The 72,089-nt window shown below is 45.1% G+C and overlaps 1 protein-coding gene across 1 annotated transcript; it reads right to left on the bottom strand.

Annotated features, from left to right (window-relative positions):
- Positions 1–33,705: 33,705 nt before the first annotated feature.
- DLK1 (delta like non-canonical Notch ligand 1) lies at positions 33,706–49,593 on the bottom strand. The gene is given in 5 exon segments (NM_001242720.1): positions 33,706–34,741; positions 41,237–41,378; positions 47,443–47,573; positions 48,355–48,418; positions 49,521–49,593. Coding segments are annotated over 5 exon segments (1,128 nt in total). The 3' UTR covers positions 33,706–34,023.
- Between the last annotated feature and the right edge of the window lie 22,496 nt (positions 49,594–72,089).

Here is a 72,089-nt window from a genome sequence, read left to right as displayed (position 1 = left end):
ATAAAGTGCTGGAGAGAGTACAGTACAATAAACAGATATATTCCCTGCAAACAATAAGCTTACAGTCTAGAGGGAGAGACAGAAGAGTAGTCCTTCTCCTCTCAGTGGGTGTCCAGAGGCTCCAATCCATTCCCCAGGGGAGAATGTGACTCCTTGAACTCTGCCCCACTGCTCCTGGGGCCAAACATGCCTCTTGGGACTGAAGGTGGCCAATTTATCCATGGTTTCTCCCTGCCTCCTCCCCATCCCCCACAGATGTAGACGTCACTTGGCTTGGACCCAGAGGGGCTGGTCTCTCTGAATGGGCCGGACCAGCTCCTTCAGTGGCTGTCTCATCAAAGGACCCGGGGTCTCTTTGCCAGATGTCTCTGTTTATCCTTTCCCTACTCTTTTTTGGGAAATTTATTGAGTGTCCACTTGAAGCAATGCATCATACTATGTGCTTGAGAAAGTACAAGAAAAGCACAAGACATAGGCTCCCAGCCTAGTCTCTACCATGACCTAGAGGAAAGACCTCAGGACTGAGACCCAGGGGACCTGAATTCTAATCCTGATTCGATCACTTGCCTGATGTGTGACCTTGGGCAAATAGTTAAGCTTTCTACGCCTCAGTTTCCTCATCTTCAAAATGGGCAGTACATACCTATTCTACCTTCTCCTTAGACTCCATTTGAGACAGGGACTCATATGGTCCAATTTGATTGTCTTCTGTCTACCTACCCCTAGCACTTAGAACAGTGCTTGGCACATAAGTGCTTAATAAATACCACAGTTATTATTGCTATTGTTTTTCTCACTTTCTCCCTCGTCTCCCCTTTTGGAGTGGAGATGTCTGGAGGATTCCAATCCCCACATGTAGCAGTGCTGGTGAAGAAGGGAACTCTAATTCTAATCCCCAATGAAAATCATTGTCAGTGCCATAGTTCTCTGCCTGTCAAAACCACCTGGACCAAACCTCTCGCTCCACGGCTCACCCATTTTGGTTTGTCGCCTTGTTTTCTGCCTCTTTTTTTCCCCTCTCTTCTTTACATTGGACTTTTAACAAATATTAATGGTTCATATTCTTAAACATAATAAATATATAAGAATTGTCATTATTGTAGTAGGAAGGTTGTTTTTTTTTGTTTTGTTTTGCTTTTTGTGGTATTTTTTAAGTGCTTACTATGATCCAGACACTGTACTAAGTGCTGGGGTAGATACAAGCTAATCAGGTTGGACACAGTCCCTGCCCCACATAGGACTTAATCTCCACTTTTCAGATGAAGTAACTGAGACCCAGAGATGTGAAGTGATGAGTGGCAGAGTCTGGATTAGACGCCAGGTCCTTTTGACTCCCAGGCCCGTGCTCCTTCCACTAAGCCAAGCTGCTTCTCTAATGATAATGATGTATTGGTTAAGCCCTTACTATTTACCAAGCACTGTTCTAAGCACTGGGTTAGATACAAGGTAATCAGGTTGTCTCACATGGAGCGTACAGTCTTAATCCCCATTTTATGGATGAGGTAAGTGAGGCACAGAGGAGTGACTTGCTCAAGGTCACACAGCTGATTAATGGTGGAGTTGGGATTAGAACCCATGTCCTCTGACTCCCAAGCCCGGGCTCTTTCCACTAAGCCATGCTGCTTCTGTTGGTGTTAGTGCTAGTTCCTTGAGGAGTAATTTGAAAAGGCCTGGATGCCCCCGCCCTATGCCAGGGGCATCAGTGGACTGATCCGTAACCACTCCAGGCCTCTGGGGGTCTCCTTACTGCTCTTTCCTAATTGCCCCTCCACCCGAGAACTTTGAGTTCTGCGGCTATGAGGCCCTCCCTTTCCAAAGCTTTACAAATCCCTGCTGAGCCCTGGCACTGCTCCGTCCCTCCCCTACTTCAGGAACATTTGGCCGGCAGCACCCTGGGAGGTGGGGGGAACCCTTTGAAGTTCTTAACTAATAAAAGCTTCTTGCCCCCCACAATTTCTCTTTAATGCTACTTGGCAGGGGGTGAGGTTAGCACTTCGTTGTGCAGATTAGAGGGATTTAAACTGGCTTGACCTGCACTAGGGTCAGAATGTAAGCAAACCTATCCTCCCGAAAGTGAGTTGGCAGGTTGGGGATGGGGGGTGGGGGAAGTCATCTCTGGGCAGACCTAACACCTAGAGCCCAGGAGCATAATTTGCAGTCCACCTTGCACTCATCGAGGGAATGGTAGAGGAAGAGGAAGTAGCAACTGGACATCTCCTGTGGCTTTAGATGATGGCAAAAACAGGTGCCTAACTCAGACAGCAGCTGCCTTCTTTCCCAGGACCTGAGCAGAAGTGGGGCCCCGAGCCCTCCAGAGGGGGCTGGGACCCGTTCGAATTGAGTAGAGGAGAGTGAGAAGTCTGCCCCACCCATGATATCAAGACAGGAACCGCATGGTCCCCCCACCCTGTGCCCTCCTAAACTTTTGACCTCCCTCTACAGCCTTTCTCTCCAACCCCCTCGCCCTCCCTCCTTCTCTCCCTCTCTCTCCCACTCTTGAGACTGCTTTTCAACGAAGAGGCAAGAACACAGTCATCCTACTCCTAAAATTAGACCCGCGAAGGAAGGAGCCCATTTCTCCCCCACGCGCCGCCCAAGCCAGTTCCCCTCATTATTGTAATCAGGGTGTTTTTCTTCTTCAGAGAGAAAAGGCTTCTTTGGAGACCAATATTGGAAACCAACAGCTCACTCATTAATGCCCTTGCCCTCACCCTTTCAGACTGCCCAAGATTAGCAGTGCGTTCATTAAGGGAGCAAAGACTGAAAGTGAAGCAAAAGTGAAAAACATGGGCTAAAGAAAATCCTTTCTGTCAGCTGTCCATTAAAATGGGCTAGAAACCTTTGAGATTTAGCATCTCACTACATTCTAGAAAGGGGGAGGAAGGGCAAATCAGTTATGTCTAACTTTCTATTCAGGTATGTATCCCATGGAATTGTAAAGAATTAAAACATTCACCCTGTCACCTCTTTTTAGTCCTTTTAAGGGGTGCAATGTATTTCTTCTTTCACTGGAACCCACATACACTAGGAAAGCAGTTTTCTGAAGTTTGAGTCTCCTCCTCTGCAAGTCTTTTTTCCTTTCTAGTCCCTTTTTCTCCATTCCCCTCTCTCATCTCTCTCCTTTTCCCTCAGGCTCTCACTAGCATTTCAAAGGCAAGGATGCTGTTTTCCCCTTCCTTCTGGCTCCTATCCCAGCCTTCAACAAGACCAAGTCTCTCCCATTCTGAAAAAATTATCTTGACCCTGCCACACCTTCCACACCTATCTCCCTGCTCCATTTCCTATCTAGAGTCCTTAAATAAGCTACTTCCCCTCCACCAAGTTGTTACTCTGTGATCTGGCTTTCTCCCCCTTGCCTCTCTTGAGACCATGCTCTTCAAGGTCTCTACTTACTTTTTGGTTTCTGGGCTCTGCTCTGCCTGAGTAAACCTTGACCTCTTTTTTTTTTAATTTTCTTTATTATAGTACTTGTTCAGTACTATGTGCCGGGCACTGTCCTAAGCACTGGGGTGGATGCAAGACTAGGCAGTCTTAAGGTCTCAATCCTTATTTTGTAGTTAAGGTAACTGAGGCACAGACCTCTTGGCTGCCTTTGACACAGGTTACCAGTTCTGCCTTCTAGATAGCTCTCCCAGCAGTTTGGTCTCCTGGTTCTCTTCCTACCTCTCTGACTATTTCTTCTCAGTGTCATTTGTTGCTTCTTTGCCCACTTCTCACCCATGCAGCCTGAAAGTCAGCCGGAACTGGCCTGAACTAAGCTCAGATATGACAGTTCTAGAATGGTATGCTGGGGGTGCTACCCCCTACTATTCCTGTTATCCCTGCCCAGCCTCTGTTGTCTACTGTCTTTTTGGTCACCAGTAGCAATCAATCCGTGGTATTTACTGAGTGCTTATTGAGTGCAGAGCACTCTACTAAGTGCCTAGAAGAGTTTGGTACTGGCAGACACAATCCCTACCCTCAAGCAGCTTTTAGTCTAGGAGCTGGCCCCTCTTCTCACCTCCCAAAAGCCTGTTTGCTTGCCACCATAGCAGTCACCATCAACCTTCCTATCCCCCTCCCACCAAAAAAAACCTTGCTCACCTCCAGAGTGGAGGTTGGGTAGAATAACAAGAGGAGGTGAAGGGGAAGCAGCAAGGTGCCCTAATGTTCGTATTCATTTTCTTTAGTTTCCATACTGCCCAAAAGGCTCTGTTCTGGGTTCTCCACCAAGCAATAATTATAATGTGATTATTTCCCACCCACCTCATAGAAAAATATAAGAAAAATCTGCACATTCATGAGTTTTTGAGGCTCTGGTGTTGTAGGATCTGATTTCTAGGTAATCACTCACTTTCCTGATGACGCCTCTACCCCCACACCCCCACCCACCATCCCAGCCACCTCAGGACTCATAGGTTTCCCTATTTCCTGGGTATTTCAATCTTTTATTTCTAGGTATTCTTCTACTCTGAACTATGGTGAGTTCATCAATTTGCATCTACTGCTGACCTTATTAGAATGCCACCTCCCCAAGGGTAGGGATGCAGTCTTCTATTTGTTTTGTATGTCCTCCAAAGCTTCTACTTCAGGGCTGCACAACACACTAGATGCTCAGTCCAATCCAATAGCACTGATTGATTCTGTTTTTTGGAGTCAGGATTAGGGGCTGGTTATTTTTCTTTCTGAAGAGTCACCCAACACACCCAACAACACAGTCAACACAATAGGGCACTTTTTAATCCTTTTGTGGTATTTGTTAAGTACTTACTGTGTGCCAGACACTCTAGCCTTGGGTATCCATTGAGTGAAAAGGGTTACCCCCGTATACATTTGAGATAGAGAAGTGAGATGTATCCCCCAGAACCTTTTGACCCAGTCACCAGGGGACTCTTCATGTGAATGCTTGTATCATAATTCTGTGAGTGGGCAAAAGTGGCACAGATGGGTTTCTGCTCTTGGCACTTTGCACATTCTGCCTGGAGAGTGAACATCCAATTTATTGTTTTTCCTCTATCCTGCTTCTACAGGCCACAACTCTTTGGAACAAACCCTGCCTCCTGAATCCCCTTTTGACCCCTCCCCCCCCACCCCTAAGTGGTTCTCGAAATATTTGTCATGAGCTTCCTGTTGGAATAAAACTGATGGGAGCAATGTGGACTCTTTTATCTGGAGAAAATGTGCTGGCACAGGGAAGGCTGGTCAGTGGATTTGCTACATTCCCTGAGCTTCCTGTGCCGTGGGATGGACATGGATATGTATCATGTATGACCCAAAGTCTGCAGGAATAGGTCCGCTGGTCCTGTTAGATGGTCCTCCCCTTTCATGTCCACCCAATTTCCTCCTCGCTGCAGGGTTGAGGCACAGTCAGCCCAAACTGGCATATAGGAGGGATGGCCCTCATTCCTTCTCTCATTCTTGGATATTCTCTATGCTGCAGATGTTTTCTGCAACATATACCCCTTCCCCTTTAGCCACATGCTCATACACACCCGACTCCTTTCAGCTTTCAGGTAGCGACACACAGAACCAGCACCGAATGGTACGGAACTGTGTCCATGACTACTGTGACTACAGGTGAAAGCTGAAGTCAGGGTGTGAAACAGAGATGACACAGAGGTACTGAAGGAAACTTGGAAAACAAGAGTTCTAAGCATCATCCCATACACCAGTAAAGGGCTATACATATACCTTACCCAATGTGGTAGGTACCTGGATTTCATATCTAATAGTGATAACATCTTGAACACCTAGTGCCATTTCATACTTTCCAAGTACCTTCCCACCAAACTATCTCATTTTATCCCCGCAGTGGCCTTGTGAGGGAGGGAGAGGAGCAGTTGTTGTTATTATAGCCATTTTACAGAGGTCCAGAGAGATTGAGTGTCTTGCCCAAAGGCACACAAGAGGCCAGTGACAGAAATTGAGACTTGAACTGGCATGCTTTGACTTCCAACCCCTGTTCTTTCAGAAGTAGTGTGACCTAATGGAGAAAGCACAGGCCTGGGACTTAGGGAACCTGGGTTTTAATTCTGGCTCTGCCACTTGCCTGCTCTGTGACCTCAGATGAATCACTTCACTGTGCCTCAATTGCCTAATCTGTAAAATGGGGATTCAATGCCTCTTTTCCCTCTCCTATAGATGGTGTTACTCATGTGAGACAGGGACTGTGTCTGACCTGATTGTATTGTATTGTATCTACCCCAGGACTTAATACAGGGATTGGCACAATTATCAATTTCTCCTCCTTCCCCTACAACATTTATGTATATATCCATAAATTATATGTTTTACATTATTTCTTTATATTAATGTCTGTCTCCCCCTCTAAGACTGTAAGCTTCTTGTGGGCAGGGAATGGTTCCACCAACTTTGTTGTGTCGTACTCTCCCAAGCATTAAAATGGTACAATGGTCTGCACACACTAAGTGCTCATAATGATCATGAAGCCTGCCATATCTGAGCATATACAATGCAACTCTCAAGCACTTAGGACAGTGCTCTCTGCACACAGTAAGAGCTCATTAAACACCATTAATTGATTGGACATGGCATTACACCACTGATCAGGATCAACACTAGTGACGTGGTTTGTGGGGGATTTGCAACCTCTATTGGGAAATGGTGAGACTCAGCAAATTGCTCAATGGCGTGGGCAAACCGTTTGCATTTCAGCTGTGCTGTCCCATTCCCCAACAGCTACACCCTTTGCTCTTAGGGTCCTCTGAGCTGAGGACAGGCCCCTGGGTCGCCCTGACTCAGGTTGGGGCTGAAGACCTTCCTTCCTCTCCCCCGACCGCTTCTATGGCATCGCTTGAAGCTGCTGTCTCCTGCCACAGGTCACCCGAGTTAGTTTCTGCTTCCTACAATTCCAGGAAATTGTGTCCCGGGAAAACATTTACCAAACCCAGCTTTATTGGAGCCCTTCATCCAAATTCCACTGATTTAATAACAACGGGGAGTTTATTCAGTATTTCAGAGTAACTAGCAGATAATGTGTGGTTATGGGAAAGAAAATGAAATTATGAACCACGGTCTTACCCCTGGAAGAGGGAAAATGAAAAGCAGGCCAAATGGGATCTCCTAACCAGGGGAAACTGTCCTCCTTAGGACCAAGGCCAAATGAAAGAATCACATACACAAACACACACACACACAACACACTCATATATACACACACACAGCACTAAACAAACTTTTTTTTCTCCTCAAATTTTGAAAAATGAAAAGTCCTGCTTCCGTGTTTTGCATTAGTAGGGGGAAGGGAATGGAGAAACCTGACAAACGCCAGATGGCATGAGATAACTGCACATTCTCGAGCCCATTATTCTCGTCTAACTATATTTGGGGAAGTGTTCAAAATGTGCAGTGTTCAAAAGTTTGGTGTTTTTTCTTGTAATGGTATGTGTTCAGCACTTACTGTGTGTCAAACACTGTTTTAAGAACTGGGGTAGATACAAGTTAATTAGGTTGGACACTGTCTCTGTCCCGCAGCATTTACTTGAGTTTATTCTTTCCCCCAAGAGTCACCTGCCCTGTTTGGAAATGTTTGGAAAAATAATTCTAATAATAATAATTCTAATTCTAATAATAATAATTCTGGGCAGTGGTGAGGTTTCTCCGAGGATCAGAAGAATCGATGGACCTGGCATTTGGAAAGACGGGATATTTTCCACTGAGGGGTGGAGTTAACATCATGTGGGACAAGCAGCTGCTCCAGTGCCCCAGGAAAAGAAGAGATCAGTCTTCTGGTTGCACTTGCCTCCACATGGAGCACCGACCTGACGGTGGGCCTTGTTGTGACAGTTCCGAAGTAGCCTCTAACAGTACAACTGCAACCTATTAGAGGATGACTAATGCCAGAAAGTTGGGCTAGGGTCCTCCTTATCCCACTTCTCCCCTCCTTACATGGGATCTATAATGACAGAATCCATGAATTGGAGGAAAAAAGACTGCTGGCAGGGACTCACAAGCTAGAAGATCCCCAGATGACCTACCTCTTAGATCAAAGCTCTGTCACTTTTGCCACTTACTATTATCCTGGGCCCACCATGCTTCAATCCACATAGACCATCAGTTGGGGCCAAAAGGACTAAGTAATCAATCAATCTTACTATGTGCGAAGCACTGTCCTAAGCTCTTGGGAGAATAATAATAATAATGATGATGATGGTATTTGTTAAGAGCTTATTACGTGCCAAGCACTGTTCTAAGCGCTGAGTAGATACAAAGTAATCAGGTTGTCCCACATGGGGCTCACAGTCTTAATCCCCATTTTACAGATGAGGTAACTGAGGCAAGTTAAGTGATTCACCCAAAAGTCACACAGCTGATAAGTGGTGGAGCCAGAATTATAACACACGACCTCTGACTCCTAAGCCCATGTTCTTCTTGCCACTAAGCCATGCTGCTTCTCTTATGGTATAGCACAATAGAGTTGTTTGAAACACTCTCTGCCCACAAGGTGCTTGCATTTTGCGGGAAAGATTACATAGCACTCACTCCTTGACAGGCATCATCATTTGGTGGCTAAGACATAGACTCTGGTTAGGGCAGTTTAACAACCACCTTGTGAGAGCCATGAAAATGAGCCAGTGCACTGTTCCAGCTCAGTGGTCAATTGGCCACTGGACCAGTCCACTATGGAGGCAAGCGAATGTGTGAGGAGACACTCTTAAAGGGGTTTTCAGGGGTTTTCAGGTATAGAAATGTGTTTCTGAGGCAGGTATGCCCTAGTAACATTCCCGCAAAGTAGTTTCTTTCCATCCACTGAATTCTGTTGTGTTGAGCAGTGGTTTCCTGATCAAATACCTGGAAACTGATTTCCTGACAAAATACCTGGAGACCGACTGCTGAAATGCTACATGAAAATTGGGAATTGTCAACACTGAAGATAATCAAAGCATACTAATTCTCCAGACTTCTCCCTTCCTGGGATGATAAACGGTTAGACAAAGAGTTAAAGATAAGAAATTCTCTTTGACACTAGACCTACTAGTGGCATTTACTTACCACTTGGATAAGCAACATGGCCTAGGGAAGAGAAAATAGACCCAGGAAAAAGGGGACCTGGGTTCTAATCCTACATCTGCCAATTGTTGCTATGTGACCTTGGCAAGTCACTTAACCTCTCTGTGCTTCAGTTTCCTCAACTGTAAAATGGGAGTACCTGTTCTCCCTCCTACTTAGACTGTGAGCCCTATACAGGACAGAGACTGCATCTGACCTAATTAATTTGTTTCTGCCACAGCACTTAGAGCAGTGTTTCACATACAGTAAGCACTTAACAAATACCATTAAAAAAGTATGTGGAAAAAAAATGTTTATTTTTGATTCAATTTTTTCACACATTAAATACCAATAGATAGGCAAGGGATTCCCTCAAGAGTATCTCCACTTTTGTACCACAAAGCATGTCGGGGTGACAAGGGTCCGTTCTTGGGGTCCTCCGTGAGAGTGTCTGAACTGGATATTAAAGATAAGGGACTTGGCCTGAAATAGGAGACTTACTGCTACACAATGAGAAGGGTCCCCACTGTGCCATATCTTTCTAGTTCAACATAGGAACACAGTACACTCTCAGCTGCCAAGTGGAATAGTGGAATACCCTGAATTCCTTAGGGTAAGAAAGATTATCCCCAAACAGATCCCAGAACTGAACTGAGCATCCTAGCAGCAGCAAGGACAGAAAGAGATACAGAATCAGAACCTCTCTTTGCCCTCTGAGGAGTGATGTGGGGAGCCCTTGACGGGCTGCTTCTCCTCACCTTCTCTCTCCCAGAATATTTGGCAATGGAATGTTCTGAGGGATGAGTTGTCTGAGACAAACCTTCCTTTGCCAAACCATTCCCATGTTCCCCACTGCTAGGCTGAAAGCTCCTTGAGGGCAGGGATCGTGTCTACTAACTCTGGTACTCGCCCAAGTGCTCAGTACAATGCTCTGCACACAGTAAGTGCTCCATAAATACCACTGATTGATTATTGGTTGATTCCCTAATGTTCTTCTGGGGAGAGGGGAAGACTGAAAACTGCATCGCAGGTCGCCAGCTTCTTAGAGAAGCAGCATGACCAAGTGGATAGAGCACGGGCCTGGGAGTCAGTAGGACATGGATTCTAATTCCAGTTCCACCACTTGTCTGCTGTGTGACCTTGGGCAAGACTCTTCACTTTTCTGTGCCTCAGTTATCTCATCTGTAAAATGGGAATTAAGTCTGTGAGCCTGCTGTGGGACAGAGACTGTGTCCAACCCAATTTGCTTGTACTCCCCCGCAGTGTTTAGTACAGTGCCTGGCACATAGTAAGCCCTTAGCAAATATCATAACTATTATTATTATTGTTAATAAAAGATTGTTGAAACCGCCCCCCCCCAAAATGACTAGTTTTGCGGGAGAAGAGGGGAGCGCAGCTCTCCTCTTTCCTTCAAGTCCTCCCTTCCCACCCTACTCTCCACAAAATATTTATTTATATATATTAATGCTTGTCTCCCTCTCTAATAATAACAATAATTATGGTGGTACTTATTAAGCACTTACTATGTGCAAAGCACTGTTCTAAGCGTTGGGGTGGATACAACCTAATCAGGTTGGACACAGTCCCTGTCCCACAAGGGACTCGCACTCTTAATCCCCATTTTATAGATGAGGTAACTGAGGCCTAGAGAAATGAAATGACTTGCCCAAGGTCACATAACAGACATATGGTGGAGCCAGTATTAGAACCCAGGTCCTTCTGAATCCCAGGTCCGTGCCTTATCCACTAAATCATGATTCTCTAGAGTGTAAGCTCATTGTGGGCAGGGAATGTGTCTGCTATTTTGTTGTGTTGCACTCTCCCAAGTGCTTAGTACATTGCCCTGCATATAGTAAGTGCTCAATAAATACGGGATTGATTGATTGATTGATTGATTGATTGATTGACTGATTGATTGATTGGCTGATGTACAAAGGGTAGGCCTAAGTTCTTTTCCTAGATAAGGGTTAGACAGGCTGGAGAGAATCCTTCTTTTATTCTGGCCAAGGGCCCCCACGTTCATCTTGATTGCCCACAACTATGTATAACTGACGGAGGAGGTAGAGGACATTGGCTTTTGAAGTTTCCAGGCTCAGATTAATAAAAGAAGAAAAATGTGTGCTCTGAATGATGGCTGTGTGAAAACAGAACCTGGCCGGCTACCAGAGCCCCTTTTGCCTTCTTCAAGGAGGCTTAACTTCACTTTGAGTTCAGCTGGGATGCAAGTGACCCTACAAATGAAGGGTCTACCTTGGGTCTTTCTGTCGCTCTTTCAAAAAAGGGCTCAAAGATCTTCTGGGATGAGCTGGATCTCGGTCAGATAGTAAGTTCCTTGAGGACAGGGATTGCACCTTTTACCCCCTTTGTACATTCCCAAACAATAGCTGGTCCTTCTAGATTGTAAACTCTGGGCAGGGAACATGTCTACCAACTCTGCTCCGCTGTACTCCCCCAAGGACTTTAGTGAAGTGCTCTGCAAGTATTCAACAAATACAGTTGATTGATTCACTGGCTGATTGATTCTCCCCTTCCAAATGAGCTATGGATATTTCCCAGACTCAGGAGGAAGTGGTACACCTCCCAGATTCCCCCTTCGCTCAGGCTTATATTGGGCTGATGAAGAACACTAATCTAGTCTGGAGCCTCCTTTGAGCCTAAACTCTCTGAAGACAGGAACCTTGTTTTGTTTCTGCTTTGAAGGACCCCCTGATCCCAACTCAACAGTACCCAATACTCTAAACCACTTGTGGAACAGGGACTATTTCTGATTTGATTGTCATGTACCTATCTGAGAGGTTAGCACAGTACTCAACACCTAGTAGGAATTTAACAAATAAACCAATGCCACGTTACTATTATGACATCACTCCATCCACAGTGGGTGACCACTCAAAACAGTTGATGGATCTGCTCCAACAGTGAGCTGGGCAGTCCCCTCCATTGCCATTCACATCCTTTTTTGCCCTAAGATGGTGGAAAAAGTTAAAAAAAAAAGAGTCCAGGGACACTGCACCCTCTGACAACTTGGTTGTGTCAGAAGCACAGTGTGGCCTAGTGGAAATAGCATATAGGCCTGGGAGTCAGCCAATCTGGATTCTAATCCTGACTCTGCCACTTACCTGCTCTGCGACCTTGGGTAAGCCACTTAATATCTTTGTGCCTCAGTTTCCTCATCTGCAAAAGGGGAATTTGATACCTGTCTTCCCTCTTATTTAGACTGTGGGACAGAGACTGTGTCTGAGCAGTTTATCTTGGATGTGCCCCAGTGCCTAACAAATTTCATTACAGAAATAAAAGAGAGAGATAGCATGAACACAGCAGCACTTGTTCCATTGGAAGAAACAGAAAAGCAGAAATGGGGACACCTTCCCCCACCCCTCATCCAGCCTCCCTTTGAGGCAAGGTCCTGATCCAGCTGGCAGGTATTTATGGGAAGGCAGTTCTCCTCCTCATGAGCGAGGAGGAGGAGGTTGATCGGGAAACGATGCTCGGGAAAACATATCAGACGTACTTGGCATCTTGAAGCCAGTCTTCGTAGAATTAGACCAATAAATATTAAAAAGTGATGTTCAGAGCCTCACTGAGGCCAAGCCAAACATTCAGACATATGGATATTCTTTATCGCGGTTAACCCATGCTCAGTGAAGATTGGTTAACTTCTTTGTTTTTTGAAAATCCAGAAGGACAAACACGTTGCCATGGAATTCTGTTTAAAACACCAACAAAAAAGGCAGAATGATTAAGTAACCACTGAGTCTTCAAAATACACCTGACAATAATTATTGTCACAGAACAACTTTATGGGAGATATTTGATTTGGAGCCCATGTACATTTAATCATTGTAATTAATAACATACCCTCACAGATTTGCATCACAATTAAAATGTCAGGCAGCTTACCCCTGAGTACATTTTGCTCTGTATTAAACAGCCCATTTTTTCAATTTCTATCTGAAAGAGGGGGATCAAGGATATTTTTCATTGTCAGAAGTCAGATCCAATTGAGGTAAATCAAACCAGAAAGATTTATTCATTCAGTCAATCATATTTATTAAGCTTACTGGTCACTAAAAGCTGATCCTATAGACGAGAAGAGTCAGACCTCTTTACTGATGAGCTGAGGAGCTTAGAATAGTGCTCAGCACACAGTAAGCACTCAGTAAATATCGCTGATTAAATGATCAGCTGAAACTCTCTTACTTTATCAGTATTGAAGGGTATACAAGCTTAGAAGAGTTATAATAATAATAATAATGATTCGTGTTAAGTGCTCACTATGTGCCAAGCACTGTTCTAAGCTCTAGGGTAGATACAAGTTAATTGGGTTAGATATAGTCCCTGACCCACATGGAGCTCATACTCTTAATCCCCATTTTACAGATGAGGTAGCTGAGTCCCAGATAAGTGAAGTGGATTGCCCAAGGTCACACAGCAGACATGTGGCGGAGCCGGTATTAGAACCCAGGTCCTTCTGACTTCCAGACCCATGCTCTGTCCACTAAGCCATGCTGCTTCGCACTTCTCCAAAGTACTGGAGCCTACAAAATTCAGCTAGACTTCTGAGAGCAGGAGCCAAAGAGATGTTCAACTCAACTGCTTCTGGTCCTGAGAATGGAGGCATCTGGGAGAAATAAAGGGAACCAAGCAAAACCCCAAATTCTTGGCCATGAGAAAAGTCAAATGACAGTTCCAGCGGCTGATTCTGACAGGTCTGGAATGGACTGAAAGGCAGAGTGTGGGTAGTTGGGCTGAAGGATTCCAGGTTTTCAAGCTACAACTCATTTTGTTGCCACAAAATGAGGGATCCAGGGCCTTCCACCTCACTTACCTTCCTGAATGGAAAAAAAAGAAAAGACACTTCCTCCATCCTTGATTCTGCCCTACCACTGTGTTATAACCCAACTGAGAAACAGAGTAGCCTAGTGGAAAGAGGACAGGTCTGAGAGTTAGAAGACCTGTCTCCACCACTTGCTGGCTGTGTGACCTTAGGTAGGTCAAATATTACAGTGCTCTACACACAGTAAGCACTTAATAGTGAAGCAGCGTGGCTTAGTGGAAAGAGCACGGACTTGGGAGTCAGAGGTCATGGGTTCTAATCCCGACTAAGCTACTTGTCTGCTGTGTAACCTTGGGCAAGTCACTTCACTTCTCTGGGCCTCAGTTTCCTCATCTGTAAAAATGGGGATTAAAAAATGTGAGCCCCACATGGGACGATTGATTACCCTGTATCTACCCCAGCGCTTAGAACAGTGCTCTGCACATAGTAAGTGCTTAACAAATACCATCATCATTATTATTATTATTATTATTATTAATATGTACTATTACTTCTACTGCTCAACTTTCCTGTGTCTCAGTTTCTTTGTCTGTAAAATGGAGATTAAACACCTACTCTCCCTTTCCTTTAGACTGTGAACGTCATGAGGCATAGGAACTGAGTTTGATTGTATTGTAATGTGTCTACCCCAGCAGTCAATCAGTCACAGGTATTTATTGAGTGCTTACTGTGTGCAGAATGCTGTATTAAGTGCTTGGGAGTGTACAATATGACTATAAACAGATATGTTACCTTGCCCACAGTGAGCTTACAGCCTAGAGGGACCTATCATAGTGTTTGGCATATAGCAAGCACTTAATATATATAACAGTGACTCTTGTAAATAGCAGGATATGAGATTTCTGATTTGGCAAGCTGAGCCCTTTCCCCCAAGAAAGCAGCATCTTCCCCTGGCCCAGAACTCCACCGCAACCTTGTATTTACAGCAGACTACATTTCTTTATACAAGGTCCTCAAGACAGACACTGGGTGAACACTGAGTGTGACCCAAGCCATCCCTCCACAGCTTATTTAGTGTGCGGTCATGTCTGTGATGACTTAACCTTGGGAGAGAAGAAGAGAGAGAGTGAGAGAGATGGAGAGAGAGCCAAAATTCAGAGCACAGTCAGTGGCCCCAAATAGCTTGCAATCTAAGGGCATGGAGAAGTACTGTGCAGCATGAAACAAAACAGATGGCCCAGCTACAGGCAGATGGAGAGGCGAGGAGGTCACTTTAACTGGAAGGCTTCTTGGAACAGGTTGTTTTGGTTAAGGGGGTGCGGTGTGTTTTTCATTTTTCAGGAGAGGAGGCTGGCAGACGGGCTTATGTGGAATGCCGGCTTAGTACATGGAGGGCAGCCCAGAGAGACTGGTGGTGGTGATGGTGGGAGGGGAAGAGAGGAGGGAGCTGGTAAAGGGGTTGGGGGAAAGGAGGCATGAGATGTAGATAGGGCTTGTTGTGGGCTGGGAATGTGCCTGTTTATTTTGTATTGTACTCTCCCAAGTACTTAGTACAGTGCTCTGTACACAATAAGAGCTCAATAAATACAATTGAATAAGTGAATGAATAGTTGCATTGGTCACGCTTATGTAGGAGACATAGGGAAAGGAGGAGCACACACATGTGTCTAGTTTAAGTGACCATGGACAATGATCTTGAGAATGACCTCAGGAATGAGAAATGGGGGTAGACTGAGCAGGGGGAAATAATTACCATCATGCCCATCACCACCAATACTATCATTAACGGCATTCTCACCACCACCATTATCATTATCAGCATTCTCAGTGCCAGCAATATCACTATCGACATTCTCATCACCAGAATTATCACTATCTGTATTCTCACTACCCATGTTATCACCATCGACATTTTCACTGCCCACATTATCACTGTCGACATTTTCACCACCACCATCACTATCGGAATTGTCACCACCATCACTATCGGTATTCTCACCATCACCATTATCTCTGTCGGCATTATCGCCTGTACCATCATCACAGTCATCATTGCCATCAGCACCTTCCCCTTCAACAGCATGATCATCTCCACTTTCACCCCGTCATCTTCTCTGTTTTCACTATTGTCTTTGGCAGTAATGATTAGTAATCATTATTTCGAGAAAGATAACAGATACAGGAAAAACGTGGTCCTACCCTTAAGGAGCCCAGAATTTTGATTAAACAGATAGCTGTTTTGATCAACCAAATTTGGATCAACCACGAATCAAACACTGGTCAGCTCAAGGCTAAGATGAAATATAATATATTCTGCCTCTCCTTGTTTAGTTGAGGTGTTTGGGTCTTTACATCTGGGTTTGAGACTGGAGCAGGGCTGGCTCTGAAGGTCTTTATTGTAAAGCTGAAGTTCACATCAATGAAGAGGAAGAGGAGAAGGAGGAGCAGGAGGAGGAGGGAGGAAGGACTAGGGAACTATAGAAGAGACAATTTATTTTTCCCAGCCTAAACATTTTTGCAAGATGATTCGACCTGTAGAAGAGATGAAATCTTGCTGCCTAGTCATGGTTTTAAACAGAAAGATGGAAAAGGATTTAGCAGTTTTGTAATTTCTTCATAAGGAGGAACGACTGTGTTGGGGGTGTATTTGTTGGAAAATGTATATCAGGGTCTGATGAGACTCGTTTTTCAAAAATCAGAGAAAGACATTGAAGGTTCCAAAGGGATCAAATCCTCATACTGTACTTTATTTCTTCTGCCTGTAACTTATTTTAATGTATGTATACGTCTCTAGTCTATAAACTCCTTTTGGGCTGGAATCACACCTACCAACAATATCATATTGTACTTTCCAAAGCGTTAGTACAGTGCTCTGCTCACAGTAAATGCTCAATAAATACAATTGATTGATTGACTGAAATGGCAATAATAGTAATTGTGGTATTTGGTAGGTGCTTATTGTGTGCCAAGCTTTGTTCTAGGCACTGGGATAGATACAAGATAATCAGGTTGGACACAGTCCCTGTCCCATATAGAGTTCACAGTCTTAATCCCCATTTTACAGATGAGGTAACTGAGGCAAAGAGAAGTTAAGTGACTTGCCCAAAGTCAAACAACAGATGTTTGATAGAGCCGGAATTAGAACTTACATCCTATGACTCCCAGGCCTGTGCTCTTTCCATAAGGGCACACTGCTTCCCCCTTGATATTGATGGTATTCATGAGAAAGTTGAAAATGATAATGGGGAATATACAGACAGCTTTGGGGGAAAATAGGACACTCAATTAGGAGTGTGTTGAGTTCAGAAATTTTCCTATCCATTTTTAGTAAAAGTTTTGTTTTCCAACGTGCTGGTAGGGGCTTCGGGGAGGTGGTGGGAGGAAAAAGGGGAGGAGGAAAAGGGGTAAATAGGAAATGTCATTTAGGTATGGGCTAGGAGGTCGTTGATAAGGCCTTCCAGTTAGTCAAGATTCCACTTATCAGGGCCCCTCAAGTGAAGATGTTTGTGTAATCACTCAGCACCTGATAAAATCTTGCCCATTCATATTCAGAGGACAGTTTACCAATAAGATTAGGAAATAACTTCATACAGAAACTCCTAGTGATTAGGATCTTTTACAGATCATTTTATCAAAACAGCAAACTCCATTCTCTGACTAAGATCACTGAGAAAGGGGGGGGGGGGAAGAGAGGTAAAGGAAGGGAGATCTTGGAATTAAGCCCAGCCAAAGCTGCTTGCTAATCAGATTAGCAGAAGGCTTTTATGAACGCACCAGGAAGGGGGCATTGTAAATTCCTTTCTGTGAGGGATCAATCATCTATCAAAATATCACTGTACTTGATCAAAAGTGCTGGTTAGTAGAGCTTTCAAATTGGTAGGTTTTAAACTCATAAAGCTTTATCTGTATTTTTAAAACATATTTCCTACTTGCCTAGAGGGATATTGGATGAGTCCCACCATCTCCTAATTTCCCAGATGAGACTTCCTCTGCAACTGGCTGAATTAAGAAGTCTAATCACGGAGGTAAAGGTTCTCTCTTGGCTCCAAACTGAAATCTTACTTTGCATTTTGGTTGATGCCAATACCTGTGAACAGATTTCTTCACAGATTTTTTCAGTGTTAATTACTTTCTGCCTTAAAATGTTCATTTTCTTGTAAGAATGTTATACTAAAAAAGAGATGAGGGAAAGGGTGTATATGTGGGGAAAAAGGGTGGCTCAGAGGACATTCAGGAACCCTTAGAGCAAAAGGGAGGGTGGATGTGGACTGAAACCCACTGTTTTTAATCATGTTCTAATCTTATCACCAGCTTCATCCTCTCTTCTGTGCTTTCCCCTCCCCGAATACTCACAGTTCACTGAAATGCAACATTATAAAAAAAAGTTGTCTCTTCTAGGGAAGCTCTGAAGAGAGGGAAGAGAAACAGGCAGAGAAATCACAGGCAGGAATTGGGATGAGAGGAGAAGCAAGACTCAACCCACATAGTTTTGGAAACAATTTGAAAGATAACGCTATGTACTGTCTAGTTAGAGGAAAGGGAAGCTCTCTCTCTAGGTAAATTTCTTCCAGGAATCCTGGAGTTGAGAAAAGGGGTATCTAGATTCCTGAATGATGGGTGCATGACACATTATTCTTGGGAAGGTTTAGGAAAAGTAGAGAGTTGGATGGTGGCTGTCCAGGAGGGCAATCATTGCACTGTTCCTCCAAACACCCCCTGACCAGCATTTCTACCTCTAGAGAAGAAATCCTAGGCTGAATGGGTGACAAGTCTCACCCAGGGTGTAATGAATCTCACTCATGGTGGTAATGCTAATGTGTCTTTCAATATTATTTATGAGGCTTTCAATGAATCAATCAATTATCCATCTACACCCACTTCCTTGGAGAGCTCATTTGCTCCCATGGCTTCAACTATCATCTCTACATGGATGGTTCCAAATCTACATTTCCAGCCCTGATATCTCTCCTCTGCAGTCTCACTTTTCCTGCATCAGGACATTTTTACTTGGATGTCCCACCGATACTTCAAACCTAACAGGTCCAAAACAGAACTTCTCATCTTCCCACCCAGACCCTGTCCTCCCTCTTTCTTTCCCATCACTATAGGTAACACCACTATCTTCCCTGTTTCACAAACCCATAATCTGGTCATCATCCTTGTCTCATCTCTCTCATTCAACCTCCATATTCAGTCTGTCATATCATATCACTTCTACCTTCACATCACTAAAATCTGTCCTTTCCACTCCTTACAAACTGCTACTATGCTGATCCAAGCACTTACCCTATGCTGCATTGGCTACTGCATCAGACTCACTACCCAATTCCCTGCCTCCTGTCTTTCCCCACTCCAGTCATAATTTATTCTGCTCTCTGGATCATTCCTCTGAAAAACCGTATCTCCCCATAGCCTCCACATATCTCCCCACTCCTTTAAAACCTTTGATGATTGCCCATCCACCTCTGCATCAAACAGAAACTTCTTACCACTGGCGTTAAAGTACTCAATCAGCTCACCCCTCCTTGTCTTACTTCTCTGATTTCCTACTACAACCTAACCCACACACTTCGCTCCTCCAAAGCCAACTTACTCACTGTACCTCAATCCCATCTATCTCACCTCAAACATCTTCCATCTGCCTTCATATAAGACAGACCACCACTCTTGCCACCTTCAAAACCCCATTAAAATCACTACTCCTCCAAGAGGCCTTCCCTAATTAAGCCCTCATTTCCCCTACTCCCTCCCCTTCTGCATCACCCTTGCATGTGGATCTGTACCCTGTAAGCATTCAGTATTCACCCCACCCTTAGATCCACAGCACTCATGAACATATTTGTAATTTATTTTAATGTCTATCTTCCCCCTCTAAGTTGTAAGATCCTGGTAGACCGGGAACGTGTCTACCAACCCTATTGTAGTGTGCTCTCCCAAGAGATTAGTACAGTGTTTTGCACACTGTAAGTACTTAATGAATAGTGTTGATTGACTGATATTGAAATACCCAACAAGTGCAGGGCACTGTATTAAGAGCCTAGTAGATATCATCCCTGCCCTCAAGGATCTTACACTAAAGGAATTTACAGTCAGGAGAATGCCCCTCACCACTCCACAGACAGAAGACCCACCAAGACACTTTAAATCCTTCAGAATGTTGGGACAAAATATTTTACAACACTGCAATCAAATGTCAAACCCAGCAGGGATCCCAAGATGCACAGAGGGTCATGGAGCCCCATTGGGACCTCCTGGCAACACTTGATTCCTGTTGCTCATTTAGGGATAAATAGCTTAAGTTTGAACCTCTACATTGTAGGCAGGGACTGTATCTAAATAATCATACGACCATTTCCCAAACACTTAGCCTGGCACTCTGCCAGATAACTGAGGAGGAAATGGTGTCATGAGCAACAGCTGATGATTACAAAAGTGAAGTGCTTTTTCCCTGTCCAAAATTATTGGTCCTGGAGGCTTGCTTGAATAGTCTTTTGCCGAGGATGATGCATCTGGAAGGCCCTCCATCTCTGTTGTGATCCTTTGCTTGACTAGTCCCTTGCCAAGGATGGTGCATCTAGAATCCCTCCAACTCTGCTAAAGAGCCTTGATCTCCTTTCTCCAGCCCCTCTACATCCGTAAGCTCACCCAAAAATGGGATAAGCAGCATGACAGAGTGGATAGAGCACAGGCCTGAGAATCGTAGGTCAGCCACATGTCTGCTGTGTGACCTTGAGCAAGTCACTTAACTTCTCTGGGCCTCAGTTTCCTCATTTGTAAAATGGGGATTAAGAGTGTGAGCCCCATGGGGGACAGGGACTATGTCCAATCTGATTAACTGCTATCTACCCCAGCTCTTTGAACAGTGCTTGGCATGTAGTAAGCACTTAACAAGTACCACTATTACTATTATTATTATTATTGTCAACTAAAGGATCTGTAGGTCAGATATTTGCAACAGCCCTCCCTATGGCATACTGACTTGTGGACAGGCAAACAGGGCCAGACCAGCCTAGGGAGAGACTTCTACTTCCCTTTCAGAAGTTTTGTTTGGTCAAATGGAACCTTGGTGGGGGGAAAAACTCCAAAAAGGCCATCCTTTGACTCTTTCTCGTGAAGAGTCAAGCTACTCTAGAATCCTGGAAAGAATTACCTTCATTGGCAAGTGGAACTTGGAAAAAAGAGTGACTTTCTGTTTCTGGTTCTGTTCAAGTACTTCTCCAGCAGTAATTTACTAAATGATTCTCTAGTGACCTCGAAGGTTGAATTCTCTGCCCAAAATGTAGAACACGCTGTGAGTGAGTACAACCAGTTGAGTACCAAGTCAGTTACAGAGATTGTTTTTCTCTAATTGCATTTTGTCTACCTAAATTTCCCATTTTCCTTAAACTCTACTTGCAGTCTTTGTCAATTATAGTCGCTTTGTACTATTAAACCAAACAGCTGCTGCATTTCTTCCCTGTCCATCCTGGCTAAAACTCACTTCCCCCGGGGTCAACATTAATTACTCATGTGACATTCTTGGTGAATTTTCATTTCTACAGAGCCTCATTTTTACTGTATTTGCTTCTCCAGCTGTGGGTGGAATCATTGAATTAGTAATAGTTTCAACAAATTACTTATTTTATGAGGAGAATCTCTTAGGACATTAGGATCTGGTCAGCATGGCCCCTGTATCGTGGATGGGGAGGCAGAGACAAAGAATGGTTTAGGGGAAGCAACCTGAGTCAGCAGGCTAGTCTCCTTACCACCGAGCCACTCACCCCATTCCCCACCCTCACAAAAATGGGGTAGAGTAAAGAGTTGATATCACTCTGAAATTGGTAGGTTTGAAAGCAAAGCTCCTTGTGGGCAGGGAACATGTCTACCAACTCAGTTATATTGTACTCTCCCAAATGCTTAGTGCAGTGCTCTGCACACAGTAAGTACTCAGTAAATATTAATTGATTGTTGAACTGAAATCCACAAAAGAGGAGACCACTGAACCCTTAAGGGTTAGAAGTATCCAGAATTTTCCCCTGTATGCCAGCTAGATCTGAAGGTTTGGAGGAATTCTGCCAGCGGAGTTGTAGAGTTTGGGGTCTGTGAAGGGTCCTGGGGGTGCTAAACCCAGTCCTACCTTCCCACCCAGGCCACAGGAAGGGGCTCCCTGATCCCCAGAAGGCAGTTTGGTTTTGGGGAAGCCCCCAACCATATCAGGAGCTGGTCCTCCTGGAGAGTTCAGTGGAAGTTTCCATCAACCAATCAGATGGCTTGGAAATCTGGGAGTTTGCCCCCTTGTTGTTGCATCAGCCAGTGAACAGCCAGTCCGACGACCATGAAGCAGCTTTTCATGACCTTGGGTGAGGGAGGAGACTAATTCACATTATTGCACTTAGTGGGACTTGTGTTTCCTCCCACAGCATAATGGCAACCCAGATAAAACAGATCAACCCCCAAATTCAAGATGAAACATTGCTTAGCTGCATTAGGAATAAATTTCCCCAATTGCCCTTATAAATTAGGTAGGCCCTCCCCCTCTCCACCCTTCACTTCCTCCCTCCCTTTCCCTCCCTCTCTCTTTATGGCTAGCAGCCAGAGTACTTAAGCCTAAACAACCCATTTAAAGATTAATGTAAAATTCCTTCTTGGCCTTGCTAGTGGGCTGCACCTCTGCATGCATCCACTGCCCCAAAAGGAATAGGCTGGACAGGGTCAAGAGAATGTGAAAGGTAGGGAAACAGACACTATCAATCCATCAGGAACTGGTATGTATTAAATGCTTACTGGATGCAGTAAGTGCTTGGGAGAGTACAATACAACAAAGGTGGTAAATATGACCCCTGCCCACCTATATAGTCTAGTGGGGAAGACAGGCTATAATATAAACAAATTACTGATGTGTTTATAAGTGCCACGGGACTGAGGTGATTATGTAGTGTATAAAGGGTCCAGATCCAAGTGCATAGGTGATGCTGAAGGAAGAGGGAGTAGGGAAAAATGAGGGCTTTATCAGGGAAGGCCTCTTGGAGGAGATGTGGTTTTAATCAGGCTTTGAAGGTAGGGAGAGTGATGGTCTATTTTATATGGAGGAGGAGGGAGTTCCAGGCCAGAAGAAGGACATAGCAAGGGGTCGATGATGAGATACATAGGAATAAGTTACAGTTAGTAGGTTGACATTGGAGGAGCGAAGCATATGGGTTAGGTTACAGCAGGAAATCATTGAGGTAATGTGGGTGGGAGGGAGCTCATTGAATGCTTTGAAGTTGATGATAAAGAGTTTGATGTGAAGGTGGATGGGTAAACACTAGAGGTTTTTAAGGAGTGGGGAGATGTGAACTGAATGTTTTTTAGAAAAATGATCCAGGCAGCGAAGTGAAGTATGGACTGGAGCGGGGGGAGAGACAGGAGGCAGGGAGGCTGATGCAGTAGTCAAGGAGGGATATGATAAGTGATTGGATCAGCAGAGTAGCAGTTTGGATGGAGAGGAAACAGCAGATTTTAGCAATGTTGTAAAGGTAGAATGGGCAGAATTTGGTGACAGATTGAGTCTGTGGGTTGAAAGAAAATGATGTGTTGAAAAAATGCCCAGATTGCCAGATTGTGAGATGGAGAGGATAGTGGTATTGTCTACAGTGATGAAAAAGGTGGGGGAGGACATTTTCAGTGTAAAGATGAGGAATTCTGTTTTGGATATGTTTAGTTATGGGACATCCAGACAGAGATGTCCTACAGGCAGGAGGATATGAAAGACTGCAGAGAAGGAGCAAGGTGAAAACTGGAGAGGTAGATTTAGGAATCTGAGGGAGCGAATGAATTCTCCAAGGGAGTGGGTGTAGATGGAGAATAGAAGGAGAACCACAACTAAGTCTTGAGGGGGTCCTGCAGTTAGGGCGGGGAGGCAGAGGAGGACCCTATGAAAGAGACAAGAGACTGAGAAGGAGCGGTCAGAGAGATAGAAGGAGAACAAGGAAAGGGCAGTCAGAGAAACCATGGTTAGATAATATTTCCAGGAGAAGGGGTTGGTTTACAGTGTCCAAGGCAGCTGAGAGGTTGAGGAGGAATAGGATGGACTAGAGGCCATCAGCTTTAGCAAGAAGATCATCAGTGACTTTAGTGAGGACAGTTTCCACCAAATGAAGGTGGTGCAAACCAGATTGAGAGGCTCAAGGAGAGAATTGGAGGAGAGGAAGAGGAGGTAGCACATGTAGACAGCTCACTCAAGGAGTTTGGAGAAGAATGGTAAAAGGAAGATGAGGCAATAACTGGAGGGAGCTATGGGGGTAAGGGAGGGGTTTTTTTAAGATAAGGAACATATGAGTATGTTTAAAACCAATGGTAAAGAAGCTATTTGGAAAATGAATGATTGAAGATGGCAGTCAGGGAGGGAAGAAATGAGGGGGAAAGTGTTTTGATTAGTTATGAAGGGTTGGGTTAAGACATAGAGGTGGAAAGATTAGATTTCTGAGAGAAGGTTGGAGATCTCTTCCTGAGATCCTGATGGGAAAGAAGGAAGAGTCAAAGACAGGGCAAGAAGAGGGAGGGATCAGAGACTTTAGAAAGATAATGCCTAATGATTTCAATTTTATCAAAAAATGATGTGGTCAGGTCACTAAGGGAAAGAGAATTTGGGGGGTGGGGGGTGACAGGGAGTTTGAAGAAGGAGTTAAATGTCTTAAACAGCTGGCATGGAAAATGGGTATGAAAGTCAATAGGGATGGAGATTTGTTGCCAGATAGAGGAAAGGGCAGAGTTAGAGCACATGAGGATGAATGGATGGATCAGAGAAGCCTGGTGTCTGGATTTCCACCAGCAACACTCAATTAATCAATCAGTCAATCATATTTTTTGATCATTTTCTGTGTTCAGAGCACTGCACTAAGCTCTTGGGAGAGTAGAACATAATAGAGTTGGTAGACATGTTCCCTATGTAGACAGACATAAATGAATAAATTATGGATATGTACATATGTGTTGGGGGAGCTGAGGGAGTGGCTCAGTGGAAAGAGCCTGAGCTTGGGAGTCAGAGGTCATGGGTTCCAATACCAACTCTGCCACTTGTCAGCTGTGTGACTGTGGGCAAGTCACTTAACTTCTCTGTGCCTCAGTTACCTCATCTGTAAAATGGGGATTAACTGTGAGCCTCACGTGGGGCAACCTGATTACCCTGTATCTGCCCCAGCGCTTAGAATAGTGCTCTGCACATAGTAAGTGCTAAACACATATCAACATATTTATTAAAAGGAGTAAATCAGGTTCACACAGAAGGGTGTGGGGAAAGAGGAAATGAGGGCTTAGAGAAGGCTGCTTGGAGATGTGCCTTCAAAAAGTCTTTGAAGGTGGAGAGAGTATTTTTCTGTCGGATATGAAAAGGGAGGGCATTCCAGACCAGAGACAGGATGTGGGTGAGCAGCAGGTGGTGAGATAGACAAGATCGAAGTACATTGAGTAGGCTGGCATTAGAGGAGCGAAGTGTGTGGGCTGGGTTGTAGTAGGAGAGTAGTGAGGTGAGGTAGGAGAGGGGCCAAGGAATTGAGTGCTTTAGAGCTGATGGTAAGGACTTTCAGTTTGCTGCAGAGCAGACTGGGCAACCACTGGAGCTTCTTGAGGAATGGGGAAACATGGAATGAGTTTTCCCGTAGAAAAATATCCAGGATCAGAGTGAAGTATGGATTGGAGTGAGGAGAGAGAAAGGTGGCCAGGAGTTCAGCAAGGAGGCTGATGCAGTAAGTTGAGGCGGGATAGGATAAGTGCTTGGATTATTATTATTAATAATAATAATAATGTTGGTATTTGTTAAGCCCTTACTATGTGCAGAGCACTAAGTGCTGGGGTAGATACAGGGTAATCATGTTATCCCATATGAGGCTCACAGTCTTAATCCTCATTTTACAGATGAGGGAACTGAGCCACAGAGAAGTTAAGCGACTTGCCCACAGTCACACAGATTAACACAGTAGCAGTTTGGAGAGGTAAGGGTGGATTTTAGCAATGTCGAGGAGGTTGAACTGACAGGATTTGGTGCCAGATGGAATATGTGGGTTGAATGAGAGAGAGGAGTGGAGGTTAATGACAAGGTCATTAAGTTTATAACCACGTTTATTATCTAAATGGAACTCAGACGGTTTGTAGCCTACACATTATCCTGCCTTTGTAGGGCCAGTGTCTAGCAGGTGGGTCTGCAAGAGTGTATGTCAGTACTTGTGTATATGGAGAGGGAGAGAGGAAGAAAGAAAAAGAAAGAGAGAGAGTGAGCTCTCAATAGGATGGATCAATAGGAGCACCTACCAGATGAATTGGCATTCAGTCACAAGGACTTCAGGACTCAGAACAACTTGTGCCCGAAGGAATTGATTATAGTGAGAGTGATATCACTTTATGGTATTGATAGTAGCATAGTGAGATTATCCACTTCTTCTGGCCATCCCAGTTACTAGTCACAGTCAACTACTGTCCCCCAGGCCCATCTGCCAGTGTGATCCTTTTGTCACATTCCTTCCCTCTTTCTCCATCCCTACATTAATCCTTGAGGACTTCATTATCCATGTGGATGTTATCAACGACCCATCCGCTACCCACTTCCTCTCACTCCTCAAGTTTACTAACCTCCTGCTCCACCTCACCTCACCCACTCACCAAGGTGATCTCATCACCTTGAGGTACTGTACAGTCCCTAACCTCCAAACTCTGAAATTCCACTCTCCAATCACACCTCCTAACCAGCCTCACACACTCCCACTCCCTGAGAAACTGTCCTGTTCCCCAAGGGAGACATCTGATCTTTTGACCGCCTCAAATTTTCTAATATCATTGTGCTCATTTAGTTTCCATACATAATCTACTGTCTCTTAACATGCAAATCAATGCTTGAGATGCATCCCTCTTCACTGAACTCAACTCCCTCACTCCCTTTTCTTTCCACATACCACTAACCTGCATCCCTTGATAACCTCTATAGTATGCTTCTTCCACTCCTGTGCTCAAGCTGTAAGGTCTCTCAAGGCTCAGCTTTGGGTCCTTTTCTATTTTCCATCTACAGCCAATGGAGAACTCATTTGCTCCCGTGGCTTCAACTTCCATCTTGATATGGATGATTCCCAAATCTACATCACCAGTCTTAATCTCTAGCCTTTTCTGCAGACTTGCATTTCCTCCTCACTTCAGAACATTTCTACTTAGATGTCTCACCAATGCCTCAAACCTAACATGTCCAAAACAGAATTTCTAATCTTCCCATCCAAACCCTGTCCTCCCCTTGACTTTTCCATCACTGCAAAGAGCACCACCATCTTCCTTGTCTCACAAGCCTCTAGCCTTGTCATTCCTATTTTCAAGTTAACCTTCAGGCATATACATATTTATGTGACATATATTGATGTTCTCATCTATTTCATCTTTTCATACTCCTGCTATAACTGGTTTAGCTTTATTCTCTCCTGTTCTTTCTATTGGTAAATAATTATGTCTCTCTGTCACTCCCATTAGATTGTAAATTTCTTGAGGGAAGGCTCCATGTCTTTTGCTTCTACTCTGCACTTCCAAGCAATCAGTACAGTTCTCTGCCCACACTAGGGGCCCCATAAATTCCATTGATTGGTTTTTTGATGGTACATCCCCAGAATCCGGACTTCCAAAAATTCTGCTTCTTCACCCTCTGAGCTCTTTAGGCCCTTGACACCCCCTGTTCCTCCCACTCCACGTAGGTACATATCATCCTTAACTCTGTTGCTCTCTCCCTACCCGTAATTTATTTTAGTATCTGTCTCCCTGAATAGATTGTAAGGGCCCTCAGAGTAGATGTCTTGTGAATATCTATTGTATTTTCCAATGCAGTGCTCTGCACAAAGTAAGAACTCAATAAATAACTATCAGTTGATTAGTTAGTAGTAACGTGACACAAATAGGGTGGTAGGAACCAGGCCCTTGACTCCTCATTGCAAGTGATTTACGCCGGCTGGTGTTGGTGGGATTCTTGGGGCTTGTTTTCCTGAAGCGGAGAGGGCCAGGAAGAAGCTGGAAGCTCTCCCCTCATCAGGAAGGGTTGTTAGCCAGGAAACTGAAAACCCTCGAGGATTCCATGAAAATCTTTCTGCCAGGGGATCATGATTGTGGGGACCCCCACCCCTCCGCCACCCTCAGCACCCTCCACCCCACTGGTGACCAGAAGGCGTTCTCATCCCTAGAGATGGAGGGTCACAGGAAGAGGAGAAGGAGAAGAGAGAAGAACTAGGCCCCCCCTCTTGCAAATGCAGAGGGGGCAATTCATCAGCCACCTGACTGTGGCAGTTTGCTGTCCTGTGGCTTTTTAAATATAGCCAGGGCATTTTAGTTTCTGGCTCTCCCCCACTGCCTCATTCCTACCACAGCCTGGGATTTCCTGGTGTCAAAATCAGACCTTCCTCTGGGGCTTCTGGGGCTTCAAAAAGGGAGGAAGCCCAGAGGCGCCTGGATTGGGATAACCCTCCGGCTAGCTGCTGGCCTGGACTACGGAAAGACTTTGAGGTGAACTTGGGTGAGCGGGAAGGCCCGGGGGAAGGATTCAGGGAGGAGGCCTCCGTCCACTCTGTCAGTGCTCTCGCACCTGATACCTTGAAATCCCCAGCGGGACATGATCTGTTCGTTGAACTCTGATAAGGCTTCGAAAGACTGTGTCAGGCGAGGATACGGATCTGAAGCCAAGGGGCAGATTGTGTTTCAGGATTCGCCTTACAATCAAGGGAGGGCTCCATAAATCTCTTCAGAATTCCATCTTTGGTGGGTAAACAACAAAACAGAACTCCTTAGCTTTGCACAAACATCCCCTTCGGGGTAGCTGCGGCTCTATTTGATCCCCTCCTGTTCCCTCTGATGGCAATGGTGCTGGTTCATTGGCATACAGGCCCCAAGGCCATAAAAGGCATTATTGGAGGGTCGCTCTGTCCCTCCCCAAACTGCTGATCGTGTGGATGGCTGTTGTACTATTTTTACATATTGTCAGCCTAGAAACATCACTTTCTGAGGTAACACGCACCTCAGATTGGTCTGGGATCCATATTGGGTCCCCAAATGAAAGCCTGAGTTAAATATCCATGGCTTCTCCTCCCCTTGAAGGACTGGGCAAATTTAAACATTAAGCCACTTTTGCCTTTGAACCACAGATCTGTTTAAGGTCTGGTGCTTGGACACCAAATCAAAACAGATGAAAGGGAATCTTCAAGTATTTCTTTGGAGGAGGATGAGAGAGATTGTCCCAACGATAAAGATGATTTAGTCATGTTGTGTTTACCAAGCCGATTACATCTCCTTGCCTAAAAATACATACGGAGCCCAGTCGTCTCTGTCTCACGCTTTCTCCTGTGTAACCCAGCTAGGGCGTTCCCTAAGAAAATGAGCAGGTCTACAGGATTCCCAACAGCTCTCCACTCAGATGGATTCCTTGAAGTTCTGCATAAACAACTCTAGAGAAAATGCCCCAAAATTGGATCGCTGAAGGATGAGCATTTGGGTGCCTGGGTAGAATAGTGAAATCTGAATTGGTGATGTTGAGCCTTTCATTATTTCTAGGTCTGTCTTCCTCCTTTGATTGTTAGTTCCTGGAGGGTATTGGGTGGAATTCATTTTTCTCAGAATAGCTCCTGGCACACAAGTGTCAACAGTCTGCACTTGGATCTGTTACCTTCAGACATTTGATACTTATACCACCGTCATCCCCACAACACTTATGTACATATCTTGAAATTGCATATTATAAATGACTTATCTATATTAATGTCAATCTCCTCCTCTAGGCTGGAAGCTCATGGTGGGCAGGAACATGAACACATCTGCTAACTCTGTTGTACTCCCCCAAGTGCTTAGTAACAGTGCTCTGCCCTTAGTAAGCACTCAATAAATGCCACTGATTGATTGATGGAGGGAGAGTGCTTATGCAATAACTTGAATGGTGTTGCTGTTGAAGAGATGGTGCTAGAATGCTAATTGATACTGACAGCTACCTCACCCTGCTATTCGGAAGAAAAGGTCACCACTTACTGCCAAATAATGACTCTGGCTTTTTTATTAATATGAATATGAAAAAGTTCCTGAGGTCGAGAGCTTGGGATTGGGGAGAGGGGCAGGGGTAGGGGAAATTCACCCTGCCAATTGTTTATTTTGATAATCTCTCAAGGTGGAAGATAAGGGTCCTTTAGAAGTGATTACACTCAGAGATTGCCTGTAACTGGTGAGACTGTCTAACCCAGGTGGGGGAATTAAATACCCAGCCCCCTTTTCTGCTTTCCTCTGTGAAATGATGTCACTATAATAATAGTGTTAATATTATTTGTTAAGCATTTACTATGTACCCAGCATTGTTCTAAGCAATGGGGCAGATGCAAAATAATCAGATACTATGTGGGACTTGCAGTTGAAGTAGGAGGGAGAGTAGGTATTTTGCAGATGAGGAAACTGAAGCACAGAGTAGTTAAGTGACTTGTCTGAGGTCACACAGCAGACAAGTAGCAGAGCCAGGACTAGAACCTAGGTTCTCTGACTCCCTATATTAAGTCCATTACGGTGAGCCCAAATGCAATGGCCAGCATTGTCACCATCATCCCCAGGCTGGGTTGAGCACCTACCGGGGCAGAGCACTAACCCTAATGCTTTGGGGGATTTCAGAAGAAGAAAAAGATGAGATTCCATGCCTTCGGGGAGCTCATAATCTATTGGAAGTTGCCCCATACCTTCAGGTAACTCAGAGTCTAATAGAAGTTGCCCCACATATTCAAGGAGCTTGTAATCCAATGGAAGTTGCCCTGTGCCCTCTAGGAATTCACAGTCTAATGGAAGTTGTCGCATAGTTTCGGAGAGCTAACAGTCTGATCGCAGTTAGCCCACGATTTCAGAGACCTCATAGTCTAATGAAGTTGTCCCACGTCTAATAGAAGTTGTCCAGAAGTGAGCAGAGGCCTGTCAAATAAAAGAATCGATTGCTTGCCCCCAACATTGGCCTTGCCATCGGATGGTCTGGTGGGGGCTTCCCATAACACTGGGGTTTGGGCCACTTTAGCCAGCAGGCCACCCGGTAGGTGCCCTTTGCAATCTAAGGAGACCGAAGGGAGAATGTGCTTCGATTGCGAAAGGACAGAATGAGCAGGGGCAGGTGCCAGCCCCACCCCGTAACCTCTTGGGGAAACAGGTGGGCGAGGAGGCAGGTGCACAGGGCATTCAGAAGCCACAGCCAGCAGGATGTGCTCACCAGGCTCCAAAGAGGCAGAGCCCCCCGCCCCGCGCCTTTGGAGAGCTTAGGTTTACAAGTTCACACGGAGAAAGAAGAAAGTGCAAAGGAGGACACCGATTTACCACACTGAGAGCTGGGTGAGGGGTTCAGTGGGCCACTGCTGCCATCTAGTGGATTGTGGGGTCCGGTTTCTCTTCAACTCAGTCCCCGTCCCTCCTTTGGGTCCTGAAAAAGTGGGTACCGCCCAAGGCAAGTGGATCATGATTCTTACTTCGATCACCGTTTCCCGACCGGGAGGGTCCCAGAGGGAATCTTCTCTAGTTATTTCCTGCTCTTATGCTACTATTCCCAATTGTGCAGCCATAAATTGTTTATCTTTCCCTGCTGGCCACCGTGGAAATGGGACAGCAGCCTGTGGGGTTCAAGAAGGCTGTGGGGTCTTAACTGAGCGGGTTTCAACCCCCGTGTGGTTTTCCCAAGCAACTAAATTAAGAGAGATCAGTTGGAGGCTGATGCCAGGGTAGGCTTACCGGCTAACCTAACAGTTCTGAAGCCCTGGTCTAAATTGGTCTGAGCAAACCCAGGACGATCCTTGCTTAATTGGGATGCAGGCCAGCCCAGTTTTGAAGGATATAGTGAGTACAGGCAGTACTCAAGCTTGGGGACATTGTGTTTAGAGACTGTGTCTTGAATTCCTCTGCAGAGCAAGAAGGGCAGATTCAGGCACCGAGAGCTGCATGCTGTAGGGTCCGGTCATTATTTCACCCTGCTCCCATTCCTACCCTGCTTCCCTTTTACCCCATTTTCCTCTGTCCTCATCCTCAGAACACTCCCCAGTGTTCCCCTCTGCAAGTCATTCATTCAGTCGTATTTATTAAGCACTTACTGTGTGCAAAGCACTGTACTAAGCGCTTGGGAGAGTACAACAGTACATGCAGTCCCTGCCCATACGACCTCACAGTCTAGAAGGGGTGATAGACATTAATATGCAAACATAAATAAATAAATAAATAAATAAATAAATAAATAAATAAATAAATTACAGGTAAAAACTTTGCCGCTGGGAGGTGGTCACCACCCCAAAAAGAACATGCAGGACATAGGGGAGTTTTTGGTCTTCCAGAAAATGTTTTCACTCCCAAGATGTGTTTCCAAACTGAACAAGGAATTTCACATTCCTATCCTCCCATCCCAGAGTCCCAGATTCCTTTAGACTGTAGGCTTGCTGAGGGACGAGAAATATTTCTAACAACTCTGCCATTCTGTACTCTCCCAAGTGCTTAGTACAGCACTCTGCCCAAGGTAGGCACTCACTAAATGCCACTGATTAATTGATCCCACCTTCCCCGTTGAAAATCTCCCCTCATCACTGAGTTTGTCTACTGCACTGCTGCTCGTGTTTCACCAAGACAATTGCTGCACCTCAGGAGGCAGGAGGAGAAAAGGAGAACATCAACTTCCTTCAGGCAAGATAAGCACACAGCCCTGCCAGGTACCCAAATGTGCTTTGAAACCTATTGATCCAGCTGAGTTAAGGAAAGGTCTTCCACCTACGGTCTTCATGAAAGTTTGGGGTGGTTGATGGAAGAAGCCAATCCTGCCATAAGGACAAGGATTTGCCTACTATCATCTCGGTAGTTAAGACCCATTCTGTGGGAGCAGCTGAAAGCCTCAATAACCATCATTTAGACCTTTGGGACGGTCCTGATTGTTGCTTGAGTTGTGCGCTGGCTTGCCCATGTGAATCCAAATGGGACTTTGCTGCAGTTTTCATTGTTCTTCTTGTTAATTCTTGGTTTTGCTAAGTTCATCCCATTATTTCTTTCCCTCTGTTTCTGTCCTTCATGCTCCTGCTTTTAAATGGAGAGCCAGCTATGAGCTCCAAATCACATTTGAAGTACCATGTACCTTTCCCCAGTGCTCAGTACAGTGCTTTTTCCAAAGTCAGGGCTCAGTTAGTATTGAAAACTATCAAAACAATAGCATTGATAATCATTTGGGCCAGGTCCATAAGAAGGCAGAACTCTTTTGGTGCTGTGTCTGTTATTGTTATATTGCACTCTCCCAAGTGCTTAGTTCAGTGTTCTTCACACAGTCAATGCTCAAAAGATATGAATGAATGAATGAACAATGAGTACCATTGATTGATTGAACAGCAGGAGGTGGCCAGTGTAATCCGCCCTATCTGAAAAGCTAGAGCAGATGTTACCTGTGTCAGATTGTGCACATGTGACTGGCACATCCTAGCCACTGGACATGGGCTCCCTCCCCCAGCCCTCTCTGCTAAACTGGAGCAGACTTTGCTTGTGTCAGATTGCTTCAGGTGACTGGCAGATGTCAGAGGTGGCTCATTAGTGGGTCATAAATCAAGACTTCAAGTAGGTGAAGGTAGATCGGATAGGGATGCCCAGACACTCCTGCAATCCAATCAAACACTGCTTAGCCAAATAACACCCATGGCTGGTGTTTGTTTCCAGGGAATGTGCCTGCTATCCTGAAATGCTGTATTCCAGAGCCTTGGGGAGGCAGGGAAACAGGGGAAGGGCTTGACAATTCAGAGTGGCAAGAGTTTTTCTTTGGGGAAATTTATTTTTTTTCCAAAATCCCATGCGGGCTATAAAGGATGTGTCCCATTGAGGCAGATGCACTTCAGAGTAGGCTTGTGGCCATGAATTGGTGTGTTAGGAATGACTGCATGTGGCCTTAGAGGGTGCAACCAACTCACTATAACCAGTGAAACGACCAGACCAGTAGCCCTTAGACAGAGTTTATTAAAACAGGACTCCACATCTACTTTACAAGTGCTGTCGAAGCAGGAATTCAAACAAGCTTTGGTGGGAACGTTTATTTTACAAAAGATAGCTGCCTTTCCAAAAATCAAATTCATCATTTTCACACTCTACTTGGACTGGTTCTTTGACCTTCTGTGTCAGGAAGTGAAATGGTATTCAGCGACACAAACGTGAGATGACTACCGTCACTTGGCACAGAAACACAGCCGGGAAAACACAAATGGGAGAAGAAGCCACTGCAAGCTCCTGGGGGCACTCTCCTTGGCATAGACTGTGGCCGGGACTGGGGGTGATTACATGGCAGCGGAGCACGTGCTGTAGCTAGTCAATTTGACCTTTTCTGGGAATATGATGTTGACGGAGAGAGTCTCGCCATTGTTCGAAGTCATTAGGCGGCGCTTCTTCTTGCGCAAGAGGCGGCTGTACTTGGCGTTGGCGAGCCACGTCTCACACTTGGAGTAAAAGACGATAGCTGTTGTCCCCAGCACCACCAGGCAGGTCAGTAAACCGAGGACGATGAGGCAGGTCACCTGGCTGTGGCTGAGCCACGGGTCTGCGTGTCGAATCACCTCCTTCAGGGAGATCTTCAGGACGCGGCGCTCCTGGTGATGGCCAGATGCCCCACGGAGGGCCTCCTGGGCCGGAGGGTCTCCGGGCCCTTCCCCACGTTCCAGGCTCCTGGATGGCCCAGTGGAGTTGTGGCCAAAGTGGGCGCACGTCGGGCCGGAGAGGCCATGGGGGCAGACACACTCGAGTCTGGGCCCGCCCACAGAGTCCAGGCAGGCTGGGAGCCGGCGGCCACAGGACTTGCCCGTGAAGCCGGTGGGGCAATGGCAGCGGAAGTCCCGGCCGATGTCGGTGCAGGCACCGCCGTGGGCGCACGGGTTGGGGTGGCAGTCATCAGCGTCAAGCTCACAGAAATGACCGGTGAAGCCACTGGGGCACAGGCAGGAGGCGTGGGGGGCCGAGCCGTCGCCGTCCACGCAGGCACCGCCGTTCTGGCAGGGAGAGCTGTGGCACATGGGAGGAAACGAGGACTGGGGAAGCTTGGAGCCCGTTGGGGAAGTGAGGAGGAACCACCGCCTACCACGGGGATGCTGGCTTCCCATTGAATCTTACTGTGGGCATGTGGCCTACAGTCAGTCCGGCAGTCAGTCCATCGTATTTATTGAGTACTTACTGTATGCAGAGCACTCTACTCTCTACTTGGGAGAGTACAATACCACTGAGTTGGCAGATGTGATCTCTGCTCACAACAAGCTTACAGTCTAGAAGGGGCAAGGACATTGAGCTCCTTGTGGGCAGAGATCACGTCTTCCAACTCAGTGGCATTGTTCTCTCCCAAGCCCTTAGTAGTGCCCTGCACATAGTAACCACTCATTGGTAGATTGACACAAGACCAAAAATCAGAAGACCTGTGTTCTAATTCCTGCTCTGACATGGCCTGATGGGAGAATTTAGGCAAATCCCTTTGCCCTCTGGGCCTCAGTTTTCTCATTTGTAAAATGGGGGTGAAATCCACTCTCTCTGCCTCTAAGATAGGGAGTCCCAGGTGGGAGAGGGGCTGGATCTGATGGAGTTAGCGTGTGTCTGTTTCTGTGTTTGGCACGAGTAAGCACTTAATAAGCTTCCTAGCTGAGGAAATAAGCAGGGGGCCGAGGAAAAGAGATGGCTAGGAAGCCAGCCCGACCCTACTAGAAAGGGAGTGGATTTTTAGAGAACTGAAGTTTTGTCGGTAGGTCAATCAATCAAATGTATTTATTGAGTGCTTACCATGTGCAGAGCTCTGTACTGAGTGCTTGGGAGACTACAATATAACAGTGTAACAGACACATTCCCCCTCACAAAGACCTTACAGTCTAGAGCATGAGTTACAATCTAGAGGACGAGTTGTAGGTGTTTGGAAAGTGGTTTTCAATGATTTCTGTCTCATCTGATTCCACGTATCACATGTTTCAAAGCAGTAATAATAATTGTGGTATTTGTTAAGCACTTTCCATATGCCATGCACTGTCCTAAGTGCAGGGGTAGATACAAGATAATTGAGTCAGACACAGTCCCTGTCCCACATAGGGCTTCTAGAATCAATCCCCATTTTACAGATGAGGTAGCTGAGGCAAGGAGAAGTTAACTGACTTGCGCAAGGACAAGTGGCAGAACTGGGATTAGTAGCCAGGACCTTCTGACTCCTAGGCCCATACTATATCCACCAGGCCACACTGTTTTGTGGTAATAGCATTTGAGTGCCCCCTTAATAATAGTATTTGTTAAGCTCTTACTATTTGCCAAGCGCAGTTCTAAGTGCGGGGGTAGATAAAAGGTTATCAGTTTGGTCACAGACCCTGCCTGAATGGGGTTCCCAGTCTAGGTATGGAGACTAGGATTTAATCACTTTACAGATGAGGAAACTGAGGCACAGAAAAGTGAAGTGACTTGCCCAAGGTCATGCAGCAGACAAGTGGCAGAGCTAGGATTAGAACCTAGCTCCTTCTTACACTCATGACTGTGCTCTTTTGTCTAGGCCACACTGCTCCTCTTGGTGCAGTCTACTGTACTGGGCACTTGGGAAGTGCAGAATAACAAAGTGACACTTTCCCTACCCACAGGGTGCTTAAACTCTAAAGGAGGAAGGCAGATATAAAAATATTTACAACTAGGGTGGACAAAAGGCGGGGAATGTGTCTGTTATATTACCGTATTGTACTCTTTCAGTGCTTAATATAGTTCTCTGCACATAGTAAATACGAACGATTGATAAGAAAGTGACCCAACCACTATCAAAAAGGCCTTAGGGTTTCAGGAGTCAAGCAACATTTGTTAGGAGAAAAAAAGCAAACTATTCTAAAGGTCATTTTTCATTCCTTTGCCTGCTAATAGGCTGAAATTAAATCAGGGTTTTCATTTCCTCAGCACCGGCACCCTGCTCTTTATATAAATACTCTATGCCACTTATGTGCCAGGCACAGCCTGATCTGTGTTAGCCATGACACCGGAGAGTCAGCCAAGATGTGTTTATATGAGGAAAATTGTGATCCAACCTGTTTCAGCTGAGCCCTTCGTGCCATTATTCCGAAGGTTGGGGAGCAGATACGGCTCTTCTCATCTCTCCCTAGAGGCAACCAGTCGGGCCAGCAGAATGCTGGGGACCAGCAGGAAGGCAGAGCAAACACAGTAAACCAAAAAATAAAGAATAAATACATGAACGAAGGACAGAGTTCTGCCACTGGGTCAATCCATGGTAGAACTTGCACCTGAAATACTGCTCAAAGTTCTGGCCTTTATTACAGTTCTGGCCTCTGTGACTTCGATCTGGTGAAAGTGAACAAATGCCATAAAAAACAAAAAAACCTTTCCCCCAGTGGTTGGTCAACATGTGGAATTTTTTCCTTACAGGAGACTCCCAACCAAAAATATCAGCCGATTTATGAGGGGTTGGCCTAAATTCATGGACAAGAAGCCTAAAGTGAATTACTACTGTAGATAATATTAGGGATGTTAGATGGTCTGGCTGAAACTGGGAGGGAAACCAGCCCTCAATTTCTCTAAGTACCCTGGTAGTTCTGTCCAAGACATGAGACAGTAGGACTGTGAGCCTCCAGGGGAAAGATACCATGCCTAATTCCCACCTAAGCATTCTTTCTCAGCACTTAGAACAACACTTTGCTCACTGTAAGCACTTAGTAAGTACTATTTCTAAGCTCCTTGAGGACAGGGATTGTGTCTACCAATTCCGTTGTATCTTGCTCTCCCAAGCACTTGGTCCACTGTGTCTACACATTGTAAGTGCTCAGTAAATACCATGGGCTGAATGGATTGTCGGACTGACCCAGGTTATTGGTTTTCATTTTGGGGGGGGGTATGGTATTTGTTAAATTCCATATGTGCCTATGTGCCAGGCACTGTACTAAGGGATGGGGTAGATACAAGATCATTAGGTTGGACACAATCCCTGTCTCACACAGTCTTAATCCCCATTTTACAGATGAAGTAACTGAGGCACAGAGAAGTGAGGTGACTTACTCAAGGTCATACAGCAGACACGTGGCAGAGCCAGAATTAGAACCCTCATCCTTCTGACTACCAGGCCCATTCTCTATCCACTATGCCACACTGCTTCTCATGTTGCCCAGGATCTGAAAGTCTCATCTAGTCCTTAAGTTCAAACCGAAGCCTCATCTGCTGCCGTTATTACAGAAGTAGAAGATGTTGGGGGATGCGCAAGGGGCCACAAGATCAAGTCCTCCCATTTGAGGATCTGAAGGAAATCTGAATAATGGGTTTGGAGACTTTCCCATCATCCCTTCTGGCATCCGCATGACTTTCTCTTGGCCCGGCCATGAGTCGATTTCTGCCCAAATCTTGGGCTAAGATGGGTGACCCACCCTCCTCTCCCTGCCCATTCTTCCTGTTCTCAGTTGCCACTTTGGATCTAGGATAGACCCAATCCCAGGGAGACCTTGGACTCACTCCATATTGTCAGGGATAGAGGACCACACCCTGCAGGCTCCGTCTCCCAATTCTACCAAGTGACATCCTTGCATGGGAGCCCAAGTTATTATTACAGTCTAGAGGGGGAGACAAAAATTAATATAAATAATATATTAATATACATAAATTAATATAAATATATTAATAAAAATAAATATATTAATTTTTGTCTCCCCCTCTAGACTGTGAGCTCATTGTGGGCAGGAAATACATCTATTTATTGTTGTTCTGCACTCCCCCAAACACTTAGTACAGTGCTCTATACATAGTAAGTATTCAATAAATACGATTGATTGACTGACTGACTATTGACTAGATTTTTACCCCTCAGTGAAAGGACTGGAGAGACAAGGTGGTGAGTGAGAAGGGGAAGGAGGGAAAAGGGCAAGGGGCAAATATTCCAGGAGGAGAAGCTACCACCTCACCCTCCCTAACCTTCCCAGGCAGCAGGAAGCTGGGATCCCCGTGATGACTTCTCCCAGCCCACTAGATATTTTCCAGGGGTGGGAGGGGTGGGCAGGCAGCCAGTCTTGGATGCTGCCGGGTCACGGAAGCTCTCTGCAAATAGGCCCTGAATACAGAGGCCCAGGATTGTCATAACCACACACACATTCCTCCTGACTGTTCGTATGAACCCACGTAAGAAGGGGATTTAAGGAAAAACTGCTATTTGTCCAATAAAATTTACAAGGCCTAAAAGCCTACTTTTTCTACTGCTATTAAAAAAAATCTAATAACAAATATGATTCACCCATTGCATTTCTGTTTTGAAAAAACTAAACAACAACTATGCCAACCCTTTACCAGAATGATCCTCTGAAAACCATTCAATTTTAATCTTTGGTACGTTGCCTTCAGACGTTCACAAATGAACAAGGTCAGTTTTCGGCTCATTAGCATCAACTGAGTTTGAATTCATTTAGTTCAGTGAATTCCAGAAAGATCAGATGGTCAAGTCACCTCAAGCTTCTTGGAAAGGAGACTTGCAAGGGTCATGAAAAGGGATCAAAAAAGATGAGGTATGAATTGCATACATGTGGGTATGTAAAGTTCAGGTCAGACTTCCAGTCTGGGGAACACTTCATCGGTGATATTTATTTAGTGCTTACCATGTGCAGAGCATTGTTCTATGTGCTTGGGAAAATACAGCTCATTTATTTATATTAATGACCATTTCCCCCTCTAGAATGTAAGCTCATTGTGGGCTGGGAGAAGTGTGAATACAACAGTTAACAGACACAATTCCTGCCCACAATGAGCTTAAATGCATGTACATATCCATATTTTATTTATTTGTAATAATTTCTGACTCCCCCTCTAGATTGTAAGCTCACTGTGGGCAGGGAACATGTCTACCAACTTGGTTATAATGTAGTCTCCCAAGCACTTAGCACAGTGCTCTGCTGCACACAGTGTAAGTCCTCGATAAATACAACTGATTTATTGTTCATCATTATTTCCTCTCATCTGTAATCTAATTTTGTGTCTGTCCCTATACCCTCCCCACTCCAGATTGAAAGGTCCTTGAGGACAGGGATTGTATCTTCAATTCTACTGTACTTTCTAAAAAATAGGATTGATTGATTAGTACCGGTGCTCTGTACTCCACTGACAGTCAAATAGTATTGATGGATTGACTGATTTGTCAAAGACCTGGGGAAACGCAGAGAAGTTTAACCTGCTGAACACAACAGCTTGTTGGCCTAAGGCAATAAAGACCTGAAGAAACAAAAGAAAGCTTTCTAGGAACCAAGGAAGAGCCCTCTTTGAGAAAGCTAGAAGAAAAGAATGGATGAAAAATCCTACTATGGCCAGGACTCCTTTCTGGAAACAAAGAAATGAATGGCCACAGACATTGACATGATGACAAAAATTCCATTTTTCTGAACCCAATTGACAAGTTCTGTTTATCACCATTGTCATATGAACGGTTTCTTGCCAATTCTAGGCTAGAAAAATGAAGCCTTGGCCATCTTGATTTTGGAGAAGAATCCCATGGCAGCTGGGGAAAGATTTTCATAGAATTTGTGGGATCTAGTTTTGTTGTACTCTCTGAAGCACTTAGTACGGAAGCAATAATAATAATAATAAATGCTTAACAAATACCAAAATTTTTATTATTACAATATTTGTTAAGCACTTACTAGGTGTCAATCATTATTCTAAGTCCTGGGGTAAATATAGGTTAAACAGGTTGGACATAGTTCCTGTCCCATTTAGGGCTCACAGTTTAAGCAGACTGGGCACTTGACATTATCGTAAACCTTAACATTGATTGATGAGTTGATTGATCATTGGCTCTGTTGGGGGTAGGATATTTGGGATATTTTAGCCAAAAATTTGTCTTAGCTAAAACGTTTCCTATTTTCCCCTCCCTGAAATACCTGTCATCCTTTTTTTTTTCTTTTTTTGAGAATCTAGCATGGCTTAGTGGAAGAAGCACAGACCTGATAAACAGAGAACCTGGATTTTATGTCAACTTTTCCAATGGCCTCATATTTATTAAGCACTTAATATGTGCAGAGCACATATTACTCTGTAATTACTTACTCCCTAAGTGCTTGGGAGAGTACAATATAACAACATAACACAGACACATTCCCTAACCAAGTCATTTAATTTATCTGTGCCTCTGTTTCCTCATCTGTAAAATGGGGATTAAATATCTGTTCCCCCTCCTACTTAGAATTTTGGCCTCATGTGAGACAGGAATTGGGTCTGGTCTGATTGTCTTATATCTTCCCCACAGCTTAGAATGTTGCTTGGTACGTAATAAGCATTACGATTGTTATTATTATGGTTGTTGCTACCTACCACTGTTATAACACCCCCCTGTCACAATCTCTAGGCTAGACTCTTTCTGAGTATTGTTCCACCATTCTGTTGATGGTCCTTATTATAGGATGTAAACTTGACACTGTAAAATGAGAGGCTTCAAACAGATTGCTGCCAAATGAGAAGCAGAGCTGGGCAACATACCTGAAAATGGGAAAATGACTGCTGCAGGTCAATACTCACCCATTAATAATACAGGGCCCTTTCCTAAGATGGCAGTTTTTCCCTGTAAACCCTGGGCCACACAAGCAGACATAGCCACCATCTCCTGTCTCGATGCAGGTGGAGTTGTTGGTGCAGGGCGTTGCAGAGCAAGGGTGAGTATCTGTAGAAACACAATTGTACAGAGCCGTTACTATTCCTCCTTTTTCAGAGGGTGGAGAATGACCACAAAGAAAAAGAAAAATGAATGGAGACTCCAAACCTCTTTATGAAGAGAAGAGAAATGTTATATTAATTGCAGCCTCAGGGAATTCTCTTCTCCCTGAGGTGGGAATTATTGTCACATTTCCTTAGAAGTGCAGTCCTGGGCATAACTTGGAGTCCCAGCAGGGCTTTTTTCCCTTCTACAAAGAGGAATGGTCAATTTTCATTTATGAATTCCATTGTATTTTTTGAGCATAGATTATAGGCAAAGCACTGTACTTTTTGCTTGGAGCAGGATGGTACTCTGTGCTTCTGTAGGGGCTCCAGTACAGTGCTCTAGCTATCGTAGAGAAGACTCCACCGACTTAGAATCCCACCTTGACATTGAACCCTGTCCAGCTCTCTTGTGGACATCAAAATAAGGGGAAAGACTTCTGCAATTTTAGAAACTTGGGCCTGGGTTGTCTGTAGCCATGACTCTGACTGAACAGCATCGTGGCATGGAGGGGAAACCATGGACTTCTATTGTAGCTCCTATGATTTTTATCCTTGTTACTGTTTGGTGTTTTATATATATAGATAGATAGGTGTAGATATAATTTCACTTTTCTTTACAAGTCCATCCCCAAACCACAGCTGTGTGAACTCGTTCAAGTCACTTCACTTCTCTGTGCCTCAATTACCTCTTCTGTAAAAAGGGGATTAAGACTGTGAGCCCCATGTGGGACAGGAACTATGTCCAATCTAATTAGCTTGTATTTACCCTAGTTCTTAGAACAGTGCCTGGCACACAGTAAACACTTAAATATCATAAAAGAAGGAAGAGAATAGAAGAACCCTCCCTTCCTTATTTTTAAATTATGAACCCCTTGAGGACTTTGGGTAAGGAATGTGTCTGCTAATTTAGATGTATTGTACTCTCCAAAGTGTTTAGGACACATAGTAAGCACTCGATAAATATGATTGATTCACTGATTGAAGATCTACTTCTCATCTCTGTTCTTTTTCCCAGTGATAATTTTTTGAGCCTTTATACTGTGCAAAGCACTACCCTAACTGCTTGGGATGGTACAACAGAACTAGAAGAAATGATTCCTGGACTCAAGGAGCTTACAGTTTGGCAGGGTAAACAGACACTAAAATTAGGTTCAGGTACAGGGAAGAAATGAAGTATACCGTTATGTGCATATGAATATGTCCATAGATTTCTATGCATTAAGCTGCCAAAGACTGAATAACTTCTAAATCCTGTTCATGACCCTGGATTGATGGGGAGATGAGAAACATGGATTTTTTTCTGGGGCATCATACAGTCCTGTTAAGAGCTATTAAACCCTGGAAAACTTGGAAGTTGGGAGAGATAGAGGACATAACAAGGATCCAGCCTGTGGACATATTTGCAAAGTGCAAAACCAGTGTCCACTTCTGTGATAGAGAGTCACAGAGTTTGCCTTGAAATTCTCTGGTGGGATTGAAAAGTCACTGTCTTCCAACATGCTTCCTTGATGTAATTCTTTCTATAAAGTGCTCTTGGTGAAAACTTTGTCAGCATATAAAAATATGCCTCAAATGTACAGCACTCAACCTTCTTAACTAATTTTACTTTCCCATTTCCACAATAACAATGGCAACTTCATTCTTTCTCAGCTACATGATTTGGTTAGATAGTTCTGAGCTTAAATACAAAATAAGCGCTTCTAACACTCCAAGAGCCAAGACAGTTTAGAGATATTAATGATTAAAGCCAATCCAAAAAATCCAGGCACTATCCAAATGAAGACAATCACTATATCCCAATCTGAAAGTGGTGAAAGTCTAAATGTATCACACCAAAGCCCTAAGTGAGAGAGCCACTGAGACTTCTCTAGTGAGCAAACTTGTTGTCTGATCTGACTGTCAAAGCTGCAGACCACCGACCTCCTTGTAACAATGGCACCCAAGATCAGACCTGAGTAGAAATAATCTTGGAAAGAGCAGGAAAACAAAGCCCAAATATGACTTTTTTCCAATTCGAGTACTCAGAGAAAACTGGAACATTTCTCACAGCTGCAGAGTGGCTCTGGAAGCAGAGGTTTAATAATAATAATAACAATACAAATTATGGTATTTGTTAAGGACTTATGTGCCAAGCATTGTTCTAAGTACTGTGATAGATACACGGTAATCCGGTTGGACACATGGACATAGTCCCTGGCCCACATGGGGCTCACAATCTTCATCCTTTTGCAGATGAGGTAACTGAGGCACAGAGAAGGGAAGTGACTTGACCAAGGCCACACAGAAGATATGTGGTGGAGCTGGGATTAGAACCTGTGTCCTTTGACTCCTGGGCCTGTGCTCTTTCCATCAAGTCATGCCACGAACCCCTCCTTGCCTGCCATCCAGCCGGCTACCCCGGAAGTCTACCCAGAACAGAGGTCAGCAAGGAGAACAGACTGGGAGAAACTTTCCCTGGCCCAAGTCAAACCCAGCTGAAACCCCGGGGGAGTTTCTGTGAATAGGGATGCTCTCCCTGCCCCTTAGAAACCTCTGTAATGACCATCTTCCCCAAGGAGCGGGCACATATTTCTCTCAGTGCTCCATTCAATCTAATAATAATAATAATAATTTGTTAAGCCCTTATTATGTGCAAGGTACTGTACTAAGCACTGGGATGAATACAAGCAAATCGGGTTGGACACAGTCCCTGTCCTGCCAGGGGCTTACAGTCTTCATCCCCATTTTACAGATGTGGGAACTGAGGCATAGAGAAGCAAAGTGGCTTGCCCCAGGTCAAATAGCAGACTGAGGCCGGAACAGGGATTTGAAACCAGGACCTTCTGAGTCTCAAGCCTGTGCTTTTTCTGTTAGGCCACGCTGCTTCTCTACTAGATCCTGATGCCAGCCGCCCAGATCGAGGCAGATCTGGGGCCTCGATAGGGAGTGCAGCCTGTCCAAGACTGCATAGAAGAGGGAAAATAGGGTGGAGACATGACATCTTAGTCCAGAAAGGCTTTTTTGAGGAGATTTGATTTCTGGTGGGCCTGAGAGTCAGAGGACCTGGGTTCTCATCCCAGCTCTACCACTAGTCTGCTCTGTGACCTTGGGCAAATCACTTTACTGCTCTGTGTCTCAGTTCCCTCATCTGCAAAATGGGGATTCAATACCTGTTCTCACTCCTGCTGTAAGCTCCATATGGAATCTGCTGATCTTTCAACTACCCCGGTGCTTAGTACGGTGCTTGGCACATAGTAAGCCTCAATAAATATCACTGATTGATTGATCAATCGATTGTAGGGTCACCACCCCTGCTCTCAAGGGGCACATGGGGCAGCACAGAAAGACCCGGAGCCCAAGCCGGATAACAGTGACAATAATAATGACTGGTATTGCGTGGTTAGGAGGCACACCAAATAAAAATCCCTTAGGTGAGTAACTTGTTGACGAGGAGGGGGAAGGAGACACTTGAATCCTACCCCTGCCTATTTCTTCCTGCAAGAGTCAAAAGCCAAAGAGCTATTTTCAAGCACAACCTCAAGCAATGTGGGCAGGCAGCATGGAAGCAGAAGCAGACAGACCAGCTCATGACGAACCCTCATATGCAGACCTGGTTCAGTTCCTCTCCAGTTTATTGTTGCCAGGATGTGAGAAGGCTTGGGACAATGGATTTGGTTAGCGAGGAAGGGAAGGAAAGTCAGTTATTAATCAATGTGCAGGTCTGGGAAAAATGGTTTAGTTAATCAAAGTGACTGCATTAATCTGTGCAGTGCTGCATTTTGGAACACCAGCCAGTACCAGTGGGGACTACTGTGAGATAACACCAGGCAGAATAGCATGGCCTAATTGATAGAGCACGGGCCTAAGAGTCAGAAGGTTGTGGGTTCTAATCCTGGCTCTCCCACTTGTCTGCTGTGTGACCTTGGGCAAGTCACTTCACTTCTCTGTGCCTCACTTTCTTCATCTGTAAAGTGGGGATTAAGAATGTGACCACCATGTGGAACAGGAACTGTGCCCAACCCAATTTGCTTGTATTCGTCCCAGCACTTAGTACAGTGCCTGGCACACAGTAAATGCTTAACAAATACCAGAATTATTATTATTATTGTCGGTGAGCCCCAGTGGGACAGGGACCATATCTACTTCCCACTTGCGTATCCAATCAGTTAATCGTATTTATTGAACCCTTACTGTGTGCATAACATTGTAGTAAGTGCTTGGAAGAGTACAATATAACATACTGTTATGCATGATGGAGTCAAGAACAGTTGGGTCTCTTAACAAATACCATAATTTTCATTATGACAAAGTACTGTGCCCAATATGGCATCTAACCCCTTGCTTGCCCTGCAATAGACAACATTCTCTTTCCACAAAGTAAAAAAGACTGTTAGTCTTTGCAGCCACAATTGCAAAGTAGACCAAGTCCCCACCAACAGTGTCATCTTTAAACCCAAGCTCTCCACGCTAAATGCCGGAGCTGATTGGGTTTGAAGGAAGGTTATTTCTCCCACTTGGTGCGTTGGAGTCCCAGACTTGCTCAGATTAGGACTGTTATATTGTCAGGTCCTTGGCTGGTAAGAGATTCCCCTCCACAACTCAGACCTCGCTGGTCACAAGCAGCCCCCTAGAGGAAATAGATCACACAACATACATCTGCTTGTGACTTCAGGACTGAAAAGAACTCCTTTTTTCCAGCCAGATGTCCGACACACACTGATAGTTGACTCCTTAGAAGATTAGCTCTCGTCCTAATGGGGGGGAGGAAAAAGCCCCATTTATTTTACAGTAATTGCACTGTTTTGATTATGACTTTGTTTTCCCTTACAGCTCAATATGGTTTTGGAGTGTTTGAGTAACCTTTGGTTTGATGTGGAAAATATGACACCCTCAATATTGGGTTAGACATCTCTGGAAGAACTCAGTCTGCTCTCCAGTATTTGTGCCAGTGAGGATGGAGACAGGAAACCCACAGATGATCTCCAACCCCCGGGCCACCTCCTTCCCCTCGGTCTTTTCCCCAGGCTGTTTCCAAGTACAAAATGGATCTGAGTTAGAGTACCCAGGCCTGGGGGTCAGCAGATCTCAGTTCTGATCCCTACTGCACCACTTTCCAGCTGTGTGATCTTGGGTAAGTCATTTAACTTCTTTGTGCCCAGTTTCCTCATGTTTAAAATGGGGATTCAATAGCTGTAGGCCCTCCCTCTTGGACTATGAGCTCTGTGTGGGAAAGGGAAGCAGAGTGGCTTAGTGGCGAGAGCACGGGCTTGGGTCGTGGGTTCTAATATCGGCTCCGCCATTTAGCTGTGTGACTTCGGGCGAATCACTTAACTTCTCTGTGCCTCAGTTACCTCATCTGTAAAATGAGGATTAAGACTGTGAGCCCCACGTGGGGCAACCTGATTACCTTGTATCCACCCCAGTGCTTAGAACAGTGCTTTGCACATAGTAAGCCATTATTATGCCATTATTATTATTATCTAATTTGACTACCTTATGTCTGCCCCAGCACATAGCGCAGTGCTTGACACATGGTAAGGACTTTACATATACTACAGTTATTATTAGTATTACCATCTCCTTTGCCATGGTGGTGTCACAGAGTCAGAGGGGACAGAAGGGGAAGAATCCAAAGTATCTAGACCAGCAGCCCCTTGACTAACTCTCCCACTCCCTTCTGTGTCACCCTGATTTGCTTCTTTTTTTCATACCCCCTCCCAGCCCCATAGCAGTTACATATACATCTATAATTTATATATTTATATTAATGCCTGTCCCTCCCCTCCACACCCCCGGTAAGCTCGTTGTGGGCAGGAAATGTGTCTGTTTATTTTTATATTGCATTCTCCCAAGTGCTTAGTACAGTGCTCTGCACACAAGAAGCGCTCAATAAATACTATTGAATGAATGAGTTAATGAAAGGGAAGAAGTCCTCCATAGAACATAAAGCTTTAGCAGAATTTGGTCACCAGATGGAGCCCACAAGCCTTCATCGGTCCCCAAGAACACCTTGTCACCAGCCCCAGGGAAGGAAAGACTTTGCAAACCTATGTCACACAGACTTCCAACCCAGCCTTCTTGACAGACACACTGCCAGGGGAGGGTACATCCGCCGTGCAGGCACCCTGGAAAGGGAATGCATTCGGTGCAGAGAGGGCCCCTCCATCCTGGTTGACATCTGAAACAAAGGAGACAAAAATGGAAACTTTAGTTTAAGGGGTCAGGGCTGGGATGCATTCACACTTGACAAACCTCTGAATAATCATATCAGTCATGGTATTTGTTAAGCGTTTACTATGTGCCAGGTACTGTACTAAGCCCTGAGACAGATAAAAGATAATCAGGTTTCACATGGAGCTCACTGCCTAAATAGGAGGGGGAACAGACATTGAAACCCCACTTTGCAGATGAGGTAACTGTGGTACTGGGGAGTGAAAAGATTTGCCCAAGAATCCAGCAGACACACAGTGGGGCCGGGATTAGAGCCCAGGTCTTCTGACTCCCAGGCCTGTGCTCTTTCCATTAGGCAAAGCTGCTTCTCTGAAACAAATGGACTCTGGGTAGCCCAGCCTAACAAAGGACACAGAACGGTGTCCCACAGAGTGAGAGCAGAAATCACCATTTGAGAGAGAACTTGAAAAGAGCTGGACCTGAAAATAGCCAGTCTGTCCTTCTAATGGGTCTGTGCTCACCATGGCCATGAAGGAAATTGATCTTTTCCCTAAACCCTGATGATCACTTTGGAAATTCCGTGTTCCCAGTCACTCTGGATTAGTGGTTACCTAGAATCTCAGTTTTGCACACGTGGTTGGCAGAGCCAGTGTGTGGGGGTGGGGGTGGAGGAAGGAGGGGTGGTCTAATGCCAGTTTTCCTAATTTGAGCTGGTGGGTTGTATTGGAACTGTTAGTCATACAGCAGCATTATGAAACCTACAGTTTCCCCTCTGTAAATCTCTTTACCTGCACTCATTGGGGTTGGCACAGAATCCATTTGTAGGGTGACATCCTGGCTTACAAGCAATTCCTGAAAGAGAATTAATTAATTATACAAGCTTCATTCATTCAATCGTATTTATTGAAGGCTTACTGGGTGCAGAGCACTGTACTAAGCGCTTGGAAAGTACAATTCGGCCACAGAGACAATCCCTGCCCAACAATGGGCTTAACCTCCCCCAACCCCCTACCGATAATTTTCCAAAAACAAAAGGAAGTTTTTAGGTCACTGTGGATTATTTCAACCCAAAAAGCGTGGGAAATGTGATTTTGGTCACACACAATGAGTAGATCTGGTCAAACTATTATTTTCTGATCCCTGTGCTAACTCTAGATTCGATATACCCAAAGCTTTTTAGGACAGTTTAGAACGGAAAACTGGCTAAAGACGGCAGAAGTCAGCGTTTTAGCACCTGATGATATAAAATAGATTTCTTAATAATAATTATAATAATGATGGTATTTGTCAAGCGCTTATTATGTGCCAAGCACTGTTCTAAGTGCTGGGCACTATTCTAACCGCTGGGCACTCTTCTAGTATGTCAAGTGTGTTCTCACAGGGATTAGGAATCCCCACAAACTGGTGTTCCTATTTTGCGATTTAGCGGACTTATAGTTTTTCCAGCTAATTGGAAAAAAATTGCAGATTTAATTAGATGCTCAGTCTAAAACCAATCTCTCAACCGCTGGTGAAAGGAATATCCCAATCGACATATTCCCCCTGGAACAATCAAGGGAAGGAACGAAAGGAGACCCAGAGATCAAGGCTTCGGGTCTAGAAGCAAAGATTCGCCCTGTAGGTGAAGGGAAAAAGACAGAGAATTTTGGTTTGGGGGCTTCGGGGTGGCAGGTCGAAGGAGTGGGCTCTCAGGGAAGTGGGCAGAGGGAATGTGGATTCGGCCCTGTATAAGGTGAGCTGTATAATAGCAGCGTTATTTCCAAGGCGGGGAGCAGTGCCAGTCCTTGAAAACTCGAACCCCGGGTCTCCTGGAAAGTTTGGGGGCTGCTTGGACATCCCCCTGGGCCCCCTCCTAATACCGCTCAGCGCAGACCCCTGCCTCCTCCCTCACCGTCCCCATCCCGGGGATGGAGCCCGGAGACCTTCGGAGAGGACCAGGGACCCCCATCCTTACCTTGGGCAGCGGCGGAGAGGGCGAGGGGCAGGAGGAAAGCGCAGAGCAGTCGAGGCTCCGCCGACCCCTCCATCACCGCGCCGGGAGCGGGGCGCACAGCCCTCCCCCTTCCCCCCAGCCCAAGGCGCCCCCCTAAGCTCCGCCCCTTGCCCTGGCCCCCCCAGACACGGCGCAGCACCGCCCCACCCCTCGACCCCCATTCCTCCCCCGCAAATCCAAGCGCAAAAGATACCCCCACCCTTCTCCAGCTCCCCTTTGTATGCCCCTTTTGCTTACCCTCCCAAATCCAAGCGCAAAGCATTCGCCCCCCACCCTTCTCCAGCTCGCCTTTGCACGTCCCCTTTATTTACCCTCCCAAATCCAAGCGCAAAGAGTGAGCCTCCCACCCCTCTCCAGTTCACCCCCTCTGCTTAATTTGTGGGGAGGGAGACACGGCGGGAAGGGCATTCCCCTGGTCCTTAAGGTGAGCTAGTAAAAGGCCCTTGGGGCTGGGAGCCGGGACACCCCAACTCTAGACATAGTTCTGCCACTGCCTGCGGTGTGACCTTAGCCAAGTCACAGAAGCGCTCGGTGCCTCAGTTTCCTCATCTGTAAAATGGGGAATCGGGTATACACATCTCTTCCAAGAGGCCTTCGCAGACTAAGCCTCACTTTTCCTCATCTCCCACTCCATTAATAATAATTGTTTTTTGTCAAGCGCTTACTATGTGCCAAGCACTGATCTAAGCGCTCGGGTAGTTAGACGGTAATCAGGCTGTCTCACGTGGGCCTCTCGGTCTTAATCCTCCTTTTATAGATGAGGTAACTGAGGCACAGAGAAGTTAAGTGACTTGTCCAGTGTCACACATCTGATAAGTGGAGGAGCCGGGATTAGAACCCACGTGCTGTGACTCCCAAGCCCGTGCTCTTGCCACTGAGCCACGCTGCTTCCCTTCTGCGTCACCCTGATTTGCTCCCTTTGCTCTTCCCCCGTCCCCTCGTCCCACAGCACTTTTGTATATATCTGTCATTTTATTTATTTATATTGATGTCTGTTGACTTGTACTGATGTCTGTCCCCTCCCCCAAGACTGTAAGCTCGTTGTGGGAAGGCATCGTCTCTCTTTATTGCTCTATTGTACCTTCCCAAGTGCTTAGTACAGTGTTCTGCACACGGTAAGCGCTCAATAAATGCGAATGAATGAATGAATGAATAAATGAATGAATGAATTAATGAATGAATGAATGCATGAATGCATGCATGCATGCTCTCCCTCCTTCTGAAGAGTGTAAGCCCCGTATGGGACAGGGGTTGGGGCCAACCTGATGTGTTCATTCCTCTCGCAGTGTTAGCCCCATCATAAGTGCTTAACAGAGGCCACATTAATTAGGCGCTCCCTCTCTTCCTGCTCCCCCACCCCCAGGAGAAACGGGGTCCCCAAGGGAGAGGGAGGCAGTGGCGTGGGGGGCCACTGAGCCCCTCGACCCAGAGGGGGAGAAGGAGTCAAGGATGTGGCTACCCCCTGCCTGGGGCAGTTAAGAATAATAATAATAATAATGGTATTTGTTAAGCGCTTACTAAGTGCCAAGCACTGTTCTAAGCGCTGGAGTAAATACAAGGTAATCAAGTTGTCCCACGTGGGGTTCACAGTCTTAATCCCCATTTTACCCATGAGGTAACCGAGGCACAGAGAAGTTAAGTGACTTGCCCAAGGTCACAGCAGACAAGAGGAGGAGGCGGGATTAGAACCGACGGCCTCCGACTCCCAAGCCCGGCCTCTTTCCATTAAGCCACGCTGCAGATGTGGGGTCTGGTGTTTTCCACCCCTCCAAACCAAGTCTTTTCAGTGGGGAAATATCCCGACTAGGCTATGTTACTACATTCAATCATATTTATTGAAAGCTTACTGTGTGCAGAGCACTGTACTAACCGCTTGGGGAGAAGGAATAATAATAACACTAATGTTGGTATTTGTTAAGTGCTTACTATGTACAGAGCACTGTTCTAAGCCCTGGGATAGATACAGGGTAATCAGGTTGTCCCACGTGAGGCTCACAGTTAATCCCCATTTTATAGATGAGGCAACTGAAGCACAGAGAAGTTAAGTGACTTGCCTACAGTCACACAACTGACAAGTGGCAGAGTCGGGATTCGAACCCATGACCTCTGCCTCCCAAGCCTGGGTTCTTTCCACTGAGCCACGCTGCTTCTCTAAAGGAAAATTCCAGCAGGGCGCACCACAGCCACAAACTCCCCGGAGCCTCGCTGGGGCTCAACCCCAGGTTGGTGTCTTTTACGCTGATAAGAAAGCCTGCGGGCTTGGTTTGGGGAGGGCTCTCCAGCCTCATTCACGCCCGCGTCCGACCTAATTAACTTGTAACTGCCCCAAGGTTTAGGACATTGACACATAGTAAGTGCTTAACAAATACCATAAAAAAAAAGAGTTCACCACGGATCGGAATGTCATGTGATCACCCAGGTGTGCAGCACCTCCTTAATATCACTATTCACCTGTGACGTTCTTCTTAATTCAGGTGCAGGTGGTGGGCAGACTATGAGACTGAGGCCGTGTTCTGTAAATAGTAGCTTTAAACGGAGAGAATGAGGTTGAGAGAGGTATTGAGAGGTATTTAGGTTTTGAACCTCTTATGCATATTTTGCAATCAGCTTCAGTAGTATCATTTTTGGCTCTTCTGTTTGCAAAGGACACAAATTTCATATTCCTATATCTGCCTGCTTTTAGACCAGAGCATTCAACACAATAATCACACCAGCCTGAACCTTGCCTAAGTCATTTTGATTTTTGCTCCTACACATTTTTCCAAACTGGTTCCTGTGGTGATTTCTTTTTGTGTCTTTCCTCCTGTAGTTTTCTGCCCTTAATGTAGTGTTTATCAGCACAGTTCAGGACATTTAAATGGGGGATTTGAGGCAGCCTCATCTGATGATCTCAGCTACATCATGGGTGTGCAGTGGGAAATTTTGATTTTCCTAGGTGATATTGGATGATTGGTGTTTGGGGCTCTCATTTTATTATCCTAAGTGGATGTTTTTTCTCTCGGCTTGGGGCTGGACTACCTAGGGAGAGGTCCTTGATAAGTGCTAGCGGAAAGCTTTGTGGCATTAGAAGATCCATTCCTAGCTGTTAAACTAGATGTCCAAGAGGGCATTCATCACCAGTTTTCTTCAGCTTTCCTGACTCCACTGCCATTCAGGGTCCTGGCCTAGATGGATCAAGGGACTGGCTGATCATTAATGGCTCTGCTCATACTCTTCTTATGTTTCCAGGAAGATGGTTTTCCCAGTTATCGTCCACCATTCCTTAAGATTAGTGCAACATCTGGCCTCCAATCAGAATGCAAGAGAGATACTCCTCTCTATGAAGACAACGGTGATAGAATCCTGTGGCGCCACTGTCTGGAAAGTCCAGCCAACTCCCTGGTGAGTAGTACTTGTGTAGATGGGTATCAAGGGATATAACTCAGAGCTGGGATCCCTCCACTCTGGATTCCTGAGGAGTTGTGGTTTCCTTCAGACCTGTTTCAACACTTGCAGCTGCTGATAACCTCCTGATAACTGAGCTGGGTAGTATTTTAATCTACCCCTGACTCTCCACTCCACCTACACAATTATATTGTGAGTTTCCTGAAAAATAGATGCAGCCTTCCTTACAATCACCCATTGTCAGATTGTTGTCAGTGAAGTTATTTCCTCCCTGCTTCCCGGATCCAATCCCAATCTGTTCCTCTCCCACCATGATGTGATCATTCTCATCGACCAGAAACCCATTTCCCAGGGCTTCTCCTCTCCCCTCCTATCCTTTCTCTTCCTTTAGCCGCCTCCCGGGTCCTGGGACCATGAGACAAGCACCAGCTCTACAGCCAGGGAATGGCTCGAGACTATGAAAAAAGGGAAAGGGCTTCTAGTGGATCATGTCTGAGGCTAAATAGCCATAGTAATCCCAGGCTCAGGGTCCCTCTAATAAAAAGGATGTGAGAATCTGGGCGTTTGGAGTGCTTTCTGGGACACCAAGTTTGGGGTTGGATGACTAGGATGCTGGTTCATGGTGTGGCTTCCTCTTCTTATTGGTTTAGGAGTCCTCATGTTTGTGGTGTCAGTTAGGCCCACAGCGTCAAAGTCACCCCTTGAAGCAGCCCCAACTAAAATGGGTAATAATTCCCAGAAAAATTTGACCTGCATATTGTAGACCTGATGGAATGTTTCACTAATGCCTCTGACTTCAGATTTACCTAGAGAACACAAGGGAAAGGTAGAATGACTTTCATTTTTATCATTAGACCCACTGACTGATTTTTTTGCTGCCCCTCCTGATTTCTAAAAGGCCCATGGTTTATACTTCCTACCTAAGAGGTTCCTAAGTATCTAATAGTTTAAATACTGTGAGAGCATATAAAAAGTATCCAACAAGTGGAGAAATAAACTAATAAAGAAACAGAAGAGCATGAGGTGTCATGGCTGGTAAGGAGTGCAGTTAATGAGAGCATTTCTTCTGGACGAGGTGGATTTTGAAAAGGAGCTTTTGGAGAAAGAGAGGGGTGTGCTTCAGTGAAGCTGAGTTGGACGAGGGGATCCAGGTCAGGGAAAAGGCTTGAATGGTGAGTTAGAAGTGAGAGAATTAAGGGAGAAGCAGACTCTGACACTGGGAAGGGAAAGAGAAGGCAGAATGATGAGCTGCCCAGGAGTGCAGCTGGAAAGGATCCCTGTGATATGCATCTAAGATTGGACTTCTTCACAGAGTTGTCTGAGGCCTCCATCTTCTCTGTGGCAATGAGAATACTCTTTCGCTCCCCCAGGGCCATGACCACATCTCCAGGCAAAAGTGCAACAAAGTAGCCGTGTCTATCAGGATCAGCCTTCTGGCCAGGGTTTGGAGTAAACTGTGAGTCTAGGGTCAGGCAGGTATGAACTGTACAGGAACGAGGACAGCTGGCACACTTGTCTCTGTCATCCCTATGGCATACGTCGGTGTGGGAAGATGAGGGGAACTTTTGGAGGCTTGACATCATTATTTTTGCAGGTGGAAAAGGTTTGGGACTTTTTTAAAGGCCCCAAGCACCCAAGGGGTTATCTTGCCCCTCAGGCATCAGAACTAGCCTTTTAAGGGAGGGGATTTACTTCTATTACAAATGTAGAGAAATTCTCACCTACAGTTGAGTTCCTGATCCTTTTTCCCTTCAACGGATCAATGGAATCAACGTTCCAATTCCTCAATGAATTTGACTTTATTCCTTGAGCAGTTCTGCCAGCAACAACTACAGGCCATACTCAATAACAAATGGCAAAACGATGAAGTTTGGAAACGTAGCCTCCTAGCACTGAAACTATGATCACCTTAACACAATTACCTAGGGTGGCTCATGGGAGGGGAATGAACCACACAGGATACCCAAATAGCTGCTGTATGGAGAGCCAAGATCTGGAAACCAAAAGCAAAGAGAGCATAGGAAACATTTTAAGGGCACAGTTAAACTCTCAAACAATGCTGCATCCAAGCTGAAAACTGAGAGTCAGTTGTTGAAGCTGGACCCGCATGGCTCACTGCCATCAGGAAGGGAACAGCTGTCTTTGAGCAAAAGCTTTGTATGGAGAGAGAAAAGGAAACAATGGAAGAAACAATATCAGGTGCTACACCTATTAATTAATCAATCAGTTAGTGGTATTTATTGAGTACTTTCTATGTGCAATCCACTGTATTAAGTGCTTAGGAGAGTACAATACAACAGAGTTGGTAGACACATTTCTTGCCAATCAGGAGCTTATAGTCTAGAAGGGGAGGCATTCATTAAAATAAATTATGGCTATGGATATAAGTGCTATGGTGCTGAGGATGGGGTGAATATCAAGTGCTTAACGGGGACAAATCCAAGAGCATAGTCCACGCAGAAGGGAGGGGGAGTAGAGGAAATGACGACTTAATTAGGGAAGGCCTCTTGGAGGAGATGATATCATTTTAGTAGGACTTTGAAGGCGGGGAGAGAGGTGGTCTGTCAGGTATGAAGGGGGAGGGAGTCCCAGGCCAGAAATAGGATATGGGTGAGAGGTTGGCAGTGAGATAGATGAGACTGAGGTACAGTGAATAAGTTGGTGTTAGAGAAGCAGAGCATGAGGATTGGGTTGCAGTAGGAAATCACTGGCATAATGTATGAGGGAGTGAACTGATTGTCTTTAAGTCGATAAGGAGTTTGTTTGAAGAGGTGGTTGCTCACCCACTAGAGGCAAACAATGGAGGTTCTTGAGGAGTGGGGAAACATGGACTGAATGTTATTTGTTTTTTACAGAAATGATCTGGGCAGCATAGTAAAGTAACAACTGGAGTGGGGAGAGGCAGAAGGTAGGGAGGTCAGTGAGGAGGCTGATGCAATAGACAAGGTAGCTTATGATAAGCTTGATCAACGTAGTAGAGTTTGTGAACATAGGACTAACAGGATTTGGTGACAGACTGAGTATATAGGTTGAATGAGAGGGATGAGTCAAGGATAATGCAAAGGTTATGGGCTAGGGAGGATAGTGGTTTTATTTTCTACACTGATAGGAAAGATGGGGAGGATGGGTTTTGGTGGGGTGTGTGAATTCCAAGGTGTTGGCTGGACAACCAAGTAGAGAAGCAGGAGGAAATACAAGACTGCAGAGGTGAGATCAGGGCTGGAGAGGGAGATTAAGTACAAAACCACAACAAGGGACAGCCATTTTGTGTGCCCAATAAGGTCAGGACTGAGGATCCCACACATCTTTTTCAGAAACACATGCACGTACTCATTGATGAACTTTGCCCTCAGTGATGTCTTCTTCGAATACAAAGGGCAACTGTGTGAAAAAAAAAATTGTGTGTGTGGGTGCTTACTGTGAACCCCATGTGGGACAGGGATTGTGTCCAACATGATTTGATTGTATCCAACCCAGCACTTAGTACACTGCCTGGCACATAGTAAGTGCTTAACAAATGCCACATTATTATTATTATTGCTTGCCTCCTGGCTGATGCTAGCTGGAATCCACTATACTCATTATTTCCGCTATCCCTAATCTATTTTAATGTCTAATTCCCCCTGTAGACTGCAAGCTCTTTGAGAGCAGGGATTGTGACTACAAAATCTTTTGTATTGTATTCTCTTAAGTACTCAGTAGGAGTGCTCTGCACACAGTAAGAACTCAGTAATTACCATTGATAGATTGACTGGAATCTCTGGCCACATGCCATAAATGCAACACTTTGCTACTTGGATTCATAGTAGTGTTGACCCACACGGCAAATAGATTCAGAGAGGAAACTGATGGGATATTGGAGGTTGGGGTACCCTCATTACCGAACCCCAGGTGCAAGACTTCCTTGAGCTCCCCAGAGGTTCTGTTTATTTGTGTTTGCGGCTGTCTGAACCCTGACCTGGTTGGATAATAATAATAATGATAATTATGGTATTTGTTAAGCACTTACTATGTGACAGGCACTGTATTAAGCCCTGGGGTAGATACAAGCAAATGGGGTTGGACACAGTCCCTGTCCCACTTGGGGTCCCGTTTTACAGATGAGGAAACTGAGACCTAGAGAAGTGAAGTGACTTACCCACAATTACATAGCAGACAAGAGGCAGAGCTGGGATTAGAACTCCTGACCTTCTGACTCCCAAGTCTGTGGTCTATCTACTGCGCCATGCTACTTCTCTAATGGATTCATCTGAAGACATTGCAATAAAGTAGGCTTGCTTGTATGTCTACTTCGATCTATTCACCAAGTCTGGAAATGCTCACGTAGGAAGGAAGTCACTTAGGGAGCATTTTAACTCAACGCCCCCATGTCTGCTCACTCAGTGTTTTGCACACCCTACCGCGCCCCCCATTCCAATCTTATTTTTAACATAGCAGAGCTTTTATTTAATCTCCAAGCATCTGGGGGTGTGGAGAGAGAAAGAGTAAATAGTGATGTGGGGGCTTCATTGAAGAAAGTGTCTTTAGCGGGCCTTGTGAAGTCGACGTCAGAGGGAGCCTGGTTCCTTTTGGTCCCAGTTAATGAGCCATTCATTACTGGCACAGAGAGTTTATTTTCATATCTCCGAGTTGCTGAGGAGGAAGGAAGCCTGCAGCGGCATGAACAGATGTACCGTGGGAGTGGGAGGATGCGGATGGAACAGATGCCGAGATTTACTGCCGGGCCTTGGTGTTTCTGGGCAATCCCCTTTAACGAACTGCGTAAATGCTAGCGTGCTTCTGCAACTGGAGAGGTGACCCTCTGCAAGGGCCCCAGGTCAGTCAGTAGTATTTATTATGTGCTTACTGTGTGAAGAGCACTGTACTAAGTGCTTGGGAGAATGTGATACAACAATAAACAGACACATTCCCTGCACACAATGAGCTTACAGTATAGAGTTTTACAGTCTTCCCCCATGGTCCTGTGGGGTAGATGGAGGTAATTGAGGTCACAGCGATGCCACCAGAATATAAGCGAGCTGGGCCTTGGAGTCAGAAGGTCATGGGTTCTAATTCAGTCTCTTCCACTTGTCTGCTGTGTGACTTTGGGCAAGTCACTTCACTTCTCTGTGCCTCAGTTCCCTCATCTGTAAAATGGGGATTAAGATTGTGAGCCCCATTTGAGATACGGACTGTGTCCAAACTGATTAGCTTGTACCTATTCCAGTGCTCCTGGCACATAGTGAGTGCTAAATAAATGAAAAGCAGCATGATTTAGTGGATGGAGCATGGTCCTTGGAGTCAAAAGGTCATTGATTCTAATCCTGGCTCCACTGCGTGTCTGCTGTGTGACCTTGGGCAAGTCATTTCACTTCTCTGTGCCTCAGTTCCCTCATCTGTAAAATGGGGATTGAGACTGTAAAACCCCATCTGTGACAGGGACTGTGCCCACCCTGATTAACTTGTATCTACTCCTGTGCTCAGTACATTGCCTGGCACATAGTAAGTGCTTAACAAATACCGCAATTGTTATGATTAACCCGATTTGCATGCATCACCCCCTCCCCAGGGCTCTCTACAGTGCCTGACATGTTATGCTTAACAAATACTATCACACCTTCCTGGAAGAGGCCAGAAACTCAGTTCTGGAGGGCACTGAGCCATGGCGTAGCCTCTCTGCTGTGACCTGAGCTATTACCAGACTGAATTGGGCTGGGCAAGGTCGAGATTTCTGACTCCAAGAAGTCTTTCCGATTAACCCTCTTTCCCCAACTCCCTCTCCCTTCTGCATCATCTATGCATTTGGATCTATCCTTTACGCCTTCAATTTTTAACTGACCCTTTCATGCTGCTCATTTGATCTTACCCCACCCTCAGACCCACAGCACATTTATATATATATATATATATATAGGTACTTGCATATAGCCATAATATCCATAACTTATTTATATTAATGTTTGTCTCCCCTTCTAGACTTTAAGCTCATTGTGAGCAGGAAGCATGCATAGCAGCATGGCTCAGTGGAAAGAGCACGGGCTTGAGAGTCAGAGGTAATGGGTTCTAATCCCGGCTCTGCCACTTGTCAGCTGTGTGACCTTGGGCAAGTCACTTCACTTCTCTGGGCCTCAGTTACCTCATCTGTAAAATGGGGATGAAGACTGTGAGCCCCACGTGGGACAACCTGATCACCTTGTATCCCCCCCCAGTGCTTAGAACAGTGCTTTGCACATAGTAAGCACTTAACAAATACCAACATTATTAATACAGTTCTCTGTGCTCTATAAGCACTCAAACAATCAGTTGTACTTAGTGAGTGCTTGGGAGAGAAAACAGAACAGTCTAAAAGACACATTCCCTAACCACACCAAGCTTACAGTTCTGGGCTAGCCAGGGAGGGATATCAATGAATGCCATTAATTGATTGATTGATTGATTGATTGGCCCAGAAGGAACTCCCCATGAAGGTGAAAATCAATTGCACCCAGGTTAGGTGCTCGGTAGGCAAGGTTGGCCAAGGAGATGATTTGGTGTTGAAATCTCCACTCTGACAAAAGTAATTCCATCAGGTCTTCTTCTGTCCATTTCTCATTCCATTTGTAAGTAGCAAATCAAAGTTTCATCAGTGGGAGATGTTCCCAAGGAATAATTAGTTCCTCTTGACTCTGTTTTCCTAGGAAGAAAGCACAAGACATTCATATTTTTATCTATGACTCAAAAGTGATATTTCAAGATAAAGCATTCATGGAACATTATTTAAATTTTGAAGACTGTCTTGTCAGTTTATCCAGGATCTGTAGGGGTGAATTCTCAACAGCCAAGCATAGTTAGAGCTAAATAAGCAGCGTGAAGGGGACGATTAAAGATGGGTTCTGGTTATGAAGCAGCATGGCTTAGTGGCAAAAGCATAGTCTTGGGAGCCAGAGGATGTGGGTTCTAATTCCAGGTCTGCCATTTGTCTGCTATGTGACCTAGGGCAAGTCACTTTACTTCTCTATGCCTCAGTTACCCCATCGGTAAAATGGGGATTAAGACTGTGAGCCCCATGTGGGACAGAGATTATGTCCAACCTGATTTATTTGTATGCATCCTAGAGCTTAGTACAGTGCCTGGCACATAGTAAGCACTTAACAAATATCACTGTTATTATTCACCCAATAAGAACCATTGATTGAATCAGAAAGGTGCTGAGGGAGAAACTCCGAGGGTGGGAGCAGCCTTCTCCAGATGACAGGGTGAGCTCAAGCTGTTCTTGGTGCTGCCTACCTGCAGCAAGCAGGGGTGATACTGGTGGCAGGGGAGGAGGGGCAAGCAGGAAGGAAACTGCTACCCCAGGGCAATAATAACCCCCATGTCCAGTGGTGGGAACCCTGACCAACAGTAATGACCAGAATTGGGCTCTTCACCTGGAAGGTAACGAGTTCAAAGGCTGCAGATTCCCTCTTCTGACAGATAAGAGCTGAATTAAAAGATACTTCCACCAAGTTTTCTCTTTGTAATTCCTTCAAGCTTAAAGCAGCTTCTTGGTTTTTTGTTGTGATGACGCTTCCTCTTGAAATTTCGACTTCTTAGTCTCTTAAGCTGCTGGTATTGTTATCTTAAGCAGTGCTGGAAATAAGAGAAGTCTAAGCCTCTGATTCTCATGAATCTTCTGGTTTGAATATGCTCTGGTAAACACCAGCTATATGCTCCCACTCTTTTTAACCATTTTATACTTGCTTATTTTTGTCTATTTGCTGTTTTTCTCCAGTGGTATTGTTAAGTACTTTGAGTCAAGCACTGTTTTAAACACTGATGTAGATACAAGTTAATCAGGTTGAATACAGTCCCTGTCCCACTTGGGGCTCACAGTCTAAGAAAGAGGAGAATACGTTTTGAATCCCCATCTTACAGTTGAAGAAACGGAGGCCCAGAGAAGTTATGTGACTTGCCCAAGATCACACAGCAGACAATTGACAGAGCTGGGATTAGAACCCAGGTCCTCTGACTCCCAGGCCCATGCTCTTTCCACTAGGCCATGCTGCTTCACCTTCCCCATGGAGATTGTGAGCTCCTCAAGGGCAGGGGTCTACTTCTTCCATCTACCACCCTCCTAAAACCTCCCGGTTTGGGGCAGCACCACACAGTAGACACTCAGGATTGGCAATTGTTGCTAAAATACTATGTAATTTTTTTAAATGGTATAATTACTCTGTGCCAGGCATTATACTAAGCACTGGAGTGGATATAAGCAAATTGGGTTAGAGGTAATCCCTCTCCCGCATAGGGCTCACAATCCTAATCCCATTCATTCATTCAATAGTATTTATTGAGCGCTTACTATGTGCAGAGCACTGTACTAAGCGCTTGGGATGAACAAGTCGGCAACAGATAGAGACAGTCCCTGCCGTTTGACGGGCTTACAGTCTAATCGGGGGAGATGGACAGACAAGAACAATGGCAATAAACAGCGTCAAGGGGAAGAACATCTCGTAAAAAAAAAATGGCAACTAAATAGAATCAAGGCGATGTACAATTCATTAACAAAATAAATAGGGTAACGAAAATATATACAGTTGAGCGGACGAGTACAGTGCTGTGGGGATGGGAAGGGAGAGGTGGAGGAGCAGAGGGAAAAGGGGAAAATGAGGCTTTAGCTGCGGAGAGGTAAAGGGGGGATGGCAGAGGGAGTAGAGGGGGAAGAGGAGCTCAGTCTGGGAACGCCTCTTGGAGGAGGTGAGTTTTAAGTAGGGTTTTGAAGAGGGAAAGAGAATCAGTTTGGCGGAGGTGAGGAGGGAGGGCGTTCCACGACCGCGGAAGGACGTGACCCAGGGGTCGACGGCGGGATAGGCGAGACCGAGGGACGGTGAGGAGGTGGGCGGCAGAGGAGCGGAGCATGCGGGGTGGGCGATAGAAAGAGAGAAGGGAGGAGAGGTAGGAAGGGGCAAGGTGATGGAGAGCCTTGAAGCCTAGAGTGAGAGTAATCCCCATTTTACAGATGTGGTAACTGTGAGGCCCAGAGAAACTAAGTGACTTGCCCAAGGCCACACAACAGACAAGTGGAGGAGCTGGAATTAAACCCACCTTCTGACTCCCAGGTCCATGCTCTATCCACTATGCCATGCTGCCTCTCTGAGAAACAGTATGGCCTAGTGGAGAGAGCACAGGCCTGGGAGTCAGTGGACCTGGGCTATAATCCTGGCTCTGCCACTTGTCTCCTGCGTGGACAAGTCACTTAACTTCTCTACGCTTCAGTTAACTCATCTGAATGATGAAGTCAGAGACTGTGAGCTCTTTGTGGGAGAAGGACTGTGTCCAACCTGATTGTCTTGTATCTACCCCAGTGCTTAGTACAGTGCCTGGCATGTAGTAAGCATTTCACAAATACTATTTACAAAGCAACAACAAAAGTGTTGATGAGACACAGCCTCTTTCTTATCCAAGAATCATGGGATAGCTTTTATTCGGTACCAGCATAAATATGAATGAATCTAACTTGAAGTGACTTTTACCTGTTCATTAGTATTTATGTTAGTAAACTGGGATTTACATTGATATTTACATGCATTTAATATCTATGTACACATAGTTATGGTATTAAGCATTTTATTAGGTGATTATGTACTGTTTTCTAAGTCCTGGGGTAGGTAGAAAAGAATCAACTTGGTGATAATCCCTTTCACACATGAGGCTCAAGATCTAAGAGGGAGTGAGAGCAGCTTCTTAACCCCATTTTACAGATGAGGAAATCAAGGCTCATGGAAGTGTGACTTGCCCATTGTCAGCCAACAGGCTAGTGGCAGAAATGGAATTAAGAAGCTGATCTCCGTTGAAATATCTCCTTAATTAATGGTGTGTGTGTGTGTGTGTGTGTGTGTCCGTGTCCATGGCCAGCTAGCCAGAGAGACCAATGTGGGTCCCACCTTCCCTTCCACACTATGCCTACACAAAAACTGGTCTTTATTGTGCTGGTACTTTGATACTGAAGTGCTACTTATATTGAAATAATCTTTTCGAACCCCTGAGAATGAGAAAACAGGTGTCAGCCTTTGGATAGTACCTTTCCTTTTTCTTAAAGCTATTCCTGATTATTGTGCTTTGTATCAGAGAAAATCACCCTCTCCTGTTATGCTTTTAAATTCTACCAGGCATCATTTGCAGTATTTCATGTGTTGGAAAGTGAATTTTTGTCATTTTCTGCTTTTATGATGAGTGGTGAATAAAAAGATTAATTGGGGTACTGATTTGGTTTTATAAATCCTGCTTTTTGTGTCAAAATTGCTCTAGGGTGTAGTTACTCAGTACAGGCAGTCAGTCCCCTGGGCCCAGGACTGTTTTCATTATGCATTTTGGCTAGAATGCAGAAGCAGAATTGTGGAACATGGCAATGAGTTGTTGGAAGAAACAGTGATGCATGGGCTAGTAATAATAATAATTGTGCTATTTTTTAGGTGCTTACTATGTGCCAAGCACTGTTCTAAGCACTGAGGTAGATACAAGGTAATCAGGTTGGACATAATCCCTATTCAGGTTGGACATAGTCCCTGTCCCACATGGGGCTCACAGTCTTTAACCCCACTGTACAGATGAGGTAACGGAGGCCCAGAAAAGTGAAGTGACTTGCCCAACGTCACAAAGCAGACAAGTTGTGGACCCGGGATTAGAACCCACATCCTCTGACTCTCAGGTCCGTGCTCTTTCCATTAGGCATGCTGCTTCTTCATTCATTCATTCAATCATATTTATTGAGTGCAGAGCCCTCTACTAAGTGCTTGGAAAGTACAATTCAGCAACAGATAGAGACAATCCCTACAATCCCCTGTGAACAACGGGCTCACAGTCTAGCTTCTAACTTTTAGCTTTCTATCACTCTTCCCCATAGATTTTTTCCTCATTGTAGAAAGTAAGAAAAAAAGCCCCAGTTCAAAAGCTATTAGCTTTCTAGCATATTAACCCATTTAAGGCCAGATCACCATTTTTATCGCAGTTATAAAAAAAATTGATGAATACTTTTCTAATTCATAAACAGATCATTTTAGAAGTTACAGTTTTTTTGTAACTGCTTGTAACAGTGTGCTGTCAGAAGCAGTGAGGTCTAGTGGAAAGAGCACGGGCCTGGATGTAAGAGGACCTGGGTTCTAATTTTGGGCTCTGCCATTTATATGTTGGGTCACCTTGGGCAACCTTCTTACATTCTCTATGCCTCAATTTCCTCATCTACAAAATGGAGATTCAATACTGTTCTCCCCACTACTTAGACTGTGAGCCCCATGTTGGACCTGATTATTTTGTATCTACCCCCATGCCTAGTACAGTGCTTGGCACATAGTAAGCATTTAACAAATGCCACTATTATTATTATTACTGTGTGGTATGGTGTCAGGCACAGTTTCAATTCTAAAAGGTACATTTTTCTGAACAGGGGAGATGTTGGGAAGCACAACCACTGCATTACATGATGGCCTGAATAAAAACACTCAGTAAATAAATGTAACAGAAGCATCTGATCCCTCTATGATTGAGATCTTATTGGCCCTAGTCAAATATACTTCCACAATAAGCACTCAGTAAATACCATTGATGTTGATGATGATGATGCGGGAAGGTTCAGAGAGACAACGTCTTTCTACTCATGGAATAGAGATAGAGAGGTGTGTTGGGTTCTTGAGAAAGATCCGACGGAGAAGTAGCATGGCTTAGTGGAAATAGCATGGGTTTGGGAGTCAGAGGTCATGGGTTCTAATCCCAGCTCTGCCAATTGTCAGGTATGTGACTTTGGGCAAATCACTTCACTTTTCTGGGCCTTAGTTACCTCATCAGTAAAATAAGGATTGAGACTGTGAGCCCCACGTGGGACAGGGACTGTCCAACCTGATTTGCTTATACCCACACCAGTGCTTAGTACAGTGCCTGGAACATAGTAAGCATAATAAATGCCATAATTACTATTATCATTTCATAGGGCTCACCATCCAAATAAGAGGGAAATACCTGTATTAAACAGGTATTTAATCCCCATTTTACAGATGAGGAAATTAAGGCACAAAGAAGTTACATGACTTCAATCATATTTATTAAGCACTTACTTTGTGCAGAGCACTGTAATAAGTGCTTGGGAAAGTACAATACAGCAATAAATCATGACACTCCATGCCCACAATGAACTCAGAGTCTAGAGGGCGGAGACAAACATTTATAAGAATAAATACAGTTACAGATATATACATAAGTGCTGAGGAGAGGGAAGAGTGGGGAAAGAGTAAAGGGAGCAAGTCAGGGTGACAGAGAAAGGAGTGGGAGGTGAGGAAAAGCGGGACTTAATCTGGGAAGACATCTTGGAGAAGATATGCCTTCAGTAAGGCTTTGAAGGAGGAGAGAGTAATTGTCAGATTTGAGGAGGGAGGGCATTCCAGGCAAGAGGCAGGACGTGGGCCAGTGGTGAGATTGAGGCACATAGAGAAGGTTAGCACTAGAAGAGCTAAATATGTGGGCTGGGTTGTAGAAGGAGAGAAGTGTCTTGCAGCAGCAAGTAGAACCTATGTTCTCAATCATTCCAGAATATTTATTGAGCACTGCACTGAACACTTAGTGGAGTACAATCTAACAGTTGGTATACATGTTCTGTACCATGAAGAGCTTACACTCGAAAGTTACTGGCCTCAAATTGAAAATCCCATGAGCCTTTGGGAATCCTTGTCACTGCTCCTTGGCTAAAGATGCCTTTGGTGGCTCTCGGTCACAAACCAGAATTTTAGATGCTCCCACTGTCTGGTGGTGCTTTTTATAAACTAGCAGGCCGCTTTGCAGGAAGAACTGCTAGTGCACTGGCTTTTCCTGCCAAACACTGATAAGATGAAGGATAGAATCTGGCCACTTTCCCAGTCAGCCCCTAATACACTGGCTGGTGGAGGCTGACACCCTGAGAAAGTTTCCTTCACTTCCCGAAGGACCCACTCCCCATGGTGGACTCCCTCCTTTAGGGGCTGTCAGTAATCAGGAGGCCAAGTCATCAACAGGGTGGGTAGTTCTGCAACTCTGACAGCCTCAAGAGATGCTTGGGGACTGGGGGATAATAATAATAATTATGGTACTTGTAAAGCAATTACTATGTGCCAAGCACAGTTCTAAGAGCTGAGTGTGATACAAGTTAATCAGGTTGGACACAGCCCTGGCTTACATGGTACTCACGAACTTAATCCCCATTTTACAGATAAGGTAACTGAGGCCCAGAGAGGTGAAATTACTTGCTCAAGGTCATGCAGCAGACATGGGGTGGAGCCGGGATTAGATCCCAGGTCCTTCTGACTCCCAGGCCCATGCTCTAAACTCACTAAGCCATGCTGCTTCTCTGGACAACCCTCCCCAACCCTCAGGATGAACCATTCTTCTGCAGCCCTAGGTTGGACAGCCACCAACAGTCCCAGTGACTTCTCAAGGAATCCAGTGGTCAGCTCCCGTTCCCTTCCTGTCAACTCCTGGAGGAGTCTGAAAAAGATACCTAGGGAGAGTAGGCGGTGGATGCCTCTGGTCACCACTACCACTCCCTACCCACCACAGTGATTTCCTCCAGCCCTAAGCCTACACTCTATCCCAGCAGATTTTAAAGCTACCAAAGGACAACTCTGCCACAAGGCAGCAGACGGGGTCTGGGGGAGCAGGGGTCTCTTCTCTACAGCTCTGAGCAACATGTGATCATGCCCTGTGGAACTGCAAGGGGAAGACCCACCTATGATAGTTTGGGGGTGGGATGGAACCCTCTTTAAATGGGTGGCAGCATAGTCCAGTGGAAAGAGCACTGGTCTGTGAGAAAGAAAACCTAGATTCTGATCCCATTTCTGCCAAGGGCTTGCCATGTGATTAGGGGCCTCAGTTTCCTTAACTGTAAAATGGGGATAGCACTGCCTCTCCCCTCCCCAGCATGTGCATCCACATCCACAAATACCATCATTATTATTATTATTATCCTTATATTCCGCCATTTCCCTTAACCCATCTTTTAATGCCTGCCTCTCCACATAGACTGTAAGTTCTCTCAGATCCAGATCGTGTCTACCAATTTTATTGTGTTGTGCTTTCCCAGATGCTAAGTTTAGCGTTCGGCACACAGTCGAAGTTCTCAATAAATGCCACTAATTTGCAGGAATGTTCCGGGAATAAAATGAGGTAACTGATATGAATGCATTTAGTCCAGTCCAAGGAGGATTCCATTTCAGTGGATTGTTATTTAGATCATCATAATTTAGAAGATGTGGCCTAGTGAGAAGAGCATGAGCCTGGGAGTCAGAAGACCTGGGTTCTAATCCATGCTCAGTCATAGAGAAGCAGCGTGGCTCTGTGGAAAGAGCCCGGGCTTGGGAGTCAGATGTCAAGGGTTCTAATCCTGGCTCTGCCGCTTGCTGGCTGTGTGATTTGGGGCATGTCACTTAACTTCTCTGTGCCTCAGTTACCTCATCTGTAAAATGGGGATTAAAACTGTGAGCCCCACGTGGGACAACCCGATCACCTTGTAACCCCCCAGTGCTTTGAACAGTGCTTTGCACATAGTAAGCGCTTAACAAATACCACCATTATTACTATTATTATTATTATTTACCTGCTCTGTGACCTTGGGAAGGTTGCTTAACTTCTCTGTATCTCAGTTCCCTCATCTGCAAAATGGGGATTCAATCCCTGTTATCCCTCTTACTTAAACAGTGAGCCTTATAGGGGACCTGATGATTTTATATGTACCCCAGTGTTTAGTACAGTACTTCACTCATAGTAAACACTTAAAAAACACCACAATCATTATTATCATCCAGTATCAGAAAACGATGGAACTGGAGGAAGCTTGAGATGATTGCAGGGGCAAAGGGCAAGAGTAAAAGTTCCCAGCATACCATCTGTCCTTTCTCCTGCCTTGGCTGGTGGGGTGGATAATATTCCAGATTCCTGACTGACTGGGATGACTTTACTCCCAAAGTTCATCTTCAGTAGGGGTCAGCTCACTTTTCATGCTAGTACAGTTGAACTTTTCTCAGTTCAACCTATGGTTAAAAACACTTTAACCAAGGTTCTGGAAGTAGTCCTGTTCTTTACACCTGCTCTCCTAGCTTTCACCTAATGTGGCAAAGTGGAATTAGTAGATGAGGGAGAGAGAATAGAAAAATGAGTGGGTCTTGATCCTTGAATGGCCTTTTCTTTGGGTCGCTGCTGGGAAGGGAAACCTTGAACATTTAGTAGCAGACCGGTAATCAGGGCTGATTCGTTTTTCTTGAAATGCTACTAATTAATTAGCAAGTTTGAACACTTTGTGGAATAACTTGACACTCCATTGTTCCTCTGAAAGAGGCAGCTACATACATAGCCATGTTCTGCTACACCGCTACTCCATGGGAGAAGTACTGGAAAAATGAGCAGCACAGGAGGGTAGCGGAAGAGCGGAGTGTCTCCAAAATGACTTTTGTTATGGGTACAGATGGATGGAGTCTGCCGGTGGAAATGGCGGATGAGCCTCGCTTCTTAGATTTTAAGATGAGGAATCTGACTGAAGGACTTCCCCAGTGCCACTCATCCTCTCTCGCCGCTGCCGGTTATGTTCCCACTGGGATGTGGAGTGTAAAGAGTGAATACTTGGGAAGGGGCACGGCATATTGCAAAGGAGTAGCTCATGGTCTTCAAGGGTTAAAGGTGGGACAACTGTGCTGCATCTGACCTAGCTACTGCCCCCGGGGTGGATAGGGAGGGAGTCACATCCAACATCTGATGTTTACCACCAGTATGTTTTGCTGTTTAATTGGCAGTGTCTGTATTGGATACTTCTTGAAGATATCCCTCTCACACAGCCCCTTAACCTGGGTGAGCCAGAATTGCTCTCTGAAGTTGAAGACATTGGTTCTAATTCTGGCCCTGTCATCGATCTGCTGTGCAACCTCAGGCAAATCACTTAACTTCTCTGTGCCTCAGTTTCCTTCCCCGTAAAATGGAAATGAAATACTGATTCTCCCTCCTACTTAGATTATGAGTCCTATGAGAGAGAGGGATTGTCTGCCCTGATATCTTGTAACTGCTCCAGTGCTTAGTTCAGTGTTTAGCACAGAGAAAGTGTTTCACAAGTACCATTATTATTATTATTTTATCAACAGCAGCAGTGACCCACCCATCTTCAGTCTCCTTGCAGAATATTACCTCCTCTGAATGTGTTAAGAACACAATTCAGAGTGAATTTGACACATGCTGTAATTATACTTCTCTTAATGCCATTAAGCATATGCAGGAGGGTAGCCTAATTATACCTTCATCACTCTTTCAGTTAGAGCAGAGAACAGAAAGCCTTTTGTACTGCTTTTAAATATATATGTACATATGCGCACACACACACAAACCAAGCAATGATTCCCATGGTGAAACAACTTGACCCAGATGTTTCCTTTATTGTAGTGTAAATACCCAACTGTTCATTATATGTAAACCCTATATGGGAAATTTGGTTAACTGGAAATAGGATAGTGGCCTTTGAAAGGGACAGAATTTAAAGTTTGAGAGCAGGGTGCATCCTGCTTGAGGCTCGCTAGCCCTGTCTCCTCTCTACCCTGCAGCGCTTACATTGTCTGAGACCAATGGTCACCTCCCCATCTTTGAAGCACACCAGTGGTGGAGTGTTCACCATTTTCAGATATTCTGTTCCAGCATTTGGTCACCTTTAAGGGTCAAAAAGTTCTTTCACATGTCCAATTCAACTTCATTCTGCAAGACTAATAATAATAATTATTATTATTATGATACTTGCTGAGTGCTTACTATGAGCCAAGCACAATTCTAAGAGCTGGGGAAAATACAAGTTAATCAAGTTGAACACAGTCCCTGTCCCACATGAGGTGCACACTCATCCCCATTATACAGATGAGGTACTGAAGCACAGAGAAGTGACTTGCCCAAGGTCACACAACAGGCGTGTGGCAGAGCTGAGATTAGAACGCAGGTCCTTCTGACATCCAGGCCTGTGCTCTATCCACTAGTCCATGCCATGTCCTCCTTTAGGGCAAGAAAAAGTATTCATTTGCCCTACCCAGGAGTAGTTCTCTGAAGGGTTAGATTTCTTACTATCAGGGTATTTCCTTCTGGGGATAATAGCTTTTCAAGAGGTTTTGATGCCAATTGTTCAGGGACTGAGACCAGCAATGCCAATCAGCTAAGAGGATGTGGTTGTGGATGATGCCTGAGGTGGCCAGACCTCAGTAAAGATGGATGTGTGTGTGTCTTGGAGGAAGTAATAGATTGGATGGTTTAGAAAGCAAAGCATTCCCCAAACTAGTCTCATTCTGTCCCAACTTCCTTAACACCCTGTGGGGTACATCCCCTGAAGGGGATTCAAGGGAGATGCTGCATCCCAGGTATTTGGAAGGAAGATTACAGTTGGGCTTCTGATTAAGCCTTGAAAACTCCTTTGGTGAAAAATTACCCTCCAGTTCTTGGAAGAGGCAGGACATGGGAACCTATACAGTTTGGGTTTTTTGAAAATACGATGACAGTTTCCACACAGTGGTGATTGCTGAGTGCTTTGGGTAGATTACTGTATTGTTAAGTGCTTGGGAGAGAACAAGGGACAGTAACTCATAGTTTCTGTCCTCAAGGAACTTACAGTTCAGGAGGCTGTCAGTGTCCTGCATTGACTCATTAATTGCTTTATGATTGACTGGGGTTTGGGAGGGTGTTCCTTATGAGGATCTGATGCACTGTATGTTTGAACTCTATCCCACTTTGCTACTTTTCATTTTCTTAGTATCCTGTGTACTGGCTTTAAATGGGAATTCCCTCTCACTCATTTCTGTTTTTTGCTGAAAGTATGAAGAGAAGGAAAAAATAAACCAGCAGGCAAAATGCATGCATTTTTTTACCCACATCCCCCTTTAACTCTTGAACTCAGGGATTCATTTCTGGCCTCAGGTATCCTGGGGGAGGGTAAGGCCTGCCAACCTGAAAAACCCTCTGGGTCTTCACTCATAACAATAATAATAATTATTATTATAGTATTAAGTGCTTACTATGTGCAGGCACTCTACTAAGCACTGGAGTGAATACAAGCAAATCATGTTGGACACAGTCCCTGTCCCACATGGGGCTCACAGTCTTAATTATCATTTTACAGGTGAGGTAACTGAGGCCCAGAAAACTAAAGTGACTTGCCCATGATCACACAGCAGACAAGTGGCAGAGCTGGGATAAGAACCCACAGCCTTCTAACTCCCAGGTCCATGTTCTATCCCCTATGCCATGCTGTATTTCCTAGTGAATGGGTCTTGGGTTACTGAGGTTACAGTGGACCCCATTACTGTTGAGAGGAACAAGAGGAGACTACTGTTGCTTTTTGTATTCATAGTGTTTTCATGCTTCATCCTCCATTGTGGCACCTTTGCCTGGCTTTTAAAAACATGCCTTCCAGTTTTCAAATTGCTGACCAAAGGAGCATGCTACAGACAAAGTCACAGCTTCAGGTCCATGGAGATGCTAGGCAAGGAACAGGAAATCTTGTAGAAGAGACCCATCATACACTCGGACCTTCTGATCCTCAGCAGCTAAGTGCTGGAGGATGAGCAACCATAATTATTATTTTAAGTTATTTTCTTGGACCAAGTTGGTAAGGCATGTTCTGTCAATATTATGCTCGTAAATACACTCTAATCATCATCAGTGCCACCTTCAAACCAAAGGACAACTCTGTTACTCTTTAAAAGATACATACCCTGTTGTTGGTCCAGTGGAAAGAGTTCTAGAAAGTAGGTCTAGTCTCAGCTTGGCTGTTGGGGCTGTGCCATGAGTAGCAAAGGTTTCTGGCCAAAGGATCACCTTGAGGATTCTGGGAACTGGACAAGTCCCCTGGAAATCCTGGGAAATAGCTGGCTGAAATGGGAGGCAGAGGATGTGCTGGCTATAAAGGCAGCTGCCTTCTGGGTCAAGGCACTATGGCTCAGCCACAGAATATCTTTGTGGCTACTTTGGCCAGCCATAAATGAGTCCTGCTTGAGCTTCTCTCTGGCTGTGAGTTTCTAAGAAGCTTCTGAGCTTCTCTAAAGTTGTTTTTTTTTTTTACCAACATCACTTAAGAACCACACTCAACACCAGATGGCAGGTATGGGTCACCCACGATGAGATTCCGGAATGCAGTCAGCTCACCAGCATGGAGGTGATGTCACCTGCAATGCAGCCTTA

Source organism: Ornithorhynchus anatinus, chromosome 1 (genome assembly GCF_004115215.2).
Source record: "Ornithorhynchus anatinus isolate Pmale09 chromosome 1, mOrnAna1.pri.v4, whole genome shotgun sequence".
Taxonomy (NCBI): domain Eukaryota; kingdom Metazoa; phylum Chordata; class Mammalia; order Monotremata; family Ornithorhynchidae; genus Ornithorhynchus; species Ornithorhynchus anatinus.
The sequence above is the reverse complement of the archived record's forward strand: the minus strand, read 5'-3'. Positions and strand labels throughout refer to the sequence as shown.